This window comes from Filicampus tigris, chromosome 16 (assembly GCF_054856515.1).
Source record: "Filicampus tigris isolate MCC_2025a chromosome 16, RoL_Ftig_1.0, whole genome shotgun sequence".
Classification (NCBI taxonomy): domain Eukaryota; kingdom Metazoa; phylum Chordata; class Actinopteri; order Syngnathiformes; family Syngnathidae; genus Filicampus; species Filicampus tigris.
This window is the reverse complement of record NC_141232.1, coordinates 12,715,273-12,786,411: the sequence shown is the minus strand read 5'-3', so window position 1 is coordinate 12,786,411 and position 71,139 is coordinate 12,715,273. Positions and strand designations below refer to the sequence as shown.

Sequence of the window (71,139 nt, the reverse complement as noted above, 5' to 3'; positions counted from 1 at the left end):
GGGCCGCGTTACAATGTGGGACAATATCATTGTGGTCTGTGGGACCAAGAGGTAAACAAAGTAAACCTTAAGTTAAATTCTTTCCTATTTACTTTCACTTTCAGTCCTACTAGACTGAAAGCATGATGAGCAGTTCTGGAAAATGTCTAGGCAGTGTTCCACACTGATATATTTTTAATTATCTCGTTTATTCGCATCTGCTATTCCTCAATCAGTGCCATCAATATCACGCTCAGCAAGGCTTCATTCAGTAACTAAACTGCAATCACACACACCAATATTCTGCCTCCTTTTTGTTTTTCAACCACAATTTCTACAAGTATCAAATCTGCTATTAACTACTACTTATAATTTTCACACGCACGAGTGTCTAATGTTGCTCTTTGAGTTCATTTCACTCTATTTGAGGCAAGTATATGTTCTGTAGTAATGGTGGGCTGCAAGCATACCAGTAAAGTGGTCCCTCTCATCACCTCCTCTTGCTCATTCCAAACATAACTCCAAAACATTCCACTGAATTATTCATCGAGCTGATCCTCATGGGAGGATCCAGCCACATGTCTGCACCGACAATCAATGCTGCAGGATCAGGGTGGAGCAGTGTGCTTTAATAGCTAAATATACTGTGGTGCAGTGGATGGGAATTGTTGTCCTACAGTATTCTATTTTGAGTATGATAAATAAGATTCAGAGGGCAAAATTATCCTTATCAAAATTTTAAGAAATACTAAATGTATTGCAAGCATGCCACGCTCCTTAAATTTGTAACTAAACTTACCTGTGGTAAAGTGAATGTTTTTTAAATGTATTTATTTACCAAAGGGTGGGCTATTAAGTTGAGTGTGCCAATAATTTTGTCGAGTCCATTTTGGGAGTTCTGTATGGAATGATACGATTTGGCTTTTTTTTCCTCTGCTTATTTTTGTGTTATTCCAACACCTACAAAATTAATGAAGATAAATACTGATTAATTTGTACTTGCTACAGTTTTCTGGGAGAAGTGGACAATCTAAAAACAGTTGGGTTAAAAATAAAACAAATTGACCCAATTAGTGGATCGGTCCATTTTTGACCAAAAATTGTGGTATTTTTAACTCAACTGTTTTAAGGTGGATGCATAAATATTTTTTTATTGTCCATCACAGGAATGGGAATTGCAAAGTAACCACATCACAATAACCATATTATACCCAAAAAATGATATTTTGAAAAATATTCTTGCTGCAGATTATGCATATAAAATGCTTAATTTACATTAAATATTGTCTGATTCTTGATTGTGATTCTTTTATGGAAACATGAAATGGTAAATGTCCAAGTGGACTTAAGCTTCAGGACAAGTACAGAAAGAAACAAGTCACGAGTCTCTAGTTGATGTTTCTCACTGCTTTCAAAGGTAAATAAACGTAAACTAACATAATTCCATTAATTTTGTACATTCATATACAAGCATTAAGTGTGCAAGTTGTTAAGTGTGCAATGACATATACTTGAACATCTGACAGCAACAAATCAATAATGGATGCTGATGTATCAATACTGCACCGTAAGAGATGACGATGCAATATATTTCACTATTGATGTTTCACCCCTCATCCATCATTGTATGCTATTTATCCATATTTCATTGGATGTTATTGAGGCTGCAAAAATGATCCTCCTCCTTCAAAAATATTATTCTTTTATAATACTTGCCGGACATATTTGTACTACAAAATTATAAGTTACGGATGTCACGATCTTCAGATGGCTAAAATAGTTCGGTGGATGGTAAATTAGAGCAGAACTCCATCAGCTTGCATTTGATATACCAAAACATAACAACAGACACAGAAGCACAGAAACACAACTGTGTACCTGTTTGTTTGTGTCTGTCTCCATTCTGTTTGTCCTTTGTGTGTCTACTCAGTGAGTGTGTGCTCTAATGTGGTATTGTTTGTGAGGGAAAACAGTGTGTTACTTTTGTGTGGTGCTGCAGCCTGATAGCAAACGGGCTGTTTAAATATAGTTATAGGTCTGGTTCGCACAAATATACTCACTCCCTCACATTGACTATGAAGACCTTATTGATGAAAGCATATTTCAAATATTGGCCTGGCTTGCAAGCTGCCAATAACTTTCTCTTATCTTCCAGAAAAACAACATTTAAAGGGGGACATATTAAGGACAATTAAGTGTTTAATTGTAAATAAATGAATGGGATGCTGGCACTTACTGTATTCACCCATCAAGCGTGGAGCTAAGAAAAACTTTACTTGGTTATTACGCTTTGGTTATCTGTCTGTTTTTCCCCCCAAAACATATCTGAGAGTGATCCATACTGATTTAACAAAACATCAGCTGTACTAGCAATTGGCTCATTAGTATATGAGGTGGGGGGAACTCTGGCTAATATGCATGAGATCCTAGGAGAGTTTTCATGAAATCATGTCACAGACACCGGGAAACTGTTGTAAATTGTGAAAAAGGCACAATATGTCTCCTTAAAAGTTTCAAAAGGAAACAAGAAAACGACAACGCCTGTGAAGTGAGGAAACAGTTTCTCAGCAGCGATACCACAAATAAACTCAACTAAGGATGGATATAATTATCAATCAGTCAATTATCTTAATTCTGTCAAACAGATTGTTCGTTAATGAGTCTTAAAGCAAATGGGACACAATGGGGTGTTTAATTGGTTGCAATCAGCATAAACTGGGCTGATGCTACCTCAACTAACCCAAGGTCTCAACTCAACTCACCTTTATTTATAGAGCACGTTAACAACAGCCACAGCTGTAACAAAGTGATGAGCATAAAACAAAAACAACTCACAGGCCTCACATAACATTTTTATTTAAACCATATCCTACTAGTGCATGGAATTGTCCATGTACTAGGACCCTCTTTGTCCTAAATTGTACACAATTGTACAGTATGGTATAAATTTCTTAGTAGTGACATTTTTCCACGACTGTAAGACATGTCTGCGCAAGAGTAGAATGAGGAGGGTGCACTAGCACACCCACTACATCACGGGTCAACAACCTTTTTGAAGCTGAGAGCTACTTCTTGGGAACTGATTCATGCAAAGGGCTACCAGTTTGATACACGCTCCTGATATAAGAAATGTATTGAAATTTATTTCAATAATTGTATTAGGGCCTGACCTATTTATAATCAATAATCATCCAATATATATATAAAGTTGAATAAAAAATTGAATGTGTATATATATATATATAGGATACAGAATTTTATTTATTTATTTTTGTACATATTAACACACGAAAAGAAAAGATAAAGATATTTATGTACAAACACCTGCCCCACCAAAATAGGCAGAAAATCATCAAATTTTTGCATTTTTTTTTCTCTGTCGTAAAGTTGAACAAATACTAAAGGACTAAGTAAGCAAAAATAAGTTATTCATTTATTTTTTTTATTAATCGGCTGATTAATTGGTTATTGGAATTTTACTCTGCCAAATATTGGTAACAGCATCAGGCTAAAAGTCCATATGAGTCAGGCTGTAGTTTTTATTATATGCTATGATTAGCAATTGATGGTATTCATTTATGCGAATGATAATGTTGATAAGTTCTCGTAATATTTAGGAAAACATAAATATCTATAATGAAACATTTTATTTCTATGAATATCAGACGGGGTTCACATTTTCAAATATTCACAACTACAACTTTCCTGGGAAATCACAATTGTCCCATCACTGTTGAGCTATTTTTAGAACAGGCCCGTGGACTACTCATGTGGCCCTTGGGGGCTACCTGGCGCCCCCGAGGGCACCATGTGTTGTTTCTAGTAAGGCATTCCAAATATATGCTTTTAGGTTGATCGAAAAGTTAAAATTGTCAATAAGAGTGAATGAGTGGTTATTTGTCTATATGTGCCCCGTGATTGCCTGGTTGTGGGTGTTCCCCTCCTCTCACCCAAAGTCAACTGTGATAGGCTCAAACTCTTGCGCGACCCTAATGAAGACAAGTGCTATAGATGATTAGATGGCTGGATGTATCTGAGTGCACTGATGGAACAAACATATTTCAAGAATACAAGCAGAACAATGAGTCCAAGTTTGCCAAAGAAAAAAAAAAATAAAGTGGATTAGTTGCTTGGGGTTTGAGATGTGCTTGGTAAATGTAGCCAACATCAGCATCCTAAAAGTCTAAAGCATCCACAATTCATCTCTTGGCCATAAAATAGATTGAGTGAGTGGTCAAACCAACATCGGAGCTGAGGAAGACAATTGTGGATTCGAAAATTTAGGAGGGAAGCATCCCGCTGACTCTAGGGCACATTTGCAGCTCGCATATTTGCTGCAACACAAAATATGGACATAATTACTTGCCTGATCACATTTATTATAGTTTGTCCATGATGCCATCAGCTCAAGCTGGCAAAGGTTGACTAGGGGCAGGTGAAAATGAATTCATTATCACTCTTATCAGTTCCCAACACTAGCCTACATTCAGTCTCTGGGCAACAAGCTGTGCAAGCAACGGCAGACACGCACTAGTAATCCACTTAACAAAGCTCTCGCTGCTGGCTGGGGGTCCACACTATTGAATCTTTTTTTCAGTTTTTTTCATTCATTTATCTGTCAGCCCTCAAATTTAGCAAGAATTTACAACAAAATGTCCACCCAATAACACCTGCATCACTTTATCTGCGTGAGATGAATATGAACGTACCGGGGATAGCATAATAAAGTAAGTAATTGTTCAATTTAATTATCCCCATCCAAAAAAATATCCATCCATCCATTATCTGTACCGCTTCTCCTCACAAGGGTCGCGGGGCGTGCTGGAGCCTATCCCAGCTGTCTTTGGGCAGTAGGCAGGGGACACCCTGAATTGGTTGCCAGCCAATCGCAGGGCACACAGAGACAAACATCCGCACTCACAATCACACCTAGGGGCAATTTAGAGAGTCCAATCAACTTACCATGCCTGTTTTTGGAATGTGGGAGGAAACCGGAGTGCCCGGAGAAAACCCACGCAGGCACGGGGAGAACATGCAAACTCCACACAGGGAGGCCGGAGCCGGGATCGAACCCACAACCTCTGAACTGTGAGGCGGACGTGCTAACCAGTCGACCACCGTGCCGCCCCAAAAAAATATAACACATATTATTAATAATTCTTTCAATTGTCAGCTGGGATCGGCTCCAGTTCAGGCTCCAAACCCAGTGAGAAGAAGCAGAAAATGAAATGGATGGATACTTTTGCTGAGAATCTGTACCAAGCAACATGGTAAGATCTCTATATGAATAGCTTGAAAGACTAAGACTATTATTAACCCTTAGCAGTGTTTACATGCCTTTAGGTGCTTTACTGTTGTCTAATCTGATGGTTTATGAGACCCTGGTGGACTTAATGCAAGCATGGTCACTTCAGCTGGAATCTGGCCATCATCCACACTCACCTTAAAATGCCAGCGGGGTACACTGATTATCACGGATTCAATCATAAAGTGTGAATCAATAACAGTTACAGAAGGAGAATTGAGTATTCCGTAATATTTCTGCACACATGCTTGCCGGTAAAAAGCAGACAAACAAGAAATGATTCATTGCCGTTTTTACCTGTCTTCCATCAAATTTGAAAACTGATTTATAGGCTTTCCTTCAGTGAGGAAATGTATTATTCCAAGCAAGTAAGCCTTGGAAAGATGACGGCTCCTGAGGAGCAGCTGACTTGGCAACAGGGAATTGTTGTTTGACTTTAATTTATAACCAGAAGAAGATTGGTCGTTACCTGAGCCCTGAGCAACTGTGATGTTATTTTCAGTTGACAGAAGTGACAAAATGGCCACCCCCAGAGATGGCTAAAAATGGGTGGATTAACTCTTATTATTCCACAAACGCAATATTAATCAGAATGCCTTGTTTTAACTAGTGTTGGGGATCCCGTTTAATAATAGATGCTGAATTTTTTTTTCCCCCCCTCATAAAAAAGAAGAATGAAGGACGACGAAAGGGTACCCACGCTGCAGATGGATGATGAATAACGGATGCTTAATTTTTAGTGAAATGCCCAGCTCTGCATTTTAGCATGCAGAAATTTAAATTAATCAACAATGTGAGTGGCTAGCATGACCATACTTGACTATAGAAATCAATTTATAAAAGCAATCGACCGATACTTTACTTTTAAAATGCGCCACCAGTGGAATTGGTTTTGTGACTGACTGGCAAGCCACAGTATGCCCAGCAACAGCACGTACGAAAACAAAGTGGGGGGATGCCACCGGGTGTGTGTGCGTACGTGCGTTAGTGCTTGTGTGTGTCAGCGGTGGCTGCTAGCCATTTTGACTCACACTGGATGACCATCATCTCTTTCCACAAACATACACACTGAAATATATTAGCTGACTTCCACTTACATAAACATTCTTTTCAGAATTCTTTTTCAAAAGGTACTTGAATATACAAAAAATAAGCAAAATTATACAAACAAAATTCAGTTGAAATGCAAATGTGAATTAATACATATATGTGTAGTCGAAGTTAAGATGTTGCCTCTTGGTTTTGCTTTCAGGCTTTGTACATTTTAAAAGACGTGTTTCAATGAATTGATGATGGTATCGAGCTCATGTTGATGCTGTACCACAACCAAGCTGTCGGGTTGTTCTGACACGGCAAAGTCGCAATCTTATGTTCTGCAGGAAGAAAGATAACCCACCCAGTCTTACCTTAAATATACTCTATATTGCGCATGACTATTTTAATAAGACTTCTTCGGAGCAGCATATAAGACAAGAAGGGATGTCTGTGCATTTTAATGGGTGACGACAAAATTTAACATCAGCAAATCAATTGACTGAGTTCACTTATCACTGTCATTGTTTCTAGCGTATGCAGCATGCAGGTGTGATATGTAAGGAATTGCCATGATTCATGTTTAATTTTCTAAAATTGGAAAAGGCATGCAAGTTTGCTGTATAATGCTAACACTATTAGCACCTTGTGGGACACAGATAGGATGCAGGTTTTTAAAACCTCACATACTTTGGCGAGTGACAATGAATCAGGGAGGGAAGACCAATAGTCGTTTAAAGAGCAGGAAACCATGTTTGGTTTATTAAAGTTGAAATGGACACGATGCCTCAATATCAGGAGGTAAAAGTTAACCCTGTGCCAATTACCTGAGGGATGAACTACCTTAACACTAGGTAGGATGAGGCTAATACAACACAACTGGGATGGATTTAAAATGGAACCAAAGAGACTAATCATCCTCGGTTCTGCCATTAGCCGGTGTAAGCTACACTAAAATATGTTTGAATGACATAAGCAAGCCCGAGCCCTAGCATCTACACCAGAGGTCTCCAAGTCCGGTCCTCATGAGCCCCTATCCAGCCTGTTTTACGTATATGTTACCCTGTTCCTCGCACCTGATTCAAATGATCAGGATCATTATCGAGCTTATGCAAAGCTTGCTGGTGAGTTGATCCTTTGAGTCAGGTGTGTTGGAACAGGGTATCAACAGGCTGGATAGGGGCTCACGAAGACTGGACCTGGAGACCCCTAATCTAAAAAATTAAATCATTTCAAGCCATAGGCAATTGTCTGTACCACTTATCCTTACTATGGTCACGAAGACTATCATACAGACAATGTACAGTTTTGAATTTCTCTAGCATGCATCATTTCGGAATAATGGTATGACGCCGTAATACCTGTAGAAAACTCATACAAACATGGTAAGCACATGCAAATCCCAGACAGGAGGGCCCAGAGCCAAGATTTGAAACCAGAACCCCACTGGACTGTTTTGTTGAAGACAGTATACCTAACCATAATATCTCAATCATTAGACCAATTTGACCCAAAAATATACAACTGACAATGCAAGCTTGACCTGCTTTTTGCATGAAACCATCAACATGCTACAAGAGCCAACTATGTAGTCTATCCATAAGAAAACAACCACCATGCCATAATAATACCATTCTGAATAATACACACAGCTTGTATTGAGATATCCTGTTACCTGACAGCACATAAGGTAAACATGGGCTAAAGTCTTTGCACAACTACGCCCCTCAAACGCGTTTCCTGTGCTCGTGAAACGACTGCAGAATGAAGACAATAGTCTGAACAATATTGTCAGCATATTATCAGACGGCCTTACAACACACTGCAAGACATTATCGAGGTACACACACACTAGAATGATGCACACCGTTATATTAGATGCGCCGCCAGTGGAAGGGGAGTTTATTATCAGTGACCGCTTTTTACGCAGCAGCGTCGGCTCAAGGGCAAGCAGCACCCGGGATTAAGCAGCCACACTCCTGCTTTGACGGGGTTCTGCTGAATTTTGACTGATTATACACGCGTGGCGAATATGTCTCGCACATCGCAAGCACGCGTGTGAGGCTGCAGCATCGAGACAAATTAAATAAATAAATACAAATACCACTCGCTATGACATTCGGTTGGCTGCATTCAAGATAGTCGGCGCGAGCTATAGTCCGACATTTTGCTGCCTATTTTTTTGATCTAGAAACCACGAAGGAAGCGTTCGTTCGTCTAAAAACGCCATATATAACAATATAATGTTGGTTTTTCTTACCCGGGCCGCCATTTTCACGGTTTGTGGTGGATCAGTGATGCAGTAGTAGTGGTCGGAACAGGTTCATAGGAGAGGGGGACATAAGCAGGGAGGCTTGTCAGCAGATGGCTTTATAAGACGTAGCGCACTCTTCTCCGATTGGCTGAATCAACCGGAAGCTTGCACACTGGGTTTGTGTCACATTAGCTCACGTGCACTGGTACAGCCTACTTGATCGGGTTTGTATGACGTGGAAACACACTCACGTGTGCAGGTCAAACGCGTATTTTAAAATAAATACACAAATAAATAAAGCAGGGGAATAAACGTGTTTTCAAATGCATAACACTACGAATACTTTGTTGAAAAGTGGCCTGATTCAAGCAGCTACATTTAGATATAGAACGTGAAATAAAACATGACAATGCTCATGCTTACGGCGGTCGATCGCAATATATTTGAATTTGTTGTGCTATGTGTCATTTTTTTAAATTTATTTTTATTCCCTTTGAATATGTTTATGTTGCATGTTAATAATCGACGTCAGTCACAGTGGCTGCATCAGCACCACGGACAGCAACGCGATTTCAACACTCGTCCATGTGTCTTGAAGCGTTTTGTTTTATTTATGTATCAAATAGCCTATGCCTTGTTGTTAATAGATTCAGGCTCATTGGAGAATTGGAGGAACATTTAGACACCAACATTTATATTTAATTTTGTGTTGTTTTCAAGAAAGACCGACACATTGATTCATCCAGATCAAGCATCAAAGTAACACTTTTATGAGATATTTATTGTCTGTTGTGTAGAGTCAACCTCCGCTATCGACCCGTGAATAGCGAAAATTTGCGTGTAATTTACGATGAACACCGAAATCCTCCAACCTCCCCCCAAAATCTAAACACATAACAAAAAAAAATCTATAAATGTGCAAATCAGCGGCTGCCGAACCACAAGTATGCAGGGGTTAACTGTAAGTAACAGGGTTGTAAATCCATTCTGGTATTGTATATTTTTCTTGTAAGTATAATACTTCACTTGGGTCTGAGTTTGATTTGTCATGGCTGCTGAGTCATGAAGCTCACTTTTTCCTCTAGATGGCTAAAAAGGTTTCAGTAACAGTGTTACAAGTTGTTACAGCTGTAGCTGTTATTAATGTGCTATATAAATAGCTGTATTGTATTGAATTAAACATAAAGGTGATACCAAATAGTTTTTTTTTTATTTTAAAAAAAGAGGGATTTTCGGTTTTTTTTTTTGTTTTGTTTTTTTTTTAGCATTTTTTAACTTTCCCAGTCTTTTGTTGTCCCTGTCCCTGCAGCTCTTTTGAGATGTGTTGCTGGGATCACATTAAATTGTTCATCTGTTTAAACATTATTTTGTCTTTATTGTATTCAATTTAATATAGATTGAAAATAATTTCCAAATAATTGTATTCTGTTTTTATTTCCATTTTACACAAGGTTCTAATTGAATTAGAATTGGGGTTTGTAAAAGTCAGCTGGGATAGGCTGGATGGATAGATGACTGTTCTTGTATACTTAAAATATAACAAATACAGTAGATTATGAACACACAGTATTAAATGAGTACAAACCAAATTACTTGTAAATTTTTTTATACAAAGTACCTGTAACAGATGATCCCTTTGTTCTTTCTTGCATACATATTCATACATCCACATAGTAACAGACTGCAGCATCAGTATTCTAGTAACACTAGTAGCCTTAAACTTGAACAAAGATTCTTGTTGCACAATATGGTTCACAAATGGAAGAAAAAAAAACATTGTCTATCATCATCATTACACAATAGTTTTTGTCTTGTACATGTTGCAAGATAAAATATGGCACATATTTGATGAAACGTGACTGGGAGGAGTGGGAGGGGCATCAACCAAGTCTTCTGTCCCAAGGGCAGTCCTCTCAGAAGATCCATCAGTGTCCTTGAAAGGTTGCCTTTCTTTGTGTCTTTCATCATTTAATTACTGGTTGGACCAAAGCAGGTGGAATCAGTTCGAAGAAAAAATAGCGAAGAAGTTCCTCAGCATTGTTTGCACATCACCATCAACTCTTTCCAATATCTGCATGGCACAAAATAATCATTTCTGTATGCATATGTGCTGGAGAACATTTCCAACTAGAGTAAGTGCCTGACACTTGACTCTAAATCCACAGCAGACCTGACTAGTCACCTGTCTGAATATATTTAAAAAGAAAAAGAATATGTTCAAGGTTGTATTCATTTGCTCTCCTATAAACCACAGCCATGCCATATGTGATCCAGCAAAGACAGCTTGTGTGAAGCCATTTGTAGACACTAACAGATTCGAGGCTAATAGTGGTGATGGTGTTCTCTCGCTTTTATGGTCACTGGGCTGCACCATTGACAGTAAATCCAACATTTCATTTGAAAAACGAACCTTGTGGAAATAATTCAAGCTTACGCCACTTGAGCACGTAGCTTCATTTTCTCACACCGTAGTTGAAATGCTGCTTTGCTTATTTACTGTTTCATTAGTGTGATATCACTGTATATGCTTTCACGTAACTCAATAGATATCCTATTTGCATATTTTCTATCATACAAGAATACTGCAGACAGCTCCAGACCAAGATATCAAACATCAAGAGAAATTAGGTCATTTCAAATTGAGGTGTAGAAAATCTTCACAAGATGTGGCTCTTATTTTATTACTATATTTCAAACTTTGAATGATAATGGAATAACTGTATAATGTAGAAAAATACTGATTCACATTTTCAATCCTTTTCGCTTTACCATTTCTAGTAGTCAGAATCGAATATATCAACAAACCTGCATTTATATAAATCTGCCCAATCTACTGTACTTTGTCTCATTATGTCACCTAAACTGCTGTGATTTAAAGAAATGCAACTTTCCATTCAATCCATCAGAAACCGGAGAGGAAGGTCATGTAAACAAGTGTGTTCATCATGGAGTCATTCTCATATGCATAATATGTCACATGGGGTCAGATTCTGGATCTGGGCTACATTGTCTTTACAGCATGGTCAATCCGTTATCACCAGAATACAAAATTAGAGCGAAAACATCCGTCACTTGCAATATGGAGAAAGCATTGATGGAAATGGGCATGGCATCCTGTGGTGTTTTTGTTTTTATACATGTCCATGTTCTTGTGAATAACCGCAGACAAAGCTGAATGCTTCAAATAGGGTTCAAATTTTGTAGATTAATGCACAGCAATCATCTGTCAAGATTTCCATTTGGGTCTCAACTTTTCATCGTTTACAAATTTCAAATGTGTTTCATTGAGATTACAGTGTCTTTGAGCAGGCTGATTTTTCTTCATGATTTCATATTGAATAGTGTATCTTGAGAGTTATATTACACAAGATGTTTTGTTTGAAAAATACATTTGTTTACATGTCAACGCTAATTGTAGTGATGGAAATAAATCCAGACGGGAATATTTTGTCTCTCCCTCAACATGATTATGTAGCCGGCCTTTTAACTGGAGTGATTATGAGCCTTACGCATGTAACATGATTCTTTATAAGTGTTCTCTCATTACCACAGAACCAAGCACAGCGAGAGCCCTTTTGAAATACTAATGTATGTGCAGCTCTTCAGCAGTGACGGGGCTATCGCAACATTTTCACACATTTTGTTCATTAGCAGGTCGAATAGCCACCAGATGTCGTAACCAGGAGTCTATTATTTGGACCTTGTGCTCTGCAAATGCCCAGTCAAAAGCAGCATGCCTATGAAACTATACAAGCACACATGCAATTTAATGAATGAGTGAAGTTCAGAGAGTGAATTTGTGCAGTTGATGTACGTTAGTGTCTGGAGCACAGACTGTATAAAAGGGATGCATCATGCAGAGCTGGGCATTTTGCTAAAAACTGAGGGTGCGTTATTCATCATTCGTCTGCAGTGTGTTCCGTCGTCCGTCATTCACCGTTTTTTTCCGGGGGAAAAAAATAGTACCCCTCTATAGGCCGGTCCGCCTCTAATTTTAAACGGCCGTCCGTCGGCGAGGCTGACTAAAATTTCACTCGCGCCCCCTCGCAGGAGGATGTTTGAACTGAAATAGTGATTCACTTTGGAAGCGCTCCACACGGCCATCAAAGGCTCACCGTGCAAAATAGACCAATGACGGACTGCAGACGAACGGACTAAGTATTCCGTCTATACTTAATCCGTCTATTCTAAAATGTTTCCCATCATTCCTCAACCATCAGCAAAACGGGCGTCCATCAGTGGCGGATAGACGGACCGGTCCGTCACATAGACGGAATGTCCAGTTCTGGCATCATGAAACAATAATGGCTTCACAGTTTGGCTATATTGTTATTGAGATGTACTACGGTGAATATAAGTATGCTATGGATTAGGCTTTTTACTTGCCCCAAAGCTTAATTGTTCGTGCACAAAAATGACAAAGCAACCTGACCGTCGCCCCTGCCACACACGCACACGCACACACACACAAAATGTTTGACTTGAATCTGCATCCACATCCAGTCTTTTATGCTGGCTATGTAGGCTAGAAATGGATACACATAGAATAAGGGCTAGTTTTGCTTTCAGTGCCAATAAAGTGGTGGCAGCATTTAGGAAAATTGGCTCACATTTCCACTTCAAACAAGTGTTAGCTGACGCTCAAACAGGCCAGTGGTTTACCTTACCTTTCACACTTTTCTATAACATTTTAAACCCTTTCTTTCCTGTTGTCATTCAAGACAGCACCAATATGGACCTATAGGGAGAAAGTGCAGGTGGATGGGGAGTTATCAAATAAAACCCCATTCCGGATATGCATTGGAGGATTCTATTGCATTCTGTTACGTTTTTTTTTTTTTGTAAACATTTACTGCTGGGTCGTTTTCTGACTAATGATGTGTGCTCTTGCTGTATAAATTCCAAGCAGCTTTGCCTATTAACAAATTTGTTTTTAAGAACTGTACCTTATAAATGGCGCCACCATTATTATATTCACTATGGATATGTATTTGGATCGTATGCTTTGAAAGTTTCAACAGCAGGCCTCAGAGCCAGTGTTGATGAGTGCAATAAGCCTATGCATGAGAATAGGAATAAGGTTAAGTGGAGTTGGCAGTAAGCAGGTGGTCATGTGCAATGACATACTGTATGATGTGAGCTCATGCAATGTGGTATCAATATCCTGTATCTTTTATGTTTATATTATTCGTCCTTACTTAGATAAATGAGTGTTGTCTGGCATTTCTAACCTTTTACCTGAAGAGAAAAACACTATCAGTGACTCTTCAACGGGATCACCAGCTGCCATTTTTTTCTCCTTCAAACAACATACGAGAAACAGCTTATGCATGACCTGAGCCTGTAACGTCTTTGCTAATATCAAATTTAGCAATCATTTTGGCCAGTTACACATAATAAAAAGTATGATTTTTACCTTGGATCTATTTAGGTATCAACCATCACAGAAGTCATCAGGGACAATTAGATTCACCAATCAGTTATGAGAGTAATCATAATAGTCAAAATAGGTTTAACACACAAGGCAAGATTTGTTTTTTGGTGCTTCCTCGTTCTTAATAAGCGACTCGTGAACAGTATCATAAAACATTAGAGACGCCAGACAACACCGTTGTTTCAAAGTAGCTTTAGACTGCATTACAGTATTCCACCTGTCCTCATCATATCAAATCCCGCAGTTCGCACATCCATCTTTTCTTCCCCCCACCTTTTCACGTCCTTTTATCGGTCAAGGCCTATAAAGAGTTTGGTCTTCTCCTCTTCTTTCTTGCTCTCATTCTTCAGGTCGGCAAACACCTGGGTGAAGAAGTGCGGGTCGGTGTTGATCTGGAGCATCTTGCCGCTCATGCGGTTGATGATCTCCAGGCAGCGGTCCCAAAAGGCCTCCTTCTCGGCCTCGACCAAGAAGGGCTTCAACGGGTAGGAGATCTCGTTGCCCATGTAGGAGTAGGACAGGTAGAGGCATGTGAGCAGCGAGGCCTGCAGCTCGCGCTCCGAGGCCACCTCGGCGGAGACCACGTCGCGGCACAACATGTAGAGGAAGACCACGTTGGCCGGAGTGATGAAGCCCTGATCCTGCCAACCCTGAAGGAGGAGGGAGCGGTCGACGCTGCGCAGCCACAGCACGGGATCGGTCGGCGAGAGACGCTTCAGGCGGTAGCAACGGCGGCACAGGAATTCGCCCAGGCTGCGCATCAGCTCGCTGGTGGAGGCCTGAGGGGTCAGATAAGGACAGGGGGAAAGGGAATTCAACAATTTAGAAATGGGTATGTGATAAATAAAACACATTGTGTTCGCCGGAGAAAAGGTAACACACAAATTATCATAATTATCCTCATACTTATTCACATTTGCCCCTGCAATTGATTCATATATTGCTAACAACTTCCTTGGATTTTACATCATAAGTAATGGAATATTGATGTATGGGCATATTTAAAGCGGAAGTCAACCCAGAAAAATTCATTGCAATAATATGTTCTCTGGGCCTTCACTAGTCTAAACAGGGCATTCAGATCAATTTTGCGTTTGTGGAGTAAGAGTTAATCCGCCCGTTTTTAGCCATCTCAGGGTACAGCCATTTTGTCGCTTCTGTCGACTGAAAATGACATCACAGTTGCTCAGGGCTCAGGTAATGACCAATCACGGCTCACCTGTTTTCTGAAGATGAGCCATGATTGGTTGTTATCTGAGCCCTGGGCAACTGTGATGTCATTTTCAGTCGACAGCAAGTGGCAAAATGTCCGCCACTTTAGATGGACAAAAATGGGTGTATTTTACTTCTTAACTCATAATCCATAAACGCAATATTAATCAGAATGCCGTGTTTTAACCAGTGGGCCTGCATAGAACATATTATTGAAAATAAATTTCGCGGATTGACTCCCCCTTTCAGTAAACAACTATTGTTCAATTTATGTTAAGGAATGATTTGGTGAAAACAATGTTTGTGATCCAGTCTGCTTTTAAAGTAATGAAACATTGCAATTTTCGTGCAGATTTTACAAATGAAAAGAAAAATTAAGTTTAGCAAAAAACATGAAGTAGATGCACCCGATTTTCTTTAGTGGGCCATATTAAGTGATACTGTGATCTGGTTGAAACTTGTGCTATAGAGGCTGTGAGAAGCACAAGGGTTATTTTTTTTTATTTTTTTTTTTTAGAAGCACCAGGTATGACACCAATGCCGTCTGACTGGACACATAATACATTCAAACTGCTGGGAAGTCATAAACATGCTGTTGGGAATTTATGACCTCAACACTTTACACTCAATGTGGAAAAAAAGCAAAGAAAAAAACATTTATAACTGTAATAAGATAATTATTTATTGATGTTATGCTTTGTTCCATATATTTGTTCCAAATACTACATGCCTTTCCTGATCCAAGGCTTGTGTTCTGTTGTATACATGACAACAGTTCTATTCACAGGCTTATTGTACCTTCTACCATCTTATGGAAGAGCATTGAATTGTTTTTGCCTGTCATGCTACGTTGCCGGCATAGATAAATAAAAGTAAATAAATACATTTCTCCCTAATCAAGTGAAATTGGATACATTTTCTCAGCGCACTGCGGTGTCATGGTACAGTGGTTGGGAATCACTGAAGTCTATCCATAAATATACATATTAAGTACATCAACGCACCATTTTCCATGAAGATCCGGTTCTGTTAAGCGGCGACATGTAATACACCCAGAACGCATGCGTGTGTAGTCTTATAGCATCTCTGTGGCCGTGGCAACGGATTGCTGTTTTGAGGTAGCAGCTTTTGCCTCCAATATTTTATGAATAAGTTATAGGACTGTTAAAAGTATCAGTCCCCACTCCGAGAATAAATTGTAATGCAAAAGCGTTACCTGAACAATGACACGCTTTGGTGTACCAACTGCAGTCGAGGGCTGGATCCCGGAGCCAGTTAGGGAATTCTTTTTGGCAGCGACAGTAGCTACGTTAATGAGGGTCTTGGAAGTGGGGAGGTGGGAGGAGGTAGTCAAGGTGGTGGCCGAGGGATCCTGGCCGGAAGAGTAAGATGAGAGATTTGCACAGGATTGGGACTTCTTCAGCTTCAAGCTGTTCGAAGCTGAATTCGAGGTGATGACGACATCGGCGTCAGGTGAGCATCCTTTCCCACCGTCGCCGCCGTCGGACTGCAGCTTCTTGGAACCCTTCCTCTTCGCTGATACGGCCACGATTCGTTTCCATGGCAGCACACTGATGATGGAGGGGCGTTTGAGGGATTTGGCAGCAGCTGCTGCAGCATCTTTAGCGTTCTTGCTGTTCTGGACTGCCGTGTAGTGACCCACTGTTGCGGGGCCATCTTCGAACAAGGCTGCCTTGCGGTAGCTGGGCGAGAGGGACAGCACTGTACCCATAATGCCTGGCGAGGGTCAGCAGAGTGACAGAGCACTGGTGGTGTGGAGCAGTGAGGGGAAACCTCCGTGTTTGGAAAAGAACCAAAGTGTCTCGCCTCAGTGAATCTGTGAAGAAAGAATTCTTATTATAAGACATTTACAATGCAGACAATAAATATAAATACATGTGAAAACACTCACAAAAGAGCAATCCGATATTTTCCCCTCTGAGCTGTGAAATCCCAATATTTAGCTCAGATTGGCTCCCGACAGTGGATAGCTGTTTCCACTGGTATTCATGCTCTCATAGTTACCATGACAACTGAGCAACCTCCAGCCCCACCAGAATAATCAAGTAAAAAGAATACCCTACATGTTCTTTATTTAAATTACAACACCAAAGAGAATACTGTAATTCATGCCCTGTAATGTTTTATTTATATACAGTATTCTGTATATTCTTATTTGTGTATATTGTTAATGTAACTACACAGGGGTACTCCTGTACAGCCTATTCGTGTTTACCGCACAGTTCCACTTACTGTTAAACTCATGCTTTTACCCAAGGTTGGGTTCATTATTTTGACACACTAGATTGGGTTGAAGCTTGGATTTGAGTGGGGTGAAGCTACTCACCATTTTGGACAATTACTGTATATTGGGTACTGAAATTGAAATTAATTAAATTGAATAAAATGTGTATTATTTATGACCACAGTTACATTATAATGACAACCTAGTAATCCATTTCTTGTTAGATTTAACTCATCAGTATGGGTAGTTTTTCCCCCTTGTTGGATCAAAATCTTGACCCAGCGTGCTAAGTCAAATCCTTAACCCAATGCGCTGAATATAAAAGCCCAATATTGGTTCTGTCCTTTTTGGAACCAGTCCCAGGTTAGCTATTTCACCCAATTTGGGTTACTATTTAGACAGCAGTTTTAAGAGTGTTGGTGAATGTAAGTTTGAATGGTTAGCTGTCTCTGTTGGTCCCCTGTGATTGAATGGCGGACAATTCAGGGTGTAGTCCACCTTGATCCAAAAAATGGATGAATAGTTTGAGGTATTGGTCAAATTGTCACTTGTTATTAGAGATATTATGCTATTAGAGATTATTGGCGTTATGTTCTGAACATGAGGGAATTCATTCATAAAAACATCAGATAAGGTCACCGCTTCACCACTGAGAAAAAAAAGTCATGTGTTTGTTGATGAAATTCTAGTAAGCTTCCTCACTATCGCCGAGGTGTACTTGAGCAAGGCGCCAAATCACCCTCTGAATTTTGTGGTCTGGTAGAAATTTACCCCCCAAAATATCATAGAAATACTATATGCAGCATAAGCATTATATACATTTGGAACATTTTTCACATCCCTGACATGTTCGAAGAAACACAAGCATTTGCATCACTTTAGGGTATTAATAAGCATGTAATATAAAATAACATTCACAATTTTTCCTGTCATTTCCATCTAATAGTTGCTTCTTGACCAAGTTAATATTCACGTTAATTCAAAATGCGTGGTTAACTGCATGTAACACTTGGCTCAGCTCCACACAATGAAGATATAAAGTAAAAAGACATTTTATAGTCACTGAAGTCAAATGATTGCATTTCACTGGAGACCATGATAAGGCTAACCATAGACATTTTAGATGTGAATGAGCAACAGTCCTTAAGCCATTAGAATTTGTCAAAATGCACTGAGCAAACCACTATACCGCCAGTGAAGCTATTATTTTTTATGTAAATAGGACCTACTTATATGGCTGCATAATTGGATGGCATTCTGTCACAAGGACAGTGTATGTGCGTGGGTGAGGAGGTCAAATGTGAGTCTACTGTTTGATATAGATAAATAAATAAATGAATAAATAAAAAGATCACTGTGGAGTCAAGCTTCCATTCCAGTCAGTGACATGCAACTGTGAAAGGAAATGGTTGTCTGTCTGTCTGTGGTTGACTGGTGATCAGTCCAGGGTGGATGTTGTCTGCCTTTTGCCCAGGATAAACGTATAGAAAATGGATGCATGGATTTTTATGATTAAGCCGCATACAAGTGAAATCCATAAAACACATTCCCATTTGATTTTAATCCATTTGTACTTCAAGGTTGATGCGGTAGCCTATGCTATCTATCGTGGCTCAGTTTACCATAGCACAGGCCTGCATAGCTCATCGGTATTATATAAGAATCAAGCTCGGCCACGGACGCATGAGAAAGAAAATGTGCGCAAGCATCCATCTTAGCTTCAAAATGGAAGCCTTGAAAACAAGACACCCCCGCCTCCTCTTTTAGCACAATGCATGCAGAAGCATCACGTTGTGTCATACATACATAATATATAAGAATAGCTCCGCAATAATTTCATTTGAATTATTCATGTGCGTTTTTTTTTTGCGAGAAGAAATGTACACTTGCACCGTATGCGTACCTAAAAGAGTCTGAATTTTGTATTGCTGTTTTCATATTGTTGAATTAAAGGTCGATTATTGGGTGTATTGTTGCTTATGTTATTGAGCTGTTGCAATATGATGAAAAAGAAATCGTATTGCTTTCCTACCTGGTAACTATTGGACTCCTATTGCAAGATCCATGGAGCCTTGTGACCACCTTGCAGAAATCCCAGACCTTCTGTTCGCTTTTCACGCAACTCGCCGTGATCCAGTCCGTGAAAAGCCCCGACGCTACAGGCCCAAATTCTGTCTCGTCCCCTTGGGCTACTACTTCCCACCTATTTCATCTCTAAAACAAAATCTTAACGTTGTGCTCAAGGGAATGCAAATGCTCGAAACAGAACAGCGAGATGTGCTGGGATTTGGAAAATGTCGTCCATTGAGACCCGAAAATCTACACGTTCACGGTTATTAATGGCCTCAGATCATCACATCGCGTAGGGAGCGCAAAAGCGAAATGAAAATGTAAAATGTGGGCAAAAATGCGTAAAACACAAAGAAACAAGGAGAAAATGGCCTCTACAAATTCCCAAAATAAACATGAGTGTCTACCCTTGCAATCGTGGGAGAGAGAGAGAGAGAGAGAGAGAGAGAGAGAGAGAGAGAGAGAGAGAGAGAGAGAGAAACAGAGAGAGAGACAGAGAGACAGAGAGAGAGAGAGACTGCTTTGATGCGGGAGTGTACAGTTATTCGGGTTGGATGGAGGAGGCGAATGCCGCCTTTTGATTGGCTGCAGAGAGGATGCTGCTGCTGCTACCGCTGCTTCCGCCGCCGACTCATGTCTGTGTGGCAGCCTGGCGAATGAAGTAATTGGCAGTCCACTGGCTCCAGCCTATCACAACCCATTCGCTGTCCGAGGTGCTGACCCAGCCGATCAGATATATGCCACAATTGTTTTCATCCATCCATCCATCCATTATCTGTACCGCTTCTCCTCACAAGGGTCACGGGGCGTGCTGGAGCCTATCCCAGCTGTCTTCGGGCAGTAGGCGGGGGACACCCTGAACTGGTTGCCAGCCAATCGCAGGGCACACAGAGACAAACATCCGCACTCACAATCACACCTAGGGCCAATTTAGAGTATCCAATCAACTTACCATGCATGTTTATGGAATGTGGGAGGAAACCGGAGTGCCCGGAGAAAACCCACGCAGGCACGGGGAGAACATGCAAACTCCACACAGGGAGGCCGGAGCCGGGATCGAACCCACGACCTCTGAACTGTGAGGCGGACGTGCTAACCAGTCGACCACCGTGCCGTTCAATTGTTTTCAATTCAATTCAATTTATTCACATGTCAAATATTGCAGTTGCACATTTACCACCATAAAGGCAGTCTGAGGTTCTCCATACAATCACGTGAAAGAGACACGCCACAGAAGCTACTTAAAATTGGGGGGTTGCGGGACATTTTATTACATACCTAGACAAAAAACAAAGAAAGCAACAATGACAAAATAAATAAAATAATATCACAGGTCGCAAACAAAATCAAACATGATGCTAATCTAGTCAATAATTCAGTTCAGTTTTTACTTTCCTCTTAAAGATGGGGGGAAATTATTTTGAGGTGATGATCAAGATGGTTCCTGATCTGTGGGCCATAACACACAACACTTAAGATAGTTGTTTTAAGCCTTCGTTTCTTCCCCGTGATGACGTCTTTATTCCTGGTGTTGTGTCCAGAGAGGAGCTAACTGGAATAAACTCGCTGAGGTCAGGCTTCAAATTATTAATGACTTGATACATTAAACTTGGGTTATGGTAAATAGTGAGCTCTGGGAATCTCAATATTCCATGGTGATGAAGAGTGGGCATTATAGTCAGAACAGGTAAAAAATATGTACCACTTTCTTTTGCACAGCTTGGAGATTTTTTGTGAAGCCAGGAAAGATGTTGTACCAAATGGCATCGCAGTAATGCAGATTGGGTTCGAATACAGTATTGTATAATGTAAGGAGTATTGAAGGTGGAAGAAAATATCTCAAAATCATAAAGAGCCCACATATTTTGAGATTTTTTTTGCAAGAATATCAATATGAAGGAAAAATACAAAAATAAAATGTTTGTGATTCATCAAGCTAGGTTTATTCCCCAAAATTTGGTAGAACTTTCTTGTGTTATTGTCTGTCCATCAATTTTAATATGTATGTCTTTGGTATGACCTGTTTTTAGTAAGAGCAAAACAATTTATATCGTTACTGTCATGTGAAAAACACTTATCTCCATTTTTTTTTCATTTTCTTATTTTTACATAAATGGTGTTTCCACGTTACAGACATCACATTAATGTGAAAAATAAAAAAAGTTTCCAAAATTGGAGAGAAGTGTTTTTCACAGGACAACAACAAAATACTAGTTTTTTTTTTTTGGACATTCAAAGAGAGTCTGTTACATTAAACCATTTGTCAATTTCACAAAGTGTTTTAGAAGAAAATAATTCCACTTGCCACTTAGGAGTCACGTTCACAAAAACACAGACCAGTGGTTGTCAAAGTGTGGTAAGAGGACCACTAGTGGTATGCAGGCTATCTTGGTAGAATTACTGCCCAAGTACACTTTAGTTTGATTTAATTTGAAATGTTTAATGCATTTGTATTTAATATGTAAGAACTGTTAGTTTTTAAACATTTATTTAGGTGCAATTTGTATTTAACTTTTATGTGCAGTACATTTTAATTGGATTGTTATGTAACGTCATTGTGGTCATTGTGGTGGCTTTTGGAGAGCTATGTTTATATGTTGAATTTTTATTTGATTTATTTATTTTTTTCCAGATGGAACTTGGTATGAAATGTTTGAGAACCACTGCCTTGGACATATGGTCATCGTGGTCAAAAGGCAGAGTTTGAGGACCTCAATAAACTAGAATTTATTTATATCTGGACAAACGTTAAGTAAGGGAAATAGTTGTAATATTACAGGAATACAGTATACATTTGTTATATGACATTTGTAGATGACATAACAAAATAACATAACATAACATAACATAACATAACATAACATAACATAACATAACATAACATAACATAACATAACATAACATAACGTCTTCCTGCGATAACTTGAAAAGATCCTCAACGTGATCCATCCTATAATAGGCATACGTTTATCTTTGTAAAGTTGCATGTAATATCCTGTAATACGACTTTAATCTACAAAAATACGTATTTTTCGTAGCAGTAACACTATTCTGGACAATTAAAAAAAAAGATGACATCATTAAAATTACTCTCTCCGCATTACTTTAATTCTGACGACAACAACAACAACAAAAAGATGACATTACTAAAATGACTCTCTCCTCAATACTTCTTTTTTATCCACGAAACTTCTTCATCGGACTTCATTTTCCTTCCAGGGCTCATACAAAAAACGCAAATTTTCCTACGTCGGACATTAACTTCATGTCCCACAATGCCACACGTACCAGCACTTCCGGGTCACGCTACAGTCTTAAAACCGGTTCGGGTTTGTTTCAGCGGGAGTTTTATTCTAGTGACAAGCTTCGTATGGTCACTTTGATTTGGATTTGTGCTTATGAAATGGAGTCTTTGCAGAGACATCGCTCCCTTTATAAAGGGACAACCCCACCATGGAGAGAAACATACCGCAAGGTGGTGTATTAACGCGTTACTTGGCAGACGAAAAGTTGCATCGCGAATAAACTGTGTTCTTCTATTTTCACGCTCTGTTTTTAATAGCGCTGTGTAGAGAGGCTCAAGGGTAGCCGGTCGAGGTTGCTTGACCAATATCGCAAAATGGGTGAGGGCCCCAAGTGCGGCGACCCCGCAACCGCCCTCCTCGTCCAAGAGGTCATGGAGGAGGAATGGACCGCTCTGCAGTCAGATGATCGGCGATTGCCGTCCTTGTGGGGCCCGGACGGCATTGCGGAGGTACGCCCTTCTTGTTGGACGAGTGTCCCCTCTCTAATAACAATGACCTCCAAATTGCACATTGTTAAACCGTGACGTCTTTCTAAACAGATGTACAACGTTATGAAGGACTATGATGAACTGTCAGCTTTAGAGGAAATCCAGCAGGAGCTCCTGTCTCATGGTAATGTGTTGCAGACGCAAGAGAACATGCACATCTTCACATTTCTAAAATAATGGCTCAAGCCACCCCCAACTGAATACATTATATTTATTAATAATTATAATCTTTGCATTAAATGTTCAACTGAGGGCGTAATCAATTTTAGCAGTGGTAGCCAACATCCAAGGAGGAAAAAAATGGTCCAAAAAAAAGAACATTGGCCATGGATGTAGCAACGTAACAAAAAATGCCTGCAAATGCACAGGTAACATGCAGTACTGTACTAAAAAATGTAGACTGTTTTCCAAAGAAAAAGCAGATGTTTGAAAATGTTTTATTTTAATAATTCAACACCAAGATTATCAGTCTATTTTCATGGAGGACTTCAGAAATCTAAAGATTTACTGTTGACATGCTGATTTTAAACAAGGGGGCTAAAAGATTACTTGATTATCAAAAATAGTAATTGAATAATGCACGAATGAATAATTTGATAATGAATTAGTTGTCGATTAATCGTTGCAGCTCTACTAGACAGGCATGCCTTGTCCTATTTATTATTTTCTATAACTATTTACAACATCCTCATAATATATCCTCCTCGCCAACTGCATTAATTATTATTATTTTTTGTTTTTGCTGAATGTGATCACGAGAGGGAAAATTCTCAAATTTGACTGCATGTACAGTATATCACGCTTTATACTCACCCGTGGTTGAATTCTTTTAATTCATTTAATATGTTTGCAACAATAGAGTATTCCATAGAAAATACTGATTCTGAAAGGAAACTGAAAGTTATTTTTTTAACATATCTTTTGGGGTGTTTCTATTTCAATTGTGTCCTGTATGTTTCCCCTTATACTTCAGAAATGTCTATTATTGAAGAGTATGAGAGAAACCAACAATTCGAGCAGCAGTACATATCGTCTCTTGTGGAAGGGATGGAAGAGGCTCATGTTATTTGTCCCATGTGCCACACGTAAGTACAACATGATTGTGCTTGTTGAACGTTAAGGACTTTGGGAGTTTTTGAGCACTGACCCTAGTCTTGTGTTTGCTAGGAGCTACTTGAACATCAACAGCCATTTCATCTCCTGCCCATGTGGACTGTACATAAATACAAAGGTCTGTAGAGTTAAAAAAACAAAACAAATTTCAATCTTTGGCAAATGGTTAACATGATTACCAAGATCAAAAGATTAATACTACTATTCACATTATTATACGTATTATTCGGACCATAAAGGTTAAAATCCTTTAATTTTCACAAAATCAGCCATATAATGTGGTGTGCCTTATGTATGGATGGATGTCAGCTTTTCAGTTTGTCTTTAATTCAAATTCCTTCCGATTACTTTCGCGTTCTCATTCTCATCAGCATCTAATTGCCAGCAAGCGTACATGTTTTCGTCATACCGTAACAAGAACTACTTCCTGGTTCCATGTTTTAGAATAATGGGAAATGAAGTCCTACTAGCCTAATTCTCCAATCCGACCGAACGCTAGCTGAGCGTTTCTGGCTGCGCGTTTCGTGTTACAATGTGTAACCCGTGTGAGGTAAACGACACAGCCAGCTTCCAAAAGCTGCTGCGACCGAGCAAAAAAGGTTGAATAATGTTAATTAATTGACTTGTTTACAGCTGTTGAACTGTCAATGAAGATAGCATCTAGCATTAGCCAAAGTGATAACACAACCACTGGTCACCAGATTGACAAGCAAACTTTTTTTTTTTTTAATTTTTTAACATACAAAGATAATGTACCTTATAACCCGGTGCGCCTTATGCTTGATTTTTTTTTTTTTTTTAAATAGACCCGTTCATTGATATTACACCGATTTAATATGGTGTGCCTAAAAACACCAAAAATCATTTGAGGCAATCTTAACAAACATGAACAGATTAATGAAGAAATGTTTGTGCATTTCTTGAAGACTGTAAATTTAAGAAAAAAGAGATGGCATTTTTTCTGAAATTGTGTTATGTTGTACACTGGCTTTAGATGAAGAACATCACCGCAGATGTCCTGCGGAATCTTCTAGAATCCAGAGTTACGCAGCACATGGAAGACTGCTCCTACAACCCTGTTTTTTCATTAGTATCAAATGCAACCTCCTCTCCCAACCTACTATTAACCTGCAAGGTACATCACTGGGTTCTAAACATCTTCAGTACAGATGGTGCTTCTTTTTCCTGTTTCCTACCCGATTTCTGCAGCTTAATTCACTTGACCATAGTAACCTGATTGCTGTACAGTAACATATAGCTTCAAAGGGTCCTCTAATTAGAATGGAATTCCGTTTTACGACACTGACGTAACCTCATTTTGTTCTCAGGGCTGAACACCGTGGTTTCTATAAGTGACCACACTAATGCAGTAGTGAAGTCATAATTGCAGTTAATATTTGTATGAAAAACACTCCATGTATTAGAGATGGACAATATGGTTTTTCACATTTTCTGTTTACTCTGCTTTCAGGTTTGTGACTACCTCTCCATCGTCCTATGACTTGGAAAACCATAAAAGAAAGATTTCTATTTGTACTCATGTAAATCATTGTTTAAATAAAGGTTATTTTTATACTTAATTCAGAAGTAGTTTGTATTAAGTTTCACAAAATGTCATATAACACAATGTGAAGTTTAAGGAAGAGAATTTGGGATATATACCCCTTTGTACAATAGATAGACATGTATAGGATGCATATTTTCTTAGCTAATAAACAGTACAATATACAATAGTTTGGAGTACATCGTGTCATTTCTCAAAATGTTTTTTTTTTTTTTTTACTTTGTGATGTCAATAGACTTTGTGTCACTATTGAATTTTGTTTTTGGATGGTTTATACTTTTGCACTTAAACTTAAATAACATAAAAATAACATCAAATATTCCTACCCAATTACTCCAAACACTGCATGTACAGTGGATACATATAAAATGTTTACACACCCCTGTTTAAATGCCAGATTTATATGAAAATGAGACCAAGATAAATAATTACAAACTGTTTTCCCACCATGAATGTGACCTGTACAGAAAGTAGAGAGAGGAAGTAAAAAGTAACTGATATGGTTGCAGACGTATGCACACCCTCTCCTAACTACAGTAGGAATGTGGCTGTATTCACAATTAACCAATCAAATTCAAGAACCTGGTATATGGGGGTCGACGCACACCTGCCATAATGTACGGTGTTTCCACTTAAAGTTCAGATGTTCAAAGTGGGCATTTCCTGACATTTTTATAGTCATATCTCAGCACAAGTCATGGTCAGCAGAGAGCTTCCACAGCATCAGAGGGGTCTCATTGTCCAAAGATATCTGTCAGGAGAAGAATTTAGATGTCTAAATGATTAATGGATTATCAAAAACATTTTTGAAGCAGATTTTTAAAAAATGTCTTTTTCAAGCACATCAGGATTTGGAGATATTTTTTGTTTTTGTTTTTATATTTGACATATAAAATCTTGTGCAATAAAGATTTTTACCATGTGTTATAATTTATAACTATGACGTTTCAGGGAAAAAATACACCAACAGCTGAACCTACAGGTGCACTCCATATTATGTTGTATTATCATTATTATGAAAATCTGATGAGCCAAAGAAAAAAACGAGTGTAGATTCAGAATCGATGCAAAAAAAAAATCTAGAAAAGTTGCATCTCTGATTAAAAAAAAAATAATAATATTTTTTTTTTAAAAACTTACTGACCTATGTAATCGATTGGTTGTCGATTGTTGCACCACTACCTACTGGTGACCAATCCAGGGTGTAGTCTGTCTTTCGCCCAACCCTGAACAGCATTAGTGGTTTAGAAAAAAGAATGGACAAAAACCCAATACGGCCTGTTGGGAGCAGCATTGTTCCGTCAATGCGCGTGAAGGAAACGAGCGGAAAACTAGCAGCGGAGCGGAGCTGAGCTCAGCTGTGTGGCAGGTACAGGAAAGGAAAGATGGCAGCCGCGGCAGTGGCTGAGTTTCAGAAAGCACAATCTCTTCTTGGAACGGATCGCAGCGCTTCAATCGATATCTTACATTCAATAGGTAACTATACGCGAAAATGCGTGACACTGGAAACCAAAGTCTGCTTTTGTTATTTTGTTTAGTCTTCGTAGCTTCACAACCGCAAACCAATACTAGAGCTATTCAATTAGAAATCTTTGTTGTTAGCTAGTTAGCAGTTAATGGGAAGCTATGTTAGCTGACAATCTCGTCTGGTCCCGTGCTTTTACAGTGAGTCAGCAGCGGCGCGCTAGCCGCCTAGCACCATCCCGGTAAGATGATGACTTGCGCGAATGTTAGCTTCGCCGGCCGGCTTGCGTTCGTTTGACAGGAACTTGGGTGACTGTTGGAGAGTTCGCCTTTGCAGGAAGTCGGCGGCGTCTGTAATTCTGCCAAATATCAAGTGAAAAGTGAAAGCAACTGCTGCCACAGCACCCATTTTTGTTCCACTCATTTTGCTGCTCTTTATCAGGCTTCATCAACGGGTTGTCATGTTCAGCTCTTATTTTGTTTTCATTGTTGTCTTCTTTGCCACCACACGCAGCTCCTCCCTTAGCTAACGAAACTGTGAATAAGTGCTGATTTACCGTACTTAAAAGTCGAGAATGTGTCACTCAAATCCAAATATTCATATCACTTCAAATTACATTACTGTGTCTGTCAGTCAAGCGGGACATTCATGAAAGTGATGAGGAGGCTGTGCGCGTTAAAGAGCAGAGCATCCTGGAGCTGGGCGGACTGCTGGCCAAGACGGGACAGGCTGAAGGTACACAGGAACACAGAAACTCTTGTTAGATCCACACCATTGTTTGATCTTGTGATTAATACTAGGTCATCATTTGGAATCCAATGGAAAACTTCATTTAAAACATCTGTTCCAAATTGGACTTTTTTTTTTTTTAATATAAATTACTGTTTAACCTGTATTAATAACAATTGGTCCTTTTACCTCTGCCTTCAGAGCTTGGTGGTTTGTTGACATATGTGCGGCCGTTCCTCAATTCCATCTCTAAGGCCAAAGCAGCCCGACTGGTCCGTTCCCTGCTGGATCTCTTTCTGGATATGGAGGCCGCCACTGGTCAGGAAGTAGAGCTCTGCCTGGAGTGCATAGAATGGGCCAAGGCTGAGAAGAGGACCTTCCTCAGACAGGCCCTAGAGGTGAGAAATATATAAAACGTATAATTAAAGGGAGACTGATCACTGCTCTAATTAACACTTGTGCTTTGAGATGAAGTTGTTGTATCAGTTCTCCCTCTCATATTATGCATGGACAGAAAGAAAACATTTTTTCTTTTAAATGAGAGGATGCATTATTTAAACAAGCATAGGACGGTTCTGACAGTCAGGGTGACATATGTATGTTTCAAAATGCCGCAAAACCCAGATGGATTTAAGATTTACACTGACGCGGCCGAACTCAACTGAACTGGACTATGCAGCGTGCACACCACGCGACTGAATCTCCCACACATACTGAAATGCAAAATATATATTCTGTATTGGCATGATTTGCAGTGGCCAGTTGAAAGCCTGTGCGATACTATTAAGATTGGTTGTTATACCTGCGACTTTGCCATGCCATTCAGCTGCATTATAAATTTAAAATGGCATGTAATGTATTCTTGTATATCAATATGATCACTGCACATTTCATCTGTGAGACCTTTCTTCTTCTTTGTCCTTAGGCTCGTCTTATCTCTCTATATTTCGACACAAAGTCTTACCTGGAAGCCCTACAACTTGGTGAGTGTCCAAGTGTTGCTCTTTTTGCATCTGTCTCTACCCTCTTTGCATGTTTAGTTTGAAAAGTATTATTTGCCCAAATGTAAAGTGCGTTATAAATTAAGTGTAGGCCTACAGTATTATTATTATTAGACTTTGTATTCTTTCTGCTCCATTTCTTTTGAGATTGGAGAACATTTGTATTCATATTATATTCATTCATTCATTCATTCATTATCCATTCCGCTTCTCCTCACAAGGGTCGCGGGCGTGCTTGAGCCTATCCCAGCTGCCTTTGGGCAGTAGGCGGGGGACACCCTGAATTGGTTGCCAGCCAATCGCAGGGCACACAGAGACAAACATCCGCACTCACAATCACACCTAGGGGCAATTTAGACAGTCCAATCAACTTACCATGCATGTTTTTGGAATGTGGGAGGAAACCGGAGTACCCGGAGGAAACCCACGCAGGCACGGGGAGAACATGCAAACTCAACACAGGGTGGCCGGAGCCGGGATCGAACCCACGACCTCTGAACTGTGAGGCGGACGTGCTAACCAGTCGACCACCGTGCCGCCCCATATTATATTCTTCTTTCATAAATGAATGAATTAAATATACAAAATGAAAATAGAAAGAAAATTATTATTATCATGTGATATATCATATTATCAGGACCTGTGGTAGAATGTAGTTCCATACCATTTTGTCTGTATATGTCATGTTTAAATTGAGTAAGTTTTGTAACAACTGCATGTTTGTTTCCACCTGCAGGCTCACAGTTACTGCAGGAGCTGAAGAAGATGGATGACAAAGCCCTGCTGGTGGAGGTGCAGCTGCTAGAGAGTAAAACGTATTACGCCCTCAGTAACCTGCCCAAGGCACGCGCTGCCCTCACTTCAGCCAGGACAACCGCAAATGCCATCTACTGCCCACCGAAATTACAAGCCGCTTTAGACATGCAATCAGGTAAGTAGAAAAAAAAGAAAATCACCGTTGAGTGATACCAAACGCATTATTCAAGTTGTGTTTGATTTATAACACACTTAAAAGTCATGACTGGGCTCATGGAGAAAGTGCTGGATGCAAGTAATAAGTGGGGGAAAAAAAACATAAAAATGAAATGTGTTTTCAGGGATTATTCATGCAGCAGAGGAGAAAGACTGGAAGACAGCTTACTCGTACTTCTATGAGGCCTTTGAGGGCTACGACTCAATTGACAGTCCTCGAGCCATCACGGGACTCAAATATATGCTGCTCTGCAAAATCATGCTCAATGCGTAAGTGTCACAGTACTGGGTTAGCGAAATTGGTCAGCAAAGACATGTAATGTGCATTTTATCTTGATTTTACATCCAGCAACCTGTTATCTTTTACCAGTGTGGTCAATGACTTTAGTTAGTTAGTTAGTTAGGCCTGTCTTTGTGTAGCTCGGTACCAAATGGGTTGCGGACTGGTTCCAGTGATTGGGGACTACTGTTCTAAATGATATATTTTCTTTGGAAAACTGGAAAGAACTGTAATTAGACAGTAATCACTTTAAAAATGTGTGTTTTATTTATTTACATATTAGTGTATTACAAATTATTGCAACATATCTTAGATTATTGTGATACAAGATCGGGTCCCTATAGCTTGCTCCTAATGGTGATATTGAATGCAGGAGACTCTAATGCCTTTCAAAAGGACTTAAATAGACTTAAATCTGGTTTCTTTGAAGAAGAAGTCAACCCAAAAAATGTATTCGTAATAATATGTTGTATGCGTGCGTCCCCACTAGTCTAAACACTGCATTTTTATTACACTTGCAAAATCCACCTATTTTTATTCCATCTCAGGGGGTGGCCATTTTGTCACTTGTTGTCGACTGAAAGTGACATCACAGTTGCTCAGGGCTCAGGCAACAACCAGTCACAGCTCACCTGTTTTCTGAAGCTGAGCCATGATTGGTTCTTACCTGAGCCCTGAGCAACTGTGATGTCATTTTTGGGGCTACATCAAACATAATATATTGTAAAGAAAATGTTTGGGTTGACATCCTCTTTAAACTAAAGGATTAATAGAAGTAGGCCTGGTTTATGCTCTGATAGTATTTGACAAATTGTGGATAAAAATTAACTTTCACTAATTTCTTGTGTAATACTAGGTGTTGGTTCATTGAGACAGAAGACATTATTCAGGCACTGTTTGAAATACAGTATAGTACAATTATTGTTTTAAATCTGAGTATGATTGATGTCTTTTACTAATAGCATCTCCAATAAACGTGGCTCCTGGGGAAATAACCCCCTTTCTTATGTAACCACTCACTACGAGGATTCCGACTTTGAAAAACACAATTCTACATGGATACGTGTTTGTGTTTCAGACCAGAAGATGTGCAGGCCCTCATCAGTGGCAAGCTTGTTCTGCGGTACACTGGAAGACAGGTACTGTATCATTGTCTTTGAACTTTTTATATGAATTTTCATGTTTGCCTTTTTGTCAAATTGTTGAATTGTAATATGGTTATTTCTGTTCAGTCATCATTTCATTTAGTATAGTTTTACCGATCTTTTTCGAGCTGAGATTGTACCACAGCTGTATCCGATGCCTTTACAAATTTTACAAAATTAAAAAAAAGTTTTGATTCCTTCTGCCATAGAGGCATGACAACATTGTGGTTGTACTTTATACTTCCCTGTATAACTTGTTCAGTTGTACCTCTACTTACGAAATTAATTGGTTCTGGAAGAAATTTCTTAAGTAGACAATTTTGTAAATAGAGATGCGTTTTCCATGTAAATGCCCTAATCCGTTCCAGGCCCCCCAATATTCAGACATAAATGTTTTATTAAGATAAGCTAAGATAAGATAAAAAGGCCTTTATTGATCCCACAGTGGGGAAATTTTCAGTGTTACAGCAGCAAAGATATAGGTCACACAGAGACGGCGGCATAATGTAGACATTAATATATAACATTAATGGCAAACATTCAGACTCAAACCTATGTAAATATACGCACTAACTATGTGTATATACACACCAACATACATCTACATATAAAGTATGAAGAAACACTCATTTTAGCCTGTACATAGTACAGAGGAAAAATACTCTAAGTAAGTGACAGTGCTGCAGTGAAATATAAGGAACAGCATTGGATAAAAATAAAACTAGACTAACAGTAGTGGGGAATGTTGAGTATTGCACGATATAAGCTCAGGTGCGGGATTGCACTAATGTCCGCCAGTTTGTAGAGACTACACAATGCATAAAAATGCATCAAAACATGTAAGAAATACATGTTACAATTAGATTATTGCACAATAAATGAGAGTTGTGCATAATGTAAAAAAACAAAGAATAGAGTAAAGAATAAAAATGATGGTCGTTTACTGTTTAATTGCTACCCTCATCGCTTTTTACCCTCTTTGGTTCATGTTCTCTCTCAGAAGTGGTTTTTGCCTGGCGTTTTGTAAAGAACTGATTTAATAACGTGGCGACTATCGATTCATTACGGTCATATTCTTTGGCGAGATCAACCAAACGCATCCCTTTTTCATACTTTTCTATTATCTCTTGCTTTGTTTGTATGGCCAAAAAAAAAAGATTTTTTCTTTTCCTCATTTCTAATTCACGTAAAACTATCGGTACACCTCATGGTCCGAGGGCCGAATGACTATTATTTGTCAGGAAGGATTTATTTAATCAACTATTTTTTGTTGTTGTGCCTTCTGTGGTTGAAAGTTCTGCTCATGTGCGCTGATTGCACTAACGACGTGATACTTTACAAAAGTACAGTCAGTGTTGCCAGATTCGGGACTACATTGCTATTTTGCAGCCACTTTTTTTTTCTTTTTTTCTTGTGCCAATTTTTCAACAAAGAGACTCGTGACTTAAACTCCTGCTAAGAAACAGAAAACTTGAGGGAAATCTTTTTCACACACTATGCTCGAATATGCACTGGAAAAAGCATTAATTTACCATGTTTCATTTAACATGTTGAAAACGTTTGACCCAAGGTTCTATGTGTTTCTAAGCCACAAATATTTTGCTGAGGTCACCTGCCTCACCTGTACAACATGAAATTATAAGAGACAATGAGAAACCTGCAAGGTGCCATGTCACACATACGGATCATCTGAGCCATGCAGTTTGCTGTCTCCTCATTAGCTTTTTCAGTAAACGGAGGGGGTCAAACTTAGATTTAAATCGGATATTGCATTTTAAGGCTATATTTCAAGGCCATATCGCCCAGCCCGCAGAGATCATTTGTACTTTCATCCACTGCAGCTTTTTTCTTTGTCTCTTTTTCTACAGACGGATTCTCTGAAATGTGTAGCACAGGCCAGCAAGAATCGGTCGCTAGCTGACTTTGAAAAGGTTTGTATCCACGTATGGTAGATTTAAGTGAACAAACTGGTTTTGTGAATCTGTTGGTGATCTGCCCTTTGGCCTCGCTCAGACAGTAGAAAGAATAATGTGAGTGCAATATGCGGTCTCCTCCCTTCCAAAAGGCACTGACAGAGTATAAAGCAGAACTGAGGGACGATCCCATCATCCGAACACATTTGACCAAACTCTATGACAACCTGCTTGAGCAGAACCTCATCAGGGTCATTGAGCCTTTCTCCAGGGTCCAAGTAAGTGCTGCAGTCACTTCTGATGCCACTTTTTTTTTTTTTCCACTTTATGTAGTTTTTCTTATAGACTTTGCACAAATGCAGAATTGGTTAGCATCTCAGTCAATATAATGAGCAGAAATTAAAATGTACTCCACTATTGGTCTTTTCTCTACCAGATGGCACACATTTCCTCCATCATCAAACTGTCTACGGTATGTTTTGTTGTTCATTAATTTTCTGTGGCATGCTCATTTCTTTTTGTGGGTGCAGGGAAATGCGTAGAATTCCAATGTGTCTTTCTTTCAGGGTGATGTTGAGAGGAAATTATCACAGATGATTCTGGACAAAAAGTTTCACGGTGTGTAACCGAGGCTATTCCTAGTTAACAATGTCAGGCACATATAAAGCATGATGAGCTGAGCAAACCGTTAAATAGTTTGTATGTGTGACTCCCAAATGAATAATTGAAACGATTACCCTGCACACGCTGTGTGCCTTCACTCAAATGGCAGATTTTCAACAATATTGAGCCAAACGATTTGGGGCATTGTTATAGTTTTTCTTGTGTAGTTTAATAACATTTCCCACGCACATTACTGAACAATGAGATGTTTGTATATTCATTCATGGTTGTTGTATCTTCTTTTTATAGTTTACATATAGTTATCTGTTTTTAGTAATCACTTGATTAATTGACTGTATTACAGTTGTATCGCGAAATGGTGAATCTTTGAATCATTTGCCCTTTTTTTATTACCGCAACACTAAAACCCAAAATTTACCATACACAATAACCATCTTGCGCTTCAGCGATTTTTAACATTGTTCATGATGTGAATATGCAAAAGGCAGACATATAATCAAACCAACTTTGGCTATCTCCAGTATTTTTTTCCACTCACCCTGCTACTGTTGTCTATGCTGCCATTGATGCTGACAGGTATTTTAGACCAAGGTGAAGGCGTGCTGATTGTCTTTGATGAACCCGTTGTCGACAAGACGTACGAGGCAGCCCTGGAGACCATCCATAACATGAGCAAGGTGGTGGACTCCCTTTACAACAAAGCCAAGAAGCTAACATAAGGTCAGTCCAGGTGAACCCATTACGTTTGTGTCGTCAGTGTATTCATTAGTCTTTCTTCGTCAATTTGCAGTGTTATATTTGTCCGATTCAAATATGTTTAAGATAAGTAATAACAAATTTGCTAGCAAATTCATACTTTAAGTCATCTGAGTATAAGACTTAGTTTTCCCAAAAATATGTAACATCTTTCCAAATATACCTGAGCTTATACAAGACTGACTGGTTCTTAATGTAATGCAAGATGAGTAAACGGTCATGTGTTCCGGTCCTCTTCAGGGTTCACAGATCAGGTATGCTAGTCTTGCCAGTTATATGAAGTAAAACCTTAACCGTGGATGTTTGCAATTCAAAGACGAATAGACAAAAAAAAACTAACCACTAAAATCCACTTCAAAGAGGATTGTGCTGCCCAGCTGAGCAGTCTTGGGTCGCGTTCAAGGTTCCAAACAGAGACAAGACACAACAGCAATTAGAAAGCAGTCCAGAGACCTCTGCCAACAGCCACAGAACCCACCGTGTACATCTGGGTGTATTTCTGGCATTATCATGTATCGAAAACATGAAATGTTGTCGGAAACATCCGCTGAGCCACGAAATAGCCCTCATGGTTTACCCCTTGGCTCATGCCCCACCCTTCCGTCACCCTTCTGTCACCCTTGCATGAAAACCACAATTTTATTTCCTTTGCAGTCCCACAAAGAAACAAACAGCAAAGTTGATGTACGAATGTACACTTTGTTTTAAAACATGGTTTCATATTGTTAAAAACAGAGAAAAAAAATGCAAATTTTACTTTCAGTAACTATCCTTCTCATTACCATTTTGTCTTGATCAAGTGCTTTTACAAACTTTTTGGATCTTTAAAGGATAGGAAAAAAGATTTGTGGTAGGAGGAATCATTCATTCAATGCACATTAAGTGAATTGAAAAACTGAATTTGAATTACAGAAAAATGAATTTGCATTGTTAAATTTGAATTTTTACTTTGAAAAAACTGAAACTGAATTGTACAATTTGAATTTGTATTCCTTGCTGAAAATTCTATTCTGTATATTTTGTCACAATCAGTTTAACAAATACAAATTCAAATCTTTTCCAGAGTTTTTCATCTTTTTCCCCTTCAACTTAAAAGATGCCCCTATACAATACATATTGTAGATATCATGCATACTGTCAAAATTTTTCAAGTGAGCAAAAGTATTGAAACATGTGAGTAATGGGTGTTACTAATATCTCCGGTGGTGCCTTTAAAATTGATTGCTTAAAACATTAGATAGTGCTTGTTTTTTGCTTTGGGTTTCACATGTGAAAACTGCATTTGCTGTTAAGCAATCATGACGACCAGAAAGCTGTCTATGTGAGAAAATCTAAACATTTTGAAACTGAGAGAAGAGGGAAAATCGAACAGAGCTATTGCGCAAACATTAGGCATAGCCAGTACAACAATTTGGAATGTCCTGAAAATAAACTATCGGTGTACTGAGCAACAGGCAATGAGGAAACACCCAAAGACAACAGTCAGTAACATCACTTCCAACCTCAGGGCAGTGAAGATATCACAAGTCACGGTTCTTTGAGAGAATAAATACTCAGGCCATACCACAAGATGCAAACCACTCATCAGCGAAAAGAATTTGGAGGCCAGATTGGATTTTGCAAAGAAGTACAGAGATGAGCCACAAAATTTTATGGACTGATGAGACCAAGATGAACCTCTACCAAAGTGATGAAAAGGACAAAGTATGGAGAAAGAAAGGATCTGCTTATGATCCAAGACACACAAGCTTGCATGGCTGCTTCTGGAACGGGATCACTAGTCTTTATTTATTGATGATGTAACTCATGATGGTTGCAGCAGAATGAATTCTGAAGTCTACAAAACCATTTTGTCTGGCACGTTACAGAAAAATGCAACCAAACTAATGGGGACAAGTTTCATCATGCAACAAGACAATGACTCAAAACACACTGCTAACACAACAAAGGACTTTATCAGGCGGGAAAAGTGGAAGGTGTTCGACTGGCCAAGTCTTTCACCGGACCTTAACCGCATGCATTTTAACTTCTGAAGAGTAGATTGAAGACGGAAATCCCCAGAAACAAACAAGTCCTGAGTTGTTTAACACATGTAGATGGAAATACCGTGAAATAAAAGCTGGACTTGTCAACTTTTGTCTCATATTCATCTTTTGATCTGAAACCAAAATGTCTTCAGTATACCACAAAAACAAAATAATTGACTTTCCTGTTCCAATACTTTTGGATACATGCATGCATGCATACAGAAGCACATATCTCACTTGCTTCTGGCTATTTTAAACAATAAAGTTACAGGCCACATTTATTAAAGCAACCCCAAAATGTGTCTCTGTTTCACAGTAATAAGCCGCCGTGAAAAAAATCAGCAAGTGACTGCAATACTGTATCTGTATTCACTCTCTGTCCGACTCTTATTTTCCTTCACAGAGAGAGTAAAACCAGCAGTCCTCCAATGCAGAGTGTCGCCGGCCAGTCAGACCTCCGCCGATCACTCTCGCTTTTAAACCCCTGGATGGACGAGGGAAGTGGGGAGGGGTACAAAGACTTTCAAAATACTTGATGAACGTGTGGAGACACTCCAGCAGAGACTGATGGAATGGACACACTGCTCCTTATATTCCTCCCACAACTCTGCTGTCCCTTCTTCATCCCAATCTGGTAGGGATTGATGCGACACAAAGTGCTCCTCCTACTGGAAAAATCATGGCACTGCAGCCCACTTCTGCCACCAATGGTTTCTACTGCAAGATTACCCGTACTCTTTTTTTCCCCTATTTTTCTCCCTCTTCTACACTGGCCATCAGGGACTCTTGTAAAATAAAATAGAAAATACATACACACTTATAAAATCAACACTAAAACATGGTCAATAAGAGATTAAATCAGATTGTGTTCTACCTATTTTTTTGTCCATTTCTCATTTTGCTCTGAAACGTGATATTTTTGGACGTTCAGACTACGTACCCAAAGTTTGCTCATATCCTCATTTGTACTTGCACGAATTTCAGGTCTGCTTCCTCCAAGCAAAGCATCAGTGACACAAGGCATTCTGGGATTATAATACTCTGTTCCTTTAAAACCACGCCACAAGAAGACCGCCAGGTTACTGGTGTGCCACTCACCCGCATCTAACCTCCCCTTTGCATAACATTGCCAAGCTCTGCTGTTCATCCAGCTCCCCATGTAATTATGAGGTCTCCTTTTTATAAGATACAAGAAACATGTAAATCTCACCAGTGAGAGCACAGCCAGTCGCAAGTGCTTTCAGTGTTCCAATGTATGAGCAATGGAGGAACTTTGCATTCTGAGATGTTTAAAGTGGTTGTGTGAGAAAAACAAAAAACAAGGTTTCAGAAAAAATCATATTGTACATTCCTGAAAATGTAATTTTGCAGGGACAGAGGGTTTAACATAAAACAGGTTGTCAATAAAAAACATAACCCTGTATATTGAGTTTATTTGAATTTTTGAATTTTTTTTTTGTAGGTATTTGGACCTTCCCCCTCTGCACCAGTATGCTTTGTGGTTAAAGTGTGTGGTAACAAATTACAATACTCAACTAACTTTCTAAATAAAACTAATTGAAGTGCAACTAATTCACTTTATTGTTCCAGTTGTTATTTTCAGAAATAGTCATTTCCTTTGTTTCTTATAGGCTCGTATACATCATTCCAAGATGAATACATGATGTTTGTTTCATTCTTAAATTTGCACATTATTAAGAAAAATGAAATACTGTATATGAATATAAAATGAAGTGAAAAAGTTCAGAATTATTTGGACAGTAATGGAGTTTTTGTGATTTAATTTTAGGCAGATTAGACCCACTTCCTTTTTAGGGGCTTATCAATATTTGGACAATTGACACGCAGTCAATAACAGCAATTTATAACACACCGTACATTTGGGCAACAAATCTCAAAGTGCACAGACTGGGCAACAATAAAAGTAATACAATCAGTAAAAGTCAGTTAAATTGGACATACTTTCTCATGCTATTAAATGAAAACTCGGGTCCAAACTTTTGACTGGCAGTGTAGTTGTAAATGTAACCATAATTACATTCATTTGCAGTCAATGACTTCCTGAGGTCTAGTGCCGTTCCCTTCTCCAAACATTCTCTTCCCCTCAATTGATATAAATTTGTCTTGGTATGATTTGTCCAATCTGTTCATTTTACCACAGCTATTTATTTTTGCAATGTTTTAGTTTATTGTAGCTTTGTAGTAGCAGTAGTAGTTTAGCAGTTTATTATCCATGGTGCCTCCGTCACTCGCAATGAGGTCTCAATGGAGTTCTAAGTGATCACCTGCAGTCCTATAGTTATATTCCAAAGGTCAACGGCTGGCATTCCAGGCCAGATCAATTTGACTGTATCCTCCACAATTCGTTTGCATTTCTTGAAGATGATTATGTGAAGCTAAAACATTGACTGACCTCAAGAGAAATGATGCAACATTTTGTGGACTGATACTGTGTTGGGTCTTGTATTGCATGGACTACTTTGAATACATGGTCTTGTTGCCTTATACAAAAAAAAAAGAAATGACCTTGACAGACAATGGGCCCAAACACCAGTAACCAAGCAGCATCTTGGGTCGAGACCAACAAGATTAGCAGTATGGAGTGGCCAGCCCAATCCGCAGACCTTAATGCAATAGAAAATGTGGGATGCTTTTTCTGATGCAAAACCAAGAGATGTTGAGGAATTGTGAATTTAGTTCAATCATAGTGGGCTGGAACACAGTCACAGTTGCCAGAAGTTGGTTGACTCCACCCAACACAGTGAAGCTCTACTCAGAAACGACAAAATATTAATTCAGAGGTCCAATGGAAAGTAAAAATCTTTATCCTGTTTTTCTGGTGACAGCATATTGGAAACCGCCACATTCCTGAAATAATGGCCACGTCATGTTGTCTTTTTTTTTTAGAAATCAAATGGTGATTATATTTATTAATAATTTCATTCCAGGGGTAGAATTGAATGATCTGTTTAACTAAGGACGAAGCCAATTTTGGCAGAGGTGGCCAGTGTCCCGATATGGCAACAATTTATTTTGGTTTCGTCAAAATAGGACTTAGGCCTTTGCATATTTGGAACATGGCTGTACATGTTCATCCATAAACACATTTGCAACAATATTTTTAGCCATACATAAATAAACACCATCTGGCCATACCCCCTTTTTCAAAATGCATCAAAGAGTGTTCACTCTCATTAGCATAATAATCTTCAGCCATTCAAATCATCTTCAATATGCATTTTTGCAAAGCAATTCATTTGAAGCTAAAACTGTAAATCAAATACTAGACCTTGAACATTTGATGCTACTTTGTCTACTTGCTTCCACAATACTACATATGTGAGCTGCAAAAATACAGTCACGTAGTGTCTCCAGTGGCTGGAATATTTCCCGCCGGGGTCATCGCAGGGCTTTTCCACAAACTCATGACAACGAGGCACTCGACAGCGGCCGTGCCAGGGCAAAGCCCCTGACTAAATATTTGCTGGCTCTCACATCTTTTTTTTTTTTTTTTAAAACTTTTTTCCGCCTTCTCACACCCAACAAATGAGGCGCATATATTTAAAAACAAATCTCTGAATTCACTTTTTTTTTTTATGTAATCTTATCAAAAGTCTTACACATAGTACTCACCCCCTTTGCTTTTAAATGTCTTAAATTGTTTTGTTTGTGAATGCCTTTGCATGCTTTATTTTAATTTTCATTCTTTTCAAAAAAGAAAGGGGGCAGAAAAAAGTTTTTAAAAAAACAACAACATAATATTAGCCCTTTAATTACAGTTGCCTTGCCTAAGACACCCAAGGTCTCCATTTTAAATTAGCCTGTGTTATATCCTGCATGATGACAGACTATATTTAGATGATAGCTTTGCTCTTTCAACCAATTAATGCACTTTAGTGAAGCCTAGTTATATGCTTTTAGTATCCCAGTGGGACCTTTTGTGGACATGCGCTTTTACGTTTACTGTAAGGCCATTACGTAATGGCTGTCTCCCCCCAGGGCATGATTGAGGCCCGGGGCTAAACTCAACACATGTAAAGGCGGATAGCTTGATTGTAAAGGAGCCCCGATTGATTGTAAATGACTCTCGATGTGAGTCTACAGCTAGCATCTACATTTGAATAGGAGCAAAGCTCATGCGTAAACATGCCTTATCACAACACCATTATGCAAGTTTGTTTGCTAAATTTGTATATTGATTCCCAATGCAAAAGAAAATTACTTGTTACTCTACTCAAGTAAATGTGTCGAAGTATGTCGAAAACACATCGACTCTTGCAAAATGCATGTTACTTTTTCCAACCTTCACAGATATGACCAGGGCCGGAGCCGGAACGTGGCCAATGGGTGGGCCTGGAAAAATCAGGGTGGGCCTGAATATTTTTCTCACTGAGCACAATCCTCCTATCTCGACACAATGTATATTCAAATAAAATGACAAACTGATTATGGAGTTCAGATCTTTCTTGGATAACCACAATTATGCCATTCTAAATATTCCTTAAAATTGAATTCAATAAAATAAAAACCACAATGAAACATAAATTCAAACATAATTTAATAATAAAAATGTAATAATAATAAATGTTTTAGTAAATACAAATTTTGTATTTTATATATATACAAAGTATATATTTTTTCATGAACCTCACTGGGTGGGCAGTCTGTCAATTTGGGTGGGCCTGTGCACACCCAGGCCCACCCATGGCTCCGCCCCTTGATATGATGTTAAAAATTCATAACTAGGGAGAGCTAACATCATGCACCCAGGGTGAAGATCTTGATTGATTGAGTGTTTGACATTTTGGGGATTATAAGGCATAAACAAGAGAGCAATGAACCAATGAGCATTAACGACACAACTGAACAGATTCGGAGAAGCAAGATATTCCCAATGGCCTTGGCCTTATTTAAGAGTACTTGTTTGATGGTGTCGGCTCCAGGAATGATTTGTGGCAAATGTGTTGTGTCTTGTGCCTTAACCCTAAAATCCACCAGCATCAATGCGTTCATTCTGGGAAAAAAACAACAACAACAACAAATCACACACACATAGAGGAAGTATTTTTTTTCCAGTTGCTATCATTACCTGAGTTAGCATTTCTTGTGGGTCAGTTAGTTACCAAAGCTTTGTGAACACGTTGATAGCATAAAAGCCTGCTTGAGCCAAGATTGTTTAAACATGTTTTAATGAGCCAAATTCACATCATGTAGGCTTTGTACTTCAGTACACTACAGACTAGTTGTATACTTTTTCTTTTTTTCAGTAAAATGGTCAAAACAGTAGCATGCCTACTCCACTTACCAGTATTTTTTTTTTGTTGGGGGTGGGGGGCACACAAGTATCTGTAGGCTACTTCTATTAGGATATTGTGAATACTTTGACCACCTCTACTCAGGTTGAAGTTACTCGCATATGCAGGTGAGGTTAAAAATTTAGCAAGAGGGGTTTTTTTTGTTTGTTTTGAGGTTGGTTGGTTACTAGTGCGCCTCGGTGTCTTTAAGGCTTTAGGGAGAGGTTCACTGGAGGTTTCTGTGGGGAGAAGAAGGGAGTCAGACAGGCGACAAGCAGTGTCGTCTTGGCCCCGGGGCAGAGGCTGGGAGGGCGAGGGGGAGCCAATGAGAGGGAGACATCCACTCCTTCTCTCCTGCCCGGCTTGGCTCAGCTCGGCGCGCCCTGTAATTAGGAGCTCCACTTGTGGGCTGGGCGCCGCCACCGTGGACAACTTGGGAACGCCAGCTCCGCACTCTTGTCTCTTTGTCTTTTAGTGTTACTGAACACTTGGTGGAGCGTCAACATCCTCGACAATGAACGGGCAGCCATCACCTGCGTTCGAGGAGAAGAAACCGAACCTCCGCGCGTCCCCGAGTCTGGCGGAGACTTCACCCGCGGACATGGGCTTCTACGGCGGCCACGGTGCTCTCCATGGCTCGCAGGATTTTTACGCGGCGCAGCAGTCCTACTCGACTCAACACATGAGCCCTTACGCGTACACCCACTACAACCTGAACGGTATGGTCCCCGGTGGTGCGTTTCCATGTGGAAAAACCGAGTACACTTACCCGCACTCGGCGTACAGAGAGACCGGGGGCTTCAGCAGAGAGACCCAGTCAACACTACCAGACAGTGGTGAGTAAGCTCAACACTGAGTGCACAAAATGATTCGTAATCTGTTTATCTGTCATTCGAATTAAACTCAAAATTGCTACAAACGACATTGGATATGAGGGCCCAGTTGTAATAAGCAATACAAAATGAAATACAATGTGAAGTAATATAACATTTAAAAAAGTAGTAAATTCGGCATGATGTAATGCATACAGTGAGGTAGCCGGGTGGTATTTTTGTAAAATAAAATGTATAATCGCCTCATCTCGCATGTATCACAGTAGGTATTCAATATGCACAACGCATTGAATGGTTGTTCGTTTTGAAACCATAAGTCAAGGATTTTTTTTTCATTTAACATTTAACTGATGTTCATTTTATTTTAAATGAAAAGGGGAAGTCCTCCAAACATTTTTTTCAAGAAAATGTTCTATGCAGGCCCACTAGTTGAAACAATTCATTCTGATAAATATTGCGTTTGTGGAATCTCAACTGAAAATGACATCACAGTTTCTCAGGGCTCAGGTAGTGACCAGTCACAGCTCACCTGTTTTCTGAAGCTGAGTCATGATTGGTTGTTATCTGAGCCCTGAGACACTGTGATGTCATTTTCATTTGACAGAAGTGAGAAAATGGCCGCCCCCCGAGATGGCTAAAAGCGGGTAGATTTTGCTGCTTAAGTCATATTGCACAAACGCAATTTTTATCAGAATGCCTTGTCTCAACTAGTGGCCCTGCACAGAACATATTCTGAAAAAATATATATGTTTAGGTTAACTTGACCTTTAAGTGGGTTTGGTAAAGGTCTGGATCTGGATCAGATCTGGATATCTGTATAGGGCCTGTGTGACAAGGCGACTTCAAGCTGGTGTTTCGCAAAACAGAGTTGCGGCATGGTCTGAAATGAGTCCTAGTATCATCTCCAAATTGAAGGCCAAATTCAATACAAGTTTTGCAAGATGATACAACCAACACCTTTCTGCCCGGTCAATCCAGAGCTGACTGCTACAGCAACGACTGCCCTTCAGCATCAGGCCTGTTTGTGTCGGCAACACGTGCACTGGAACCTGAACATGTGGAAGAACAATACGCTCAGCGATGAGTCCAAATTCTGACTACTGCAGTTGGCATGTGGGGTAAAAGTGTGGAGATGACAAAAGAATGCTCTACTGATTTCTGCACGGATACAGTGCCATCTTTTCGTGGAGGCTTTTATCTCAATGCAGAGAAATAGCCGACCTTTGGCAATCCTGTATCGCACAATCAGGGATCAAATTCTATCCTCCAAGTTGACAACGCTCAGAGAGGCATTTGTCAGAGATTACCTCCAGAATTTGGGAAAAGAGAGGATGGAGCAGCAGTCCTGACCTCAACCCCATTGAAGACTTGAAAGAACAGCTTGGGCATTCTATTCGTGCCAGAGTGACCAACACAACCACGTTGGCTGACTTGCAACATGCTGCATTAAAATGGTAAAAGGAGTGCACTATTCATCAGTGTACATCATACGGTGGCTGCCCAAAGAGCTTCACACACTCACATACGTTTCACTTATTTGCCAATCTCCAATCTGGTGGCTGCCAACATCTGCTTTACTCCTAAAATTCCCCAAAGTTTTAATTTAAAGTTTAAAATGGCTCACCTTAACCAGCATTGTGGCGAAGGGTAGAATCCAATCCAAGTTGATTGTACTCCTACTACTGTCTATAAATGCTCGTCGTCTGCTTCTTTTTCTTCTTCTTGGTTCATTAGCGGCTTAAAGCTCTTTGGTGCATATTTCCACCGGGAGGCGCAAAGTGTTTCCATATATAGTAGTCAATAAAAGCAACCCTGCTTGAATTCACCCCCGCGAGTAAACACACGAGACAGCAGTCGTCAGCAAAACGGCCGTCCGTCAGTGACGGACTGAAAGGTTCGTTGGTACTTGGGCCGGTTAATGACAATTACACAGATGGATGAAATTAACCTACTTTCATCAGTGCTTAGTCCATCATTAAAAAAAAAAAAAAAAAATCCCATCATTCGTCATTTGTTAGCAAAACGGCCAACTGTCAATGACGGATTGATGGACCTTCCGTTAGTACTGATGGAATGCCCACCTCTGTACCCCTTGGGCTCCAAAGTAACACATTTTCAAAGTACCTTTTCCAGCATCGAAAATGAAATGAAATGAAATGAAGAATGTGACTACTAGGCAAATTTACTGAGGAAAAGTTATACAGCAGGAGACATTTTTTATCCCTCAAAGTTTCAATATATTGAGCAAAATATTTTACTCCAGGTGAATTGTTTCTTAGACACACAAGCCATTCTGAACCGAGGGAAACAAATTTGAGATTAATTGAATAATGAAAGAACATACCTTGTTACAAATAGTGAGGCAATATGTGTCAATATCTGCCACTCAAAGTACAATATACACTAATGTACTTTGTATTGTATTTCACTGATTAGTGGACTACAGTGTAACTTTTTGCCCCTTTTGCAGGTCAGAAAAGGTACAGGTATGTTGGAAATCAAGATCTATCATGTTTAATTTAGTTAGAAATATGTAAACATTAATGGTATGGAACTGATTATTGATTAGTCACATTGTTTAGCCATTGAGGCAATATGGAATGCACTACTTAGATGCAATGGACCAATGAAGTCGTAGTTGTACTAATGTTTTTCCCCAACCCCAAAAAACCTGAAAGAATAAAACCAAAAGAAAATTTAATACGAGGGGATTCATTGTAGTAGAGAAAATGATAATAATCCCCCCATAAAAAATATTTCAAAAAAACTTTTGGGCGTGGGGACATTATTCAAGGGGACAACTCAGAGTGTTATTGCAGAACACCCTACAACTTTTGGCACTCTCATACAGTAAGATTACACTGTGAATTTGCTCTCCATTTTCAATTGGTTTGAGGAAAAGAGCAAAAATAATACAGAAGTCCACATGGTTGTAGTCATCGTTTTAGGAATCACAATTCTAAGAGCTCCTTGACAGCATTGTTTACCTCGCTCCCCCTACTACCATTTTACACCCCTCTGCTCCACTTGCTTCATGCACTATTCCCAACCCATTTATGATCATAGCCATCTGTAAACCACAGGCCAAAATGTTATTGCTGAACAAGACTCAGCCCGGTTTCTACTTGCTCTCCGATTGCTGACAACAAACCAAAGTTCTGTGGCTCTAAATGGGGAGAGAGACTTAAAGAGAGACCTACACTACAAGTGCACTGGTTAGATTGGTGACGTAGTGAAATTACTATAGTATTGTTTCATTGAAACTTGAACGCGCAAATAAAGGCGCCATTCATTGTCAGTGGACAAGCTTCGGTAATCATCACAGTGATGTCACAAGTCTGGAGAGGGATATTGGAAACATTTAAGCAGGATCATGTCTTCCACATCAGAGTATCACTGTCGATTCGTTTTAAACCGAAATTGCTGGAAAGTGGCTCAGGATGTAGTCTGTGGGCAAAAAAGAAAATCATTTGTGGTGAAGTAAAAGCTAAAGTGAGAACAGCAGTTTCCTGAGCTGTTTGCACAAGGTTCAAGGAGTATGAAGAACTGTAAATTGAAGCTTCTTTCACATCCTCCATTCAGCCATGCATTTTCTATGTTGCTTAAAGCGGAAGTCAACCCAAACATATTTTTTTCAAGAATATGTTCCCAGCAGGCCCACTAGTTGAAACACGGCATTTTGATTAATTTTGCGTTTGTGGAATATGAGTTAAGCAGCAAAATGCACTCGTTTTTCGCCATCTCTCAGGGCGGCCACTTTGTCTTCTGTCGACTGAAATTGACATCACAACTGCTCACAACGCCCAATCACGACTGACCTGTTTTCTGAATCTGAGCTGTGATTGGTCATTGTGAGCAGTTGTGATGTCAATTTCAGTCGACCGGAGACAAAATGGCCGTCCCCAGAAATGGCTAAAAATGAGTGGATTAACACTAATTCGACAAATGCAATATTTATCAGAATGCCCTGTTTCAACTAGTGGGCTTGCATAGAACATATTCTTGAAAAAAAAATGTTTGCGTTGACGTCCCTTTAAACTCACTAGGCTCGCAGGTCTGCTGGAGCCTAGCCCAGCTGACTTGAGGCAAAAGGCAGGGTCGACCCTGCACTGGGCGATAGCCAATTGCGGGACGTGTAGGCAAACGCAGACAACCATTCGCACTCACATTTTTCAGTGAACCTAACATGCATCTTTTTGTGGGACGGAATCTGAGTGCTCAGCTCGTACATTATTGTGTAAAAGCCTAGCAACCGGTAACTTTATTTTCATATTGTTTCAATCTATTTCACATCAGTCCTTTTGACGAAGGCACAGTTAGAGGGATTGTACACCAAAAAAATTCAAATCTGATTTCAGGGGCCAGGGATCTTACCTTAAAATTGCCTTTCGCTTGAGGTCAACATGTTAAGCGGCACAGAAAATGGATGGATGAATGTCACTATGGCATCAATGGAACTGTCCACCCCTCAGAATCATAATGGTAGCATCCCTCTGTTCGCCATGAACCTGGAATTAATTTGCTAACTAAAACGCAGATGGACAAGCAAACACAAACAAGACATGCTACGCTTTTTTCCCCCCCTCAATATTCCCAACAGTTATGCCTTGAAATAATTCAGTGCTCTAATGAGTGACATTGTAATTTTAGAATGTCATCATGGCCAGCAACAAGTATAATGATGCCCTAAAACCTTTGCGCAGCACGCTGTATACAAGTATACATACCAGTGGTTTGAGTCAGGGAATCCTTTTATATTGGCTTTGTTGATTGAAGAATTTCTTTTATACTTGAAAACTATTAGCGCCAAAAAATACATTTATGGACACATAAAGCCATCTCTGATTCAAATTTGTTCTTGACCAATGTTGTTTTTAAAGATATAATTGGCAATCGTATTTTTTTTCAACATGTGAGAATATAATATTAATTGAATGATCAATGTTTTGCTTATTAAAACAAAACGTTTTTAGTGCGTTTGAACTCACCTCGTCATGTCAGCTTGATTTGACCTGGGAAGCTATCTCTCTGTGAACATTTTAAAGAAACGCAAACTTGACAGACTGGTGCACTTTTTTGACATTCCAGTTGGGAGTTACCTGGAAATGGCTCCAGGGCACTTTGGCCCACAGCCACACAGCACATCAGGCGTCACAACATGTCAGTCAGCCTTGGCCTTTGAATCATCCTACAACACCGGCTCCTTATCACGCAAGGGCCCGCATGTGGCCACGCCATGTCTCAAATGAATGCGTTTATTTCATGAATTTCTATATAATAACAAATAGACTGTTATTGTGAGACAGAGGTTTTTTTTTTTTGTATATACACATCTTGAAATACTTAAAGCAGAGGCCACAATTTAATTGTATTGTTTTCTAAAGTTCATTATGAACTTTTTATGTCGTGCCATTTGCTAACATATAAACACCCAATGTTACTGATTTAAGCTAATTTCATTAAGCTACATCGGTTTGATTGTAAAAGGACAAGAAAGTGATGCAAGAGCAATAGAGGCAATGTATGTATAGAAGGAGTCTTCCAGACAACATGAAAAGCACCAATAAATCTCCTTCACCCGCCCCGGCTCTGGGGGACACTCAGACCAAAATTATAAGTTTTGCGTGCTGGTGGAATTTCTTTGAAATGTTGGGACTGCAGCAGCCATGGCTATTTCTGTGCTATATTTCTGCTTCGTGGAGAGCAATTTGAAGCCGGTTTCATTCTATGATGCATGTGCAGAAGACACATGGAGAATTGTAAAATACACATTTCTCATAGTAAAAATGTGTAGGTGCTGGAAATGAACTTGTAACATGAGATGAACAAACCTAACACAACTTATATCCTCCTATAGTGAAAGAAGAACCAGAGATGGAGGTTCGGATGGTAAATGGGAAACCCAAGAAAGTTAGGAAGCCGCGGACAATTTACTCCAGCTACCAGCTGGCAGTCCTACAGAGGAGATTCCAGTCGGCCCAGTACCTGGCCCTACCAGAGAGGGCCGAGCTGGCCGCCCAGTTGGGCCTGACACAGACACAGGTGAGGCTCCAGTGCAGGACAGTGATATGATGAGTACACAGCATTACCACCATTTAACCAATCGAAAACGATTTATCACTACAGCGGAATCAAAAAAGAAAAGTATAAACTCACAGTGACATTGTCAAAGAGGTATTGACACTCCCAGGTGTGTCAGACAAGTTCCAGGAATTATCGTTTGCTTCGTTCTGTGTGCGAGAAGAGGTGAGAGTTTTGGCAGGACGACTCATGGCTGCTTCACCAAAATGGCCTGAGCATCTGACGGCTCCTGACGAAGAAGAACATCTCTGTGCTGGAGAAACCTGTCTACTCACCCAACCTGGCTCTATGTCATTCCCCCCCCCCCCCCCCCCTTCTTTCTCTCAAGCTCAAGTGGGTCATCAAGTAGGCCCCTGAAGGGGGAAAATGTGTAGTTTGGATCTGAAAAAAAATTCTGGAACTTTTCTGACACACCTTGTATGTTAGAGAGTAATGAAATGACTGAGAAGAAATGGTAGTTGGATGTCACCTAGTGGTTAAATGATCAATGACACGTGTGCGCCAGATGGACCTACTATAAAAATTCTTTAGCACGCTAAACTCTTTCCTCCGACGGTCACATCCAGAAAAAAGGGAGGATGCAAGGGCATTTGAATTCTTCACCTAATTTAGTAAAAACACACTAAAGCCAATCAAGCAATTTTTATGCTGTTTTTATATATAGTGGATTATAGTCAGCGTGACAGCTTTCTGTTAAAGGTGATGAGACAAATATTTCTCATTGAAGTGGCATGAAATATGGCTTTCTTCAACTTGAGATCAGCATCTTCTCGGTGACCCCATTTCTAGAGCTAGACATTCGTCTATGCTTTAGTCCATCTATGAGTTCCCGTCTGTATTTCAGACCCCCCCCCCGGTCGGTCCTAGTCAACCAAACGAGAACAGACTTTACCGGTACCCCGTCACACGCAGGTGTCCCACTCCTGACACGCAGCCAAACAAATAAAAAATAAAGTGTCATATACCTTTCGGTCCCACAGATGAAATGACATGTCCGCCATTTTGTTTTAATTTCAACCAATCACCACGCTGTGCATGTGTGTGTGTCTCTTGTTTTTATTTTACATTTTTCCTTTATTTGTCAGCGCCTGCGTGTGACGTGAAAATGATGTTCTCGTTGCCGATTGGCTGTCGCCGACAAGGGACTGGGACCACGCGGGTCGTCCGGAAATACCGGCCAGAAGTTATAAATGAATAGACGATGCCCAGCTTTGCTCATTTCATTACATGAAAGCATGAAAATAGACATCGCTGTCAGTATTATGCAGTGCACCTCTATACCACTGTTGTCACTCTGGCTGTATTGATCAACATTGAGCATGATTATGTTTGGAAATGCACAATTTTGAATGATGTCCTATTCAAATGCACAGTAAGCATATTATTATCATATTCTAGTCATATACAGCAGTATAATGTAGAGCAGGTTTTCTTGACATGGGTTATATCTAGAGGGTTAAAAGCATATTTACAAAAGCGATCAACAATTATGTTATAGTCCCGTTTTGAAGGTTTCCCTAACTAAATAGAAGTTCCAACTGAGGTCTGAAGACTAGGCCCTTGAGACTTTCAGGGAAATACCGACATCCAGACCTCATAGCTGGCTTCAGTCATGGATAATGTGACAGTCTTCACTCCTCCAAGTTTCAGCCTACTTTGTTGCCACGAATAGTACTGTAATGTATTTGAAATAAAACACTCTGTTTTTTTACAATAAGTCCCTAACATCACAGCTCTCACAGTGTGTCAGGTGTACTGTATTTCCCTTTTAGACACATTCGTCAAAGATAAAAAATATACGCACACTAATTGCAAAAATGTATTTGCCTTTTCACGATAGGCCCTCACATGATACTTTTTAATTTCAGGTTAAAATATGGTTCCAAAACCGTCGCTCCAAATTCAAGAAACTCTACAAGAATGGAGAATTTCCACTGGGGGACATTGCACTGGAGCATAGCCCAGAGGCAAGTGATTCAATGGCTTGCAACTCTCCTCCATCTCCCGCTGCATGGGAAAACAACAATAGCAGCAGTAACGCCACCAACAACGCAAGCAGCAACGACACAAACAGTAGCAACAGCCTCAAGAATAATACAATGCTGGACCCTACCAGCAGGGGGCAGGAATCCTATCAGCCCTCAGGTGATTCCTCCTCTGTCTACATGGAGGAGTACACGCACCAGAATTGGTACCAGCAGCAGGACGCACATTTAGGGTTGCAGGCGGCTGGCACTACCCACCACCCATCGTCATCGGCACCACCAGCTCCCATCGGAGCCGTTTACTGAATCTCAAACTTACTGTAGACATTAAATGGACCCATTCAACTTAAACCGAAGGGACGTTTTTGGATCATCCAGAAATACCTGAAGGTGTGCCTCGAAAAGCAGGATGGAAATAAATGTACTTTTTGATATTTCACATTTTTAATATGACCAAAGTGCCCAAATCTATTGATTTACTTAATGCCTTTTATAGCCAAAGACCAACTACTACTGACACTCTTCAAGATCAAGTTTTTTGTTTCCTTTTCTTTTTTTGCTGGGACCTCCCCTTCTTCATAGCCCTACTAAAATAATCGAATTTGAGCAGTTTGAACATTCTTTGCCCAGCCTGTGTGAAATTTAGTCAATTTAGTTTCGACATATGACTGGCTTCTGACACCAAAATGATTTGTTATCGTTCATTGCTCATGGTGTTGCTTTCACACCATGCAGGGTGATCAAAAATCACGAGACTCTTCCACTTTTCTATTTTGTCTCAGGTATCATTCAGGCAGACGTGAGATCATAAGCGTTTGACAATTTTGGCTTTGCCATTTTTTTGTAAGCATATTGTTCCCCTTGCCCATGGCTCGCCAATTCACTTTGGAGCAGCGAAACAAAATTGTCACCAGGCAAGAAGCTTTTCCCTCCCCGACCGTGTTTCCGATTTACTGTTGTCAAGCTTCAAAATCTTCCATTTGTCAAGGACACATCTCTCGTTTGAGAAACTAGCGTAAATGTGGAACTGTGCGACCCCCTCAAACTGGTGCTGAAATACACTGGGGCAGATCAACTTCTTGCCAGGGGGCAACTTTGCAACGCTGCACCAATATGCTTGCAAAAATCTTCAAATCCTAAACTGTTCAATGTTGACGGCTTCAGGATGGTCTGATTTTTACCTGACACGAAATACAAAAAAAAGGAGTAAAGTGATGGCACCTGCTGGCGCCCCCCCCAAAAAACGGTCTCCTATCTGTTATATGCAGGAAAAAAAAAACACACCTATTCATTAATTCGTTCAGGATTTTGTGCTCAAAGCCATGTCTAATATAAAAATATAGCTAATGGTATATGTTGAAGTGAGGGGAGGAGTTCCATGCAGTCAGGCCCTACATAGCCTTGTTTAATGGAAAATAGTGTTTTTGCTGCCATCATGTGGCATCTACAGTATATGCAAACCTCTTTGGGTGGGTGTCAAATCCATGCAAATATTCGCTGTTCGTGGCAGAATTTCATGACCCACCACCAATATAATAAATAAAGTAATGATAATCTCATCTCATCATTTTTTCAGTGGGAAATCTGAGCTGGTTTAATTGAACATAAAGAAATTACACATGTAATTGTACCTTAAGCGTTTTAATGCAAGAGCATTTCATTGTTCTGCCGGTTATGTTATTGACATAGATGAACAAAGATACATTATTTGTCGTGAATAAATCATTTTTAGACCAATTAAGTAATTAATCACTGCAATATTGCATTCTGGAACAACAGCGATGCCCGCGTTTTTATACATGGCCAGTTTAGAAAATAATGTGAGTGCCTCACACTTGTCTGGATTGGAAGATACTATGCAATGGTATTAGAAAAAAAAAAAAGGTCTCAATACCACTATTATTCAGCCCTCGAAGGCTGATGTTATAAGGTGCTGAAATAAATTAGAGGGCGTCGTGATTATACCTGTTTCTTAACTGCTGTTTGTCGACGAAGCCTGAGTCATTTAAAAGTCGTCGTACAAGCACAACATGTGGCCAGGATCACCATGACACTCTTCAGGTGAAGACTAATTAGTGTGAGAAATTATGAGGAGGGAGGGTGAAGGTTATGCGCTTGACAGGCATGTCATCTATCAACCTCAGTTGGTTGGTTTGTGAGCTGCTTGAACTTTTTGGAGTTATGTCGGAAACAGAAAGCCAGGCGTGGCATATTGTCGTCGTCATTACGCAAAAACTAAGTTGTGACATTTACCAAACCCTAAGAAAGTATTTCAGCCCTCGGTCTGACAATTAAGACTTCTGTAGGTGGTGTCATTCACGGTGCAATTATTTTGTCATTTAGGTATGAGGATGCTTCGGGTTTGTAATTAACTTTTTTAGTGGAGCAACATGTGCAGCCAACCTCTCTATGCTACTGTATTGGTTTCTGTTCAGGACTCTATTACTCATAGGTCAGGCCATTCATGACCAAATGTGCAGTTCATGAAGTAGAAATGCCACAAGACGTTTCTCGATCGATGCCACTTGACCATGAGCCTTCTCATTTAGTATTAATGGAACATGGCAAAGAATCATTAAAAAAAAAAAGATCATCTCCATATATTAAGATGTTTAGCATTGTTTGTGAAGTTTCCATGACAGCAGAGGAACATATTGTTGTTTTGGCATCAGTTTTCAAAAGTAGGAGAGGCTTCAAGATAACACTATCACAAAGTGTGCGTTATTTGTTCTTAAAGTAGAAGTCAACCCAAACATTTTTTTTTCAAGAATACGTTCCATGCAGGCGCAGTAGTTGAAACACGGCATTTTAATTAATATTGTGTTTGTGGAATATGAGTTAAGCAGCAAAATACAACCGTTATTAGCCATCTCAGGGGGCAGCCATTTTGTCACTTCTGTCGACTGGAATTGACATCACGGTGTGTCGGCTCAGATAACGACCAATCACGGCTCAGCTTCAGAAAACAGCTCAGACGTGATTGGTCGTTACCTGAGCCCTGAGCAACTGTGATGTTATTTTCAGTTGACAGAAGTGACAAAATGGCTGCCCCCAGAGATGGCTAAAAATGGGTGGATTAACTCTCATTCCACAAAGGCAATATTTATCAGAATGTCTTGTTTTAACTAGTGGGCCTGCATAGAACATATTCTTGAAAAAATATGTTTGGTATGACTTCCTCTTTAAGGAGAACTTCCAGACTGCTACAGTAAATGCTTATTCTTGTTTGCCCTACTTATAAACTGAATAAAATTGGAGTCGCAAGGGTAACCTTGCAATGCAATAAGTATCCTCTAGTCAACAACACAAACAACAACACGAGTGGAAAGAAAATATTGGAGGGATACTGTAAATCCATATTTACATATACATGACAAATAAGAGGCAAATGGTGCTAAAACATTTCAATAGAAAATGTATATTTTATTGCTTTTTGTTAGACTATTTTATTTATATTTTTGGATCAAATTTGGTACAACAGTCTGAGTATTTGAAATAAAAAGTTTGACTTTACTACTTGATTTGTGCGCTTGTTGAAATCCACAAAATCGTCCACTGTATTTTGCATATATGCATTCACACGCGCACATACACACGGAAGGTTTTGGGAGGTGACAGTGCAGCAGACACTCTGGAGTCTTTCAAATCTAATAACACACCAGCGAAATGGTGAGACGCGCACATTTCCTTTCATGTGGTACACAGTTGGAGAGGGGAGGAGGCGTGTGTGCGTGTGCATGCGTGTGTATGTTCGGGTATGGGTGTGTACGTGACAAACAAGCTTTTTTTTCTTGATTGCAACAAACCAAACCCACAGGTTAACCTTTAAAACGGCTGCATTGAAAAGAGGCCATCACAAAATCACATTCACAATTTACATACATATAATTTAATTCTGTGCAACTTGAGGATTTGTTAAATTGTTTGAAATGTTTTCCCATAGGAAATAATGGAACTCAGTTTAATTTCATTAACTGCACAGGCACTTTTATTTTCTTTTTTTTTACATTGTGTGCAAGTAATGTGTTAATGTTAACTGTCATGCACAAGCAAAAAGAAGTTCACCACTATTAGCACTCAATTAAGTGTAAAAATAAAGCGGAAGTCAACCCCCCAATTTTTTTTTTCAAATAATATGTTCTATGCTGCCTCACTAGTCTAAACTTGATATTCTGATTAATATTGTGTTTGTAGAATACGAATTAAGCAGCAAAATCCACCTGCTTTTTATCCATTTCAGAGAGCGGCCATTTTGTCACTTGCTGTCGACTGAAAATTACATCACAGTTGCTCAGGGCTCAGGCAACAACCAATCACTGCTCACCTGTTTTCTGAGGCTGAGCCATGATTGGCTGTTACATGAGCCCTTAACTGTGATGTCATTTTCAGTTGACAGCTAGTGACAAAATGGCCGCCCCCTGAGATGGATAAAAATGGGTGGATTTTGCTGCTTAACTCATATTCCACAAACGCAATATTAATCAGAATGCCGCCCCCAGAGATGGCTAAAAACGGGTGGATTAACACTTATTCCACAAACGCAATATTGATCAGAATGCCTTGTTTCAACCAGTGAGCTTTCATAGAACATATTCTTGAAAAAATATGTTTGGGTTGACTTCCACTTTAAGCTGCTATAAAGTCACTCTTCTGTATGGCTTGTCTTCATGAGTGGGGTGAGTTGAAGCCGACTTTGGGTGAGAGGATGGGTACACTCTGGACTGGTCAGAAGTCGACACTCTCAATAACGTCTAAACCCAAAGAATTCTTTAAAAAAAAAAAAAAAAAAAAAAAAACACTGATAAACACTAAAATCTAGTGGAAAGTGGGGGGGAATAAAATCCTGAGGTTTTTTTTGTGTGTGTGTGAAAATATTTGAGATTTTAGTTTTAGGCAAGATCGCCCAGCCCTACATGTTACTTGGAACACTTCAAATTTTGTCTTGTTGAGTAATGACATCTGATTTCTTGAGCACCATAACTTTCACTGTGCATTCAATACATGTTGGGATGTCTCCTATGCTCAACAAAAAAAACTGTCTGCCTCTTGATTCTCGTCACCAACCTGTCTCTTCATGGCAGGTTTTGAAAAAGACATGACTGGGACTCGGTACCAGGATATCTTTTCCTTTCACTTGGTGTCACTTCAGAATTATGTTACGCCGAAAGCTATTATTAGCCTGAGCTATGATAGCCCATAAGTGATTTAAAAAAAGAAACAAAAAATATACAGGGCAACAATATGGCAAAAAACGTGGGCGCCATACTAACCTAACCTAACCATAACCTTTTATGTAGGGGGCCGCAAAATATCATCCTGTGGGCCGCAAATGGCCCCCTGGCCGCAGGTTTGAGACCACTGATCTAAACCCAGGAAAACAAAAGGGAGTAGCCTTGAATCCCAGAGGGCACTTGCCATGTTTATTTACCTTCCTGTGTTGAGCCCTCAGCTTCCAGGTGTCAAAGAAAAATGTGTCTGAACATCTCTAGGAGAGCCAACTGGGACTTGTAGTGACCTGTGGATGTTTTGCCGCAGGAAACATGATTTTTTACCAAAGCCATAACTGATCATAATCCAACTGAAAAATCATCCTCTCAAACTGAAAATGACACTTACAGAATGAGATTCGAAAGATGATTAAACATGTTTTTTGTCTTGAATCGGTAGAGTCACAGAGGGGAAAAATAGCTGAAATATATATAAAAGTGAAGATAGAAAAGTCCACACAAACACACACATAAACTCATATAGGTTCCCTGCAAGGAAGGCTGCAAGGAAGGAATGAGACAATATGATGACATCAAAACCCAGCAGCGGAAGACAACTTTACAAGAGTGGCTGGGAAGACTTTGTTTTCCTTGCCTCCAGCTATAACCTACAAACCACACTTGGGCTGATATATATTTTGTAAACATTTACAGTAACTATTGTGGACATTTTTTTGTTGACTTGCTTCCTTGTTCCTTGTTGTCGTGATTGACAATTATTAAATCAATAAATGCAGAATTTGTGGTACAGATCTTGTATTGGATGTCATTGCATTGTGCGTGCATATAAGTCAGAGTACTGTACTCCATTGCATCTGAATTCATGTTTATCCTCTTTTATTTCTTTAACCCAAATGTATTGCATTGTTCTTTATTCATTTGTAGTGTGTGGAAGTTTGTTTTTATTTTAGTCTTGTATGGAAACATTGCCTCTTTTTTTTTTTCATTTATTCAACTTTTATTTAGACAAGACAATCAAGAAAAGATTCTCATTTGGAATTCCCACTGGGCTCTAGACAGCAGAGCAAAACAAAACAAAATAAAAACAAATACAAAACAAATGTTGCATTCTTGGCCAGTTCATTCATGGAAAATAGATTCTTAACATCAATCAGATCAAAACATTGGAACTTATTTATGTTGGTATTTAGCAGCTGGCGCAACACAAATGGACAACAATGTGGCCCTGAAAAACACTGAACAACAATTTAAGTCAACTATCAAAGGATCCCTGAAAAAAGACTTAAACATGCAAATTTTTTGGTTTGCTGGATTCGACGATGTCAACGATAATGGGTGATAAGCTTTTGAGCTCCCGGTAATTAGAGTGATTAGTTCATGTTCCATACTTGTTGGCGCAGTGTCACTGTAATCGTCTAACTGATGTTAAACTGAGAGTCAAGTTACAGGGTAATTGATGACCACAATGTTAATGGTACCGTAACTTGAAAACAATGGCAAATAGTTTGACAAGAAGAGAAAGATAATAATAGAGAATTAACATAAATGATCATTATGATTTAATTGGTTTAAGTGGATACTGCAATTGTTATTGAATGTCGTATAATAATGTAACGCAACATTTACCTGTCAATCCCAATAAAAGGATATTCTAACTAGGCATATTCACAGCATTCTTTTGACAGCAAGAACACAAACAAAAGTACCGGTAGTTAGCTTTATGTTGTTATGCTTTGATAATTCATTTACGTAAGACGTCTGAACACATGCAATAACAAATAGGTTTGCGCAAATGATGCAGTTCAGACTGTTGTAATGTTGTTTGCATGATTTAATATTGGCTTTAGTCACACTGCGTATCAGAGATGGCGGACTTGAGTCAAATGGCTTGACTTGAGTCAGACTCGATTTTAGGACTTGGCACTTGCTTGGCTAAAATTTCAATTAAAAGGCTCGCTTGGACTTTGACTTTGTATTCGTAAGACTCCATTTAACTTGACAAGTCGCGCCTGTTCACAGTTGAAGTTCAGCATTTTCAAGACAGTTTTCCATTTGGTATGCTTTTGAAAGAAAAGTATGTAACAACACAGAACAAACAGGCTCCGTGGTGTTTTTAATATTTGTGTGACGCATTACAGAAACCACCCGGGGTCCACATGGGTCCGCTCTGTAGGATGAAGGTTTAATCTAATAACAAAGAGGACAATTGCCAAATTCACTGCTTACTTCAGCCAGGCGAGTTTCCTAAACACCTGAAAACAGCTGCCATCTAGCCACTTCAAAAACCTCCACCTCCAAATAGAGAACGCTGGATGCTTCCTTGTTAGCAAATTATAGACCCATCTCAAACCTTGCCTTCTGAAACAAGATTGTCGAGAAATTGTTTCATAATCAAACTCAGCAATTTTTTTACCGCAAATGGACACTGATAAATTTCATTTGGGTTTCCGACCTGATCACAATACACAATCTAAATATATGATTGAACACTGACGCAGAGGAAGGTGTCGGTGCTAGTCTGCTTGGATCTCAGTGCAGTTTGATACAGATGATCATGGTATAATGTTGAACAGGGTGGAAATTTGGATAGGTTTAAATGGAACAGTCCTAAAATGGTTCAGGACCTACTTGGAGGATAGGAGTCATTTTGTGACGATTGGAAATTCTGAATCCGATCAAATGGCTATGACATATGGGGTCCCCCAAGGGTCAATCTTTGGACACCTTTTGTTCAGTCTCCATATGTTACCTTTGGCTCAGTTGCTTCACAACTCCAATGTTGGTAATCATGGCTATGTGCAGATGACACGCAGCTATATTTATCAATTTCCCCAAATGACAAATGAACAAATGGATGAAGCAAAATTCTCTTCAGCTAACTCAAAACAAAAATGATGTAATTGTTTGGGGCAATAAAGAAAACAGTTAATAATTTTAGTAAACACTTGGAGTCACTGGACCCTACTTTGGTAGGTACCGGTGCGCTCAGCGTAAAAATGGGCGTAACTTCATTTTCGTGCCAGCGCAAGTCTAGTCTAGCGTGTTTGAGGCAGTGTTGCGCCGGTCTGGGCGTGCCAGCGCATGAAGCAGCCTTGCCCCTGACACACCTGCTAATTTGGTGACAGAATTAGTCTGCGCATTTTTTTTATCGTGGAAAGCAAGGGAAAGGCTCCACAGGAACTGTGCATTAAAAAAAGAGTGATTCAATGAATGATTTGGAGAGTGGTGAACGTCTGTCTGTACCGACTTCAAGTTGTTGAAAGCCTATAAGCAGAAGTTGTTAGGAGTCTTTTTATGTACCTTGAGATGGGTTGAAACTCTAAAATGAATTTTGTTGGTCTGTACTTACTTAATAAAATCCAAATTCCATTCCATTCCAACAACCAAACATGAGTAGCTAACGTGAGTGAACATTAGCATCAACAGTTGTATGAATGAAGTCCAGCCTCTGTATCTGACGGACATATTCGATGATATTACCCAATGCTCATACGGCAAGAAACTATATGGACGCTCCTACATTTCTAAAGTCGAATTAGTTTTGTGTGACATTACTTTATACCTCTTTGTATTACATTTAGAAGATGATGTCGGTTTAAATGAACACATTCTTGCTAACCTCAGTTGCACTCCAAATTAATCATGTTTGTATTTGTCCACCATATGGGTAAAAATTAACAAGCAAATAAAAAGTGAAACCTGCTGTTTGGTCCTTGTGTAAATTCAAGTTGTCTCATTCTTTCTCACTGCTTTCCTCTTCCTAAGCTGGTTACATGCTGCTTTTTGCCCAGTAGCGAATCATCAGCCCTTCAGTATAACAGCGTTGCATTTTTGTCCTCACGCAAGCTTTCCTCCTATGCGTCCCCTTCATCTTTCCTTGTTGCTTGAACAAGTACATAATGATTTCGTACATCTAAAACATCAAAAACACACGTGCTAATTTATTGAAGTATTGTCGGTAGGTGTGAATGTGGGTGAGAATGGTTGTTTCTCTAAACGTCCTTTGGGCTGGCGACTAATACAGTGTCCCAAATGAAGTGTGTCTTTCCCTAACTCTCCCCGCAAAAACATCTAGCCATCCCTCTGATGATCTCATTTCTCATCCTAAGCATCCTGGTGACTCCTAAAGAAAACTTCATCTTCATTTCCGCCACCTCCAGTTTCTGCTGCTTCACCTCCACTTCTTATCAAGTCTTATCAGGTTCGAGTCAACTTTATTGCCAAGTGTGCATATACATACAAAACATACAACACAGATGAGACTGTCGTCCTCTCTCACTCACGGTGCAAACATTCAAAGTAGAGTAAGTACTCATTCAAACTTGTACTTTTACCAAAGTCATTTTTATACACAAATAACTTCTAACCAAGTATAGAATGAGGGTACTCTTCCCCATATCTGGTAGTCGTACGGTGCAGCCACATCTCTAACAGTTGGATCGTGAATGTCTGAGCAACAGTAGCTCAAGAGTCAATCAGGGCTTACTCTACCTTACTTGTTCTTTCCAAGCGTACATTCCCATTACACCTTTTTTTTCAAGGTTTACAATATTAGGCTTTAGTTTTTCTTGGCCAAAATCGTTCATAAAAAGCAAAATATACGGATGAAAATGATGATCATTGCAAAGAACAGATATAAGGATTAGGACACAGTCTACCATTCGGCTCAGACAAACAAAAGAAAAATGAAACTGTTCCGATGCCGTCTCCCAAATCTTTATTACAGTGCAGTATTGATTATTTCAACCCCGATCAGTCACATGTTAAAGTGTCCATCTGCTCATTGGTTTTCACCAATATGTCCAAATATTGCAACAATGACAACGGTGCACAGCCACCACTCTATTTTCAGTTTCAACAGTGACAAGGTGTTCTTGATTCTACACATACATGACTTCTTGTGTTTGAATGAAACTTATTGAATGCTGATAATTTCATGCACTCTAAAAACAGTTGGGTTAAAAATCACACAATTTTGCGTCAAAAATGGACCGATACTCAAATTGGGTCAATTTGACCCACTTTCTTGCATTGCTTTGTATAAAACAGCCCATTTTTTGGTTGTTTTATACAAACCTACCCATTTTTTTGGTTGTTTTCTGCAAAAACAACCAAGAAAGTTGGGTCAACCCGAGTTGTGTATCAGTCCATTGTTCACCCAAAATTGTGTTGTTTTTAACCCAACTATTTTTAGAGTGTGGGACTCTCATGGGAAAGAGAAGCTGTTGCACAGTACCATATGTTGGACGGCTTTATAAAATAATTAAATTATCATGGAAACTTTCAGTACATTTGAAACAATCAAAAGAATTAATTTTTGTTTTGTTTTTTTGTTTCTTTTACATGATGTGTTTTTTTAAACTTCAACAAACCCAGACTTTCAAACTATAGAAAAACTTCACAGAAAGCCCTTTTCCACATGTGGTTGTGCCACATATCCCCACTATAAATATATTAATATATATTTCAAAATAAAAGAATTGTCCAGAATCACGGCTGATACAGCACTGGCAGGATGTTACCAAAATGTACTACTTACTGTAGTTGTTGCTCTTACTTTCAGTAAAAAAAAAAGCCTACACTGCATGCCTGTGAATGTTTCATGCACAGACATAATGCACAAAACTCCCTTGCAGCAACATTGGCGAGTCGAGTCCTGCTGCCAACACATGAAGAATATGCTGCACACAAAACTCGACACTTTGCCATACTTCATGACGCGGTTAAGAGGTTAACTTCAGTGCATTTAGTTTTTATAATGTTCCCACGTTTACCCTGTCTTGACATTGTTGATGTTTTTTCCATGTCATCTGGTGTTAATATCTTGTTTGTGAGGACAGGTTGTTCTACTGTAGCTAATAACAGCTAACAAGTTGCGTGTGAGCCATGTTGTCAACTATGGTTTTATAATCCAGTTAAAAGAGCTCAATAAGCCTACAATCCAATATATTGGGTGCATTCTGAATGCATTTTGCATCTTTTTACTTTGACACCAAGAAACCAAGAAAACTCAAAGCAACACCATTCACCAAAGAATTCATATACAGTACCTGTCTGCACTTCACTTCTGCGTATTTATAGCTGCTGGACCAAAAGCAGCCAAGAACTGCCTCACTTTTTCGACCCCTTGCGCCATTTTTTTTCATTCTTGCAAGCGCTTGACTTTTTTCTAGTTTTTGCTTCAGTGTCTCACACTGTAAACAATGTTGGATATGGGGCAGTTCATTTTATGGAAAAAAAAAAGACCTCCAGTCCCAGTGGTGTCACATCAGTTGAGTCCTGGGCATGGCATCCTGCGGATGTCCTGGGTACCAGTGGCTAAAATTGTTCATGTATCCACCAGAGTGCACCGGTGTGCCTTTAGGAGCCAGGCTCATGTCCCATACTGTGCATGGAGAAGTGGAAGACGGGAGTCGGTTGGACCTGGGCTCTCCATCCGATCCGCACGGCCCAGACTTCATTATCTTCTTGTATTTGGATCGTTTGTTTTGGAACCATATTTTAACCTGAATGTCAAAAAAGGAAATGTGAAAAAGGGGCCATGCAGCATCTTATAACCAGCTTTTCTATATATTGAATGACTGTATATATACAGTAATGTTTTGGCTTTTTTTTTTGTTTTAAAAATGGCCTTTACATCGTAAATGAAGTTATTCTTACCCTCTTCTTAACCTCTATTCTGACCCTCTTAAAATCAGGAGAAGCTGTTTGAGTCAGTTTTCTAATTAAAGCCCATACAAATAAAGTTTACTTGTTCTAGCTTTGCACGTTAGCTATAGTTTAACGACACATCAACCCTAAGGTCACCTTATTTCTTAAATTGTTTAATTCAGCAGGAAGATTGTTGGCAATTTGTTCATCTAAAGGGGAAGTCAACCTAAAAATGTCCTTTACAATATGTTCCATGCACCTCCACTAGTCTAAACATGGCGTTGTGATTAATATTGTGTTTGTGTCCACCTATTTTTATCCATCTCAGGTGGTGGCCATTTTGCCATTTTCTGTCGACTGAAAATGACATCACAGTTGCTCAGGGCTCAGGTAACGACCAATCACGGTTCACCTGTTTTCTGAAGCTGAGCCATGATTGGTCGTTACCTGAGCAACTTCTATGTCATTTTCGGTCGACAGCAAGTGACAAAACCCATAAACCACAAACACAATATTAATCAGAATGCCGTGTTTAGACTAGTGGGGCTGCATAAAAATGATTGTCAAGAACTTTTTTGGGTTGACTTCCGCTTTAAATCAGTGTAGATTATCTTTATGGGTGGAATCAGATCACTATAAATCAATAGACTGAATATTTCAATGTCTGACTACATTGAGCTGAATCTCATGTAAACACTCTTGTGTGGTTAAATAATTTATGTTTTTAATTGGCTTGTAGTAGTTTCCCACCTTGCTTTCAAATTGAGCAATCGCGCAAATGGCCCACTCAGGTTAGCAGTCAGATTCTTCATTCATTCATTATCCATACCGCTTATCCTCACAAGGGTCGCGGGCGTGCTGGAGCCTATCCCAGCTGTCTTCGGGCAGTAGGCGGGGGACACCCTGAATTGGTTGCCAGCCAATCGCAGGGCACACAGAGACAAACATCCGCACTCACAATCACACCTAGGGGCAATTTAGAGAGTCCAATCAATTTACCATGCATGTTTTTGGAAAGTGGGAGGAAACCGGAGTACCCGGAGGAAACCCACGCAGGCACGGGGAGAACATGCAAACTCCACACAGGGAGGCCGGAGCCGGGATTGAACCCACGACCTCTGAACTGTGAGGCGGACGTGCTAACCAGTCGGCCACCGTGCCGCCCCCGCAGTCAGATTAGTGAATCACAAATAATTACAGAGGCAGTGTACATGATTGTATCAAACAGGTTTGAACTGTAATCGGAAACACCAAGAAAACCACATACTGTATCTCAAATCAAAGCAAATTAAGACCAGTAAAGTGAAATCTAATTAGAGATAAGATAATTGGTTGTGGCTAGGATATTATTTCAAATGAAAAACATATTCACTTTCATATAAAGCCCTTGTTACATTTTCTTTGAATGTGAAAACTTGTAGTTTGGATTTGAAACATCTCTTATGAGAACAGTCGTGGAACCTTTCATTTTTTTTGTTTTAAATCGAAAACTAAATCACAAATCCATCTCTTGTCTCAAAACAAGACCGTGTTATTTACATACACACTGCACAGTTCACTTGCTTTCTCTTTCCCTCCTCCCTCAGCCCTTATCATGGTCCAACCCTAAACCGGCAACCAAGCTGAACATCGCCTGCGTTAAAAACGCTCCCAAGGACTAGAACACCGCAGTACCAGAAAGTAAATATTACTTGTGAACCCGCTAGTCAATCAACAACATGCTAAATCAGCCACGGTAAGAGGATTTCTGTTGTAATTATTGGTTTCGTATTCCACAAGCGACATGGAGTTGACAGCTTCAGAGTAAGTGCGGCTAATGACCCCCACATTAAGGAAGGATAGTGTTTGAGAGGCATGCCAGGTGCCACAGTGTGTGGGTGGGTACGGGTTGTGTACCGTGTGTGTGTAATAATGTGTGTTCTTTATTGTATGAAACGAGTCTTTATGCTTTATAAAGCAAAAGTCTGTGTGACGAGTAAGCGAATAGTTCAACTGTTGCGGCAGTATGTGCGCGCGCAGTATGTGTATGTGTATGCACGTGGCACAGAGATTGGCGCCGATCGAGAAACGATCAAATTCAAAGAAAACGAAGTGCGACGTGGAAATTTACAGCTGGCCTGGGAACAGCAGCGAGTCAGAGGAAAAGTGGCCAGTGTTTGGCTGGCGGCCTAATGGCATGAAGATGATAGAGATGGAATGTATGATGCCAATCTCAAGTGTGTGTGTGTGTGTATAGAAGATCAATTATCCCGCATGCTAGTACTGTACAATGATTTAAAAGTTAATATGTTTAAAAACAAACAAACAAAATAAATAGATACATACATACATACATACATACAAAAGTGGAGGTGTATTGCACACGTCACGCTTTGGGGCAGAAAGAGAAACCGAAACAAACGCCCACTCTGCATTCCTTAAACTAATGAAAATGTGTAGGCCTAGCCTTGAATTGTGTCAGAAATCTGAGAAAGAGTTCTATTTTAGTTGCAAGACACCTTATCAAAAAACACCAAGGGAAAGTTTGTATAAGATTCTCAAATTGGACTTTAATCATCTTGCCAATATGACTTCCTTGCAGCCAAGCACATTTATCTACTTTTCCTTTACACAAGAGGAAGGCAAACAAAAGGCTCATCTCCAGCTCCCAGTGTAAACATGAGTGTGGTTCAGGATTATGATGGAGTGCATCTGATAACACCCACACACGCAAACACACCCACACATCCCTCATGCCTGAATAAACTTTAAATCCCATCCATGCTGCTGACCGGCATCCAGCTGTCACAATGATAATAGAGCAAATTTACTGATCCCCTAATTAACACGCATTCATATTTGATGACCTTTTTTTTTTACTCAGAAGTAGCACTGCGGGCCTTCGTTGCGCATTAGCAACAAACAGTTTCCTACTAGCTCACTAGATGGCGTGTTCTCTCACTTCCAAAATGTGTGCTTTTTGGTTTCACAGAAATTGATTTTCTTGGCATCAATTTCATGTAAGTACCACGGCCAATCGAATTTGTTTTGAAACCAATGCTGCATAAGATGAGTCATGACAATATAGAGATACAGTTGATGCCAATTTGTAGATTTCATCTCCTCTAGGTTTTCTAGGTCTATTTCATTGTTGCAGATTTGCAACGTGTGGCCGGACATGTACCAATGGATGCCACATGCTTCATCTACTATGCCTATATTTTGAGCAACAGTCCTTATTAGGTTTATTTTCCTTTCATGTTTACTTCTTACTCCGAGGTGTCGTTGAGGGTTTATCCTATGGAAAATAAAATCATTTGGAGTGAATTTACACACTATCAGAGGCAGATTTGATCAAAAGTAATGGCATGATAAGATGTTTATTTGACTGTGCAGTGAGCAAAATTGATGTAGCCTAAATTCCATGGCACATATTATATTAGTATAGGTATTTGATGGACTTTTTTTTAGCAAACTATCTCACAGAATACTCCAATACATGATATTATTCTTATTATATAATATAATATTCTAACAGGTGCTACAGTAAATCTCAACCGTCTCTGTGGATGTACCCTCATAAGTGACAAGGAACTGTCAAAGGCTGGGCCCAGAAGCAGAAGAAGAAGTATATGCCGCTTTTTGACTTCCATGCTCAAGTTGTAGATGCCCTCATCAGGATTGGCAAAAAGGTTGACTTGAACAGCAAGAAAAGAGGACGGACGTCATCGGAAGATGCTCCAGAACGTTCTCAAGATGCCACACCTCCACCTCCACTTCAGAGGATAATTGTGCCATCGCTTGACGTCAGACTAGACTGATTCGATTATTTTCTCATACATGCTGATAAATGTGGATGTGTAGGCTGTGCAAGAATGGCTCCACGCAAATGGCCTGCCTGCAGTGCAAAGTACGCGTGTCCAAAATTGTTCCTTGGATTATCACATGAAGTTCAGACAGCCTTCTTAATTAGGATTTGAGACGGCGGTGTAGTAATATACTGTTATTATTCCTCCATATTGTTTGATGCAAGGAGTTCAAAATAGTAATTTTTTGGTTTCCATTTTTTACTCATCTATACCAAATTGTTTTTGTTGTTATTCTGCCACCTGTAAAGCGCTTTGTAACATTGTTTTGAAACATGCTATTCAAATAAAATTAGTGTTCAGACCATATTCAGTCTTCAGGGTTTATTTTACCACACCGGGCCAATGGTGTAAATCTGCTACATCCCAAAATGCATTGCATGTTAAGGTTTTGCAAAAAAAAAAAGAAAAAAAAAGTTAGAACTACCACATATGATAATTTTCCCCAAATATCAGATTTTTCCTGTGACTAAATCTGAATTTGAACCTGAGAGAGTTGACATCAAAAATTCAGTGGATGCAAGAAGGTATATACTGCAGCAAGACCAAACTTCCTATTTTCATGTGTTTGGTATTTTGCTAGACTTTGCACAGGTAGAATGACCCTGAAATTGCTGTCCACCCTGTCATTATGGGCTAATTGTCCATTTAAAATACACTGAGATGTTTTCAGTGACATCACAACCAGCATTTTGTTTTGTCTTCTTGGAGGCTGAAACAATGGCCGTTTTCAGAATAAATATTTACGCGAGTGTTTTGTGATTTTTATATTATGCGTACAGCTGGATGCTGTCAAGTTTAACATGAATTGTTTCTGAAATTCACAAATATTTGTTAAACAAGTCAGCTTGCTAACTGAGTCAATTTACAAAGTGAAAATCCACCACGTTCTCATTAAATGCTAACATTAGCCGAAAATGTCCACCCTGTCGTTGTCCACCCCAGGGGAAATTCTTGGATAAGAATTTTGGCGTGACAGCACATTCAATAGGCGCTCAATCGGGTGGGTGGATCAAACTGTTTTTGAGGCAAAATGTTACTGTATTTTTGTTAATAAAACATGCTTCTACCATGTTTTGTGTGGATTTAACAATTCTCTATCTTATTAAAAAAGCACAAACAGTAAATAAAATCTCAAAATCTCTCAGATTCTGGGGAAGCTTAGATTTACTTTAGGGGTGATTCGGCACCCCCAAAAATTGGCTAGACACGCCTATGGTCCATCCTGTAAGGAAGCTCACATATTTTGCTGTTCGCATGTACAATTCTACTTGCAGTTCATTTACATAAAAAGTGTGGGACGTTAACAAATATGCATTTCTAACCGCATAACGTCAACTTAATGCAAAGAATATGAACTTCAATGGAAAATATCAACTTTTGGGGTGAAATAATGCTGTTTCAATGGAACCTCACAATGACATTGACGCCAATAATGACTCTGCGTGTATGCGTTACCTGTGTCTGCGTCAGGCCCAATTTTGCAGCCAGGTCGGCCCTCTCAGGCAGAGCCAGGTATTGGGTTTGCTGGAAGCGCTGGTTGAGGGCCTGCAGCTGCAGACTCGAGTAAATGGTCCGAGGCTTTCGGATTTTTTTCCCGTTGCCATTGAGCCGTAGCTCTCCATTTTCTAATATAGTGGTGGGCTTCTCGTGTTCTGGTTGAGGAAGGAAGAGAGCAAAAAATGCCTCAGAAGGTTCTTAACACAGTCATTTCAGTATAGAAGGCCACATTTAATTGCATTAACCAAAGCAGCAAAACATTTCGGCAGCAAAAGTACAACATTTTATTATTTACATGTTCAGCATACAGACAATGTAAGCACATTTGAGTATAGTGTTACGTTTGTCCACAGGGATTTTGTTTCCCACATTTACTTTTGTTTAAGTGCATGTAAATTCATTACATTTAGTGAATTAATTGCTCATTCTTGCCAACTATTGGACAAAAGGATTGCTTGTTCTTTTTTGCAGACTATACAAATATATGTGTCTCTTGGGCTTCTCTTTGTTATGACACAAGCTCATCGTCCGGAGTGACAAGAAAGAACAGCTGTGGTCCCACAAGAAGCTCTGATAACTAATTATGAAACATGGAGGAGTTCTGAAGCATTTAATATAACCATCACGAGCAAATGAAAGCATACGTTCTCGGCGATCACATACATAAATGGAAAAGTTTAGACTGTTTGGAACATTCAGTTTTTTCCTCTTGGGCACATATCAGGAAATCAGATTTGCAGATGGATGATAATCTTAGAGGTTGAACTGGAGTAAACGTTTACATTTTCAAGAAAAAAAACCGTGAAATTTGGTGATTTTAGACTATTTCTTAGGAATCTGGAATTAGACGTGGCAACAGTTATGTGACTATATGAATTTGCAGACAATTTGCAGTTTGGGTGCTGTTCTGCACAGATATTAGTAGTCACATAAATACGAGCAAATCACACATATATATTTTTCATTCGAAAACTATTCATTTGCTATTTTTTATAAATTGCATAAATAAACCTGTTAGATATTCACTCATTTCTGGGAAGCGGGTATTTGCATTTGTTTTGAAATTTAAATGTAAAATTATTTTTTGCCTTAGATCTTTACGTCTGAATCAAATGAATATTAAAAACGGGCGAGAAATAATCGTTGATTGTGAAATTGTGGTGAATAATTTTCATGAAAACTGAAAAAGACGGCAAACAGCAGCAAGTCGGACAGTGTGAGCATGCAGGCCTCAAAAAGAAGTCCCCTCCGCCACCCCAAATGTAGGCTCCCAGAGTGCGGATCCAAATTACAGCACAATGTTCCGATCATGTGGCCCATTAAATGAACTTAATTTCATTTGATCTTCAGGTTGTTGTGCTACAGTCAAACGGGACCAGTACAGCATTAACAGCTATTAATATTAAGACATTTGATGTGCTTCAACTTTGGCAACTTCACTAAAATAGACGTCCTTCAACTCAAATGGCACTCGAATAAAATGGATAAATAACCCACCTTTATCCTCTAGTCTGGTGTGCCCGAGCCCGCCGCTGTGCCCTCCGTGCGGGTAGGAAAGGTACGGCCCCGGTTGGTGCGCGGTCACCGGGCTGTGGTAGGGCGGGTACCCGAGAGGACGGCCGTAGGAGGGCGCCGAGGACTGGAACGGGCTCTCGTGCTGCGTGGCGGCGTGCAGACTGTGGAACTGGTAATGATTGTGCGATAATCCCGGAGAGGACTGCTGGTGGCCGGGGAAGCTGTGGCTACCGCATTCCAAAAAGGCCGATTTGGATGGATCAGGGGAAACCAAAGCATCCGCCACAGAACTCATAGTCATCATGGATGCAGTTCAGAAGCCTTTGCAGGTCAGATAGAAGCTCTTGATAACGATGGTCATAATAAGGCGAGTAAAAATTAAATGAGCTACAAATGAATTGCATAAATAATTGCTCTATTAAACGGTGCGCGCGTCTTTCGTATCCGGTAACGAACCAGAACACATGGGTCCACTGAACTAATAATTCATAAGATATATATTGCAAAAAAAAAAAAAAAAAAAAAACAGAAAAAAACAAAACAAAACAAAAAAAAAACTAACTCACGGAAAAACAAAACAACCTGTCTATCAATATATTTCTGTCCGAAGTGACATAAGGGATTGTTTTATTCTTCACCGGGTTGGCTGCGCACGCGTGTGTGTGTCAAGGTAAAATGAGCCAGTGTGCGTGTGCGGCGGGCTGTGTGCGCCTCAACTTGGCGCCTAGCTCGCACCCAGCGAGCTCATTGGCTCTCAGGGAAGGTGCAGTAACATCAATCACAGAAGTGCCTCCGCTTGCCCGTGGCGCAGAAATTGTTTTAATAATCGCCACTTAAAATGAAATTGTCACTGCAAGTTTTTGGAAAAATCCCAACTAAATGTTAATACCATCGTAAAAAGGAAAACAATCATTGAGGGCCGACTTACTTTCTTGTGAGTCGGAACTTGTATATTCATTTGTTTGGTTGTGTACATATTTGATATATGGCACGATAATATGCCGCAGCAAAAATATGTGTTTTGTAATCATCAGTTTTCAATGACAAATAATTTATTAATAAGGTAACAGTAGTGCCAAAATACATGTTTAATCTTACAGGAGGACTTATCTGCCAAAGAAAAAGAAAAAAAAACACTCTTGACCGCAGATGAATGGGCACTTTCCTAATTGTATTACAAATACAAGCAATCTATTAATGAAAAAAAAGAATAATAGCCTATTAATATAAATAGTATTACTTTACAAGCAACTGAGAATCAAATCAAAAATAAGCATGCTATGTATGAAAAGGA

The 71,139-nt window shown here is 39.5% G+C and overlaps 6 protein-coding genes and 2 long non-coding RNA genes across 10 annotated transcripts in view; 5 read left to right on the top strand and 3 right to left on the bottom strand.

Annotated features, from left to right (window-relative positions):
• LOC147134805 (vesicle-fusing ATPase) overlaps positions 1 to 8,730 on the bottom strand; it is a 33,564-nt gene extending 24,834 nt beyond the window's left edge. The window contains exon 1 of one of the 3 annotated variants that reach the window (XM_086055072.1): positions 8,577 to 8,730. In XM_086055072.1, coding sequence (XP_085911198.1) covers positions 8,577 to 8,588 — 12 coding nt within the window. In that variant the 5' untranslated portion in view covers positions 8,589 to 8,730. The remainder of the gene's footprint in view (positions 1 to 8,576) is intronic. The other 2 variants (XM_086055070.1, XM_086055071.1) reach the window with 2 other exon arrangements.
• The window catches only part of LOC147134804 (uncharacterized), a 15,985-nt gene extending 843 nt beyond the window's left edge, over positions 1 to 15,142 (top strand). The window contains exons 2-3 of the long non-coding RNA XR_015090070.1: positions 5,153 to 5,249; positions 14,355 to 15,142. This is a non-coding gene — a long non-coding RNA (uncharacterized LOC147134804). The remainder of the gene's footprint in view (positions 1 to 5,152; positions 5,250 to 14,354) is intronic.
• LOC147134803 (cyclin-dependent kinase 5 activator 1-like) lies at positions 10,160 to 19,945 on the bottom strand. The gene is made up of 3 exons (XM_086055073.1): positions 19,494 to 19,945; positions 16,433 to 17,053; positions 10,160 to 14,783 (listed from the first exon to the last, which is right to left on the bottom strand). The coding sequence occupies exons 2-3, from the start codon at positions 16,946 to 16,948 to the stop codon at positions 14,292 to 14,294; spliced, it is 1,008 nt and encodes a 335-aa protein (XP_085911199.1). The 5' UTR covers positions 16,949 to 17,053; positions 19,494 to 19,945; the 3' UTR covers positions 10,160 to 14,291.
• A 2,878-nt stretch (positions 19,946 to 22,823) lies between these two features.
• rpain (RPA interacting protein) lies at positions 22,824 to 26,170 on the top strand. The gene is made up of 7 exons (XM_086055936.1): positions 22,824 to 23,006; positions 23,094 to 23,285; positions 23,376 to 23,448; positions 24,298 to 24,409; positions 24,492 to 24,555; positions 25,432 to 25,572; positions 25,909 to 26,170. Exons 1-7 carry the CDS (start codon positions 22,902 to 22,904, stop codon positions 25,936 to 25,938), a joined length of 717 nt encoding a protein of 238 aa, XP_085912062.1. The 5' UTR covers positions 22,824 to 22,901; the 3' UTR covers positions 25,939 to 26,170.
• Positions 26,171 to 27,239: 1,069 nt separating this feature from the next.
• On the top strand, positions 27,240 to 38,336 carry LOC147134801 (26S proteasome non-ATPase regulatory subunit 11A-like). The gene is made up of 13 exons (XM_086056422.1): positions 27,240 to 27,477; positions 28,100 to 28,201; positions 28,397 to 28,593; positions 29,121 to 29,178; positions 29,933 to 30,127; positions 30,294 to 30,438; positions 31,527 to 31,587; positions 33,462 to 33,524; positions 33,659 to 33,784; positions 33,943 to 33,978; positions 34,073 to 34,124; positions 34,707 to 34,850; positions 37,317 to 38,336. The coding sequence occupies exons 1-12, from the start codon at positions 27,387 to 27,389 to the stop codon at positions 34,847 to 34,849; spliced, it is 1,269 nt and encodes a 422-aa protein (XP_085912548.1). The 5' UTR covers positions 27,240 to 27,386; the 3' UTR covers position 34,850; positions 37,317 to 38,336.
• Positions 38,337 to 42,645: 4,309 nt separating this feature from the next.
• On the top strand, positions 42,646 to 52,606 carry LOC147134800 (homeobox protein Dlx3b-like). Its single transcript, XM_086055864.1, has 3 exons — positions 42,646 to 43,043; positions 48,898 to 49,082; positions 50,990 to 52,606. Exons 1-3 carry the CDS (start codon positions 42,722 to 42,724, stop codon positions 51,410 to 51,412), a joined length of 930 nt encoding a protein of 309 aa, XP_085911990.1. The 5' UTR covers positions 42,646 to 42,721; the 3' UTR covers positions 51,413 to 52,606.
• An 8,431-nt stretch (positions 52,607 to 61,037) lies between these two features.
• On the bottom strand, positions 61,038 to 70,375 carry LOC147134798 (homeobox protein Dlx4a-like). Its single transcript, XM_086056575.1, has 3 exons — positions 69,828 to 70,375; positions 68,289 to 68,485; positions 61,038 to 62,840 (listed from the first exon to the last, which is right to left on the bottom strand). The coding sequence occupies exons 1-3, from the start codon at positions 70,147 to 70,149 to the stop codon at positions 62,598 to 62,600; spliced, it is 762 nt and encodes a 253-aa protein (XP_085912701.1). The 5' UTR covers positions 70,150 to 70,375; the 3' UTR covers positions 61,038 to 62,597.
• Positions 64,532 to 67,139, top strand: LOC147134799 (uncharacterized). The gene is made up of 2 exons (XR_015090217.1): positions 64,532 to 64,720; positions 66,503 to 67,139. It is a non-coding gene; the product is annotated as an uncharacterized LOC147134799 (long non-coding RNA).
• Positions 70,376 to 71,139: the final 764 nt, after the last annotated feature.

Excerpts from the sequence above, each read along its gene's own strand:
- LOC147134803 (XM_086055073.1), bottom strand. The coding sequence starts at position 16,948 with ATGGGTACAGTGCTGTCCCTCTCGCCCAGCTACCGCAAGGCAGCCTTG. Across the intron at positions 14,784-16,432 it reads CAAAGCGTGTCATTGTTCAG|GCCTCCACCAGCGAGCTGAT; the intron begins GTAACGCTTTTG and ends CTGACCCCTCAG.
- rpain (XM_086055936.1), top strand. The coding sequence starts at position 22,902 with ATGGTCACTTTGATTTGGATTTGTGCTTATGAAATGGAGTCTTTGCAG. Across the intron at positions 23,286-23,375 it reads GCCCGGACGGCATTGCGGAG|ATGTACAACGTTATGAAGGA; the intron begins GTACGCCCTTCT and ends CTTTCTAAACAG. Across the intron at positions 24,556-25,431 it reads GACTGTACATAAATACAAAG|ATGAAGAACATCACCGCAGA; the intron begins GTCTGTAGAGTT and ends CACTGGCTTTAG.
- LOC147134801 (XM_086056422.1), top strand. The coding sequence starts at position 27,387 with ATGGCAGCCGCGGCAGTGGCTGAGTTTCAGAAAGCACAATCTCTTCTT. Across the intron at positions 28,594-29,120 it reads TCCTCAGACAGGCCCTAGAG|GCTCGTCTTATCTCTCTATA; the intron begins GTGAGAAATATA and ends CTTTGTCCTTAG. Across the intron at positions 30,439-31,526 it reads TGCAAAATCATGCTCAATGC|ACCAGAAGATGTGCAGGCCC; the intron begins GTAAGTGTCACA and ends TTTGTGTTTCAG.
- LOC147134800 (XM_086055864.1), top strand. The coding sequence starts at position 42,722 with ATGAACGGGCAGCCATCACCTGCGTTCGAGGAGAAGAAACCGAACCTC. Across the intron at positions 43,044-48,897 it reads GTCAACACTACCAGACAGTG|TGAAAGAAGAACCAGAGATG; the intron begins GTGAGTAAGCTC and ends ATCCTCCTATAG. Across the intron at positions 49,083-50,989 it reads TGGGCCTGACACAGACACAG|GTTAAAATATGGTTCCAAAA; the intron begins GTGAGGCTCCAG and ends TTTTAATTTCAG.
- LOC147134798 (XM_086056575.1), bottom strand. The coding sequence starts at position 70,149 with ATGATGACTATGAGTTCTGTGGCGGATGCTTTGGTTTCCCCTGATCCA. Across the intron at positions 68,486-69,827 it reads CACCAGACTAGAGGATAAAG|AACACGAGAAGCCCACCACT; the intron begins GTGGGTTATTTA and ends TTCCTCAACCAG. Across the intron at positions 62,841-68,288 it reads TGGGCCTGACGCAGACACAG|GTTAAAATATGGTTCCAAAA; the intron begins GTAACGCATACA and ends TTTGACATTCAG.